This window comes from Ambystoma mexicanum, chromosome 10, assembly GCF_040938575.1.
Source record: "Ambystoma mexicanum isolate Mex_15411 chromosome 10, UKY_AmexF1_1, whole genome shotgun sequence".
NCBI classification, from domain to species: domain Eukaryota; kingdom Metazoa; phylum Chordata; class Amphibia; order Caudata; family Ambystomatidae; genus Ambystoma; species Ambystoma mexicanum.
Window position 1 is genome coordinate 683,874 of NC_090932.1, and position 72,089 is coordinate 755,962.

A 72,089-nucleotide genomic window follows, 5' to 3' on the forward strand; every position below is an offset into this window, starting at 1 on the left:
ACTCCTCGATTACTCTCCCATAGGCCTTCAAAAAAATTGATGGCCCTGGAAAACTTTGCAAAACTGAATGGTCTTAGTATTAATATTAGTAAAACTAAAATTATACCATTTGTAGATAAAGTTAAATGTTCCAGTTTTAAGAATTACAGGTGGACGATTATGGGCCAAACTATAGAGGTAAGAAAATGCTACAAATATTTAGGTGTAATAATCGACCAAAAGCTTAGTTGGAAGCAACACTGGTTAGACACAAAAATGAAATGTTTAATAATAGCGATGTCTTTAAGTCATTTCATTGGTAAACAAGGTGGTTTCTCGGTTAACACCATTATGTTGTTATATTCCTCAAAAGTGTTATGGTGTCTTCTGTATGCTGCAGAAATATGGGGAATAAGATATACCAATGAAATAAATCGGTTTGAAGCGAAACTAGCTCCAGCAGGGCATTTCATATCTTCTGGCAAAGAAAGCCATCCAGCCAGTCCGCATGTTGAAGCAGGGTAAGGGAGTTCACTCCATCCTATTCCAGGTCTAAAATCTTTCCGGGACTTCTGCCCCATCACCAATCTGCAGGGGTAAATCATTTTGTCACCAAAGGAAAGTTCAGAATGGAGAAATCAGTCCATTATTCCTGTGATGTCTCCAGCGTATTTTCTATCTGCAGTGAACTTAGAGAACTCCTACTTTCATGTACCCATAAAGAGGCCAGACCAGCATTTCCTGAGGTTTGCTACCGCTGCGGATGCTTTCTGTTTCGCTTACTCCCCTGCGGATTAACTTCAGCCAGAGGATCTTTACCAAGATTCTGGCCCTGCTAGTGGGGATACTTCATGCTAAGGGAATCTGAGTGAACCTGTACCTGAATGATTGGTTAATCCATGCCCCATCCAGGGAGGAGACCTTGTGCAGCACAGCTATTGTTTGCCAGACCTAACTGAGGTTTGGTTGGAAATGTAACTAAGAGTCATCTGGAACCCTGCTCCAGTCTGGAATTCATAGGGGCAGATTAGGACACTCTACAAAGTCGGGTTTCCTTTCCACTTCACAGGGCGATCAAACTCCAGGAGTGTTTGACATGCCTCTTTGCCAGATCATCAGCTCCTACTCGCACTCAGTTCCTGTGGGATGGCAAAGCGCTGAGGCTGGCTCTATGGAAAATGCAGCTGCCACTGAGACAAGTTGGTATGAATTTGCCTAACTTCTTGGATCATCATCTTGCTTTTTATGTTAGGCATCTCTGTTGGACTGTAGGTTCTGAACAAGATCTACCCGATGAGATTGTAGCAGAGTGTAATAGTGCCTCGCATCTGGCGCCTAAAGCCTTGTTGACAAAAGTGACAAGGCCATCTCCACTTGAGAACCCGTAGATAGCTTTCCTGCGTGCATGCTGGCCCCAAATGTCACGCCACTTTGGAAGTGATTCGTACCTGTTCCTGGATGCATCCATCTGGATAAATCCAGAATTGACCAGCTATGGGAAAGTACTTTTCTGGCCATCCTGGTTCCTGGGAGGTATCAAATATATAAAAGATCTGTTTGGAGATGGAAATTGGGTCCCCTTTGCACGTCTCTGCCATGATTATGACTTGAGAGACTGCACCTACGCAGAGTACAGACAACTAAAGGGAATCATTGCTGCCAAAATATATCCTGCGCAAATTATGTCTCCAAATACAGCATGGACGGCGCTGGAGCTATGCAAGGGTGCACTACATCCGGTTACCACAATGTATGGCATACTGTTATCCAGTCGCAGAGGAAACCCTGAACTGGCCACTATTTGGGCTAATGAACTAGGTGAAAGAATTCATCAGGCAAAGATGTTGCAATAATGTCCGTCTGATCAGCCTGGATTGGGGCCTGTGAGCGTCAGAGACTAAACTCATCTTCAGGACGTACTGAACTCCGGAATGTATGTACAAAAGACGCCTTATTGACAATGAAGTATGTTGGAAATGCAAATCGGCGAGAGGCTGGTTAAGTCATTTACTCTGGGCCTGCCCAAAAACAATAGACTTTTGGAAAGGTGTTTGTGAAAGACTGGGCCTGGTTGTAAGCTGCACTATTACAATGAAGGCATCTATTATGATTCTTGGAGACGTGTCTCCATTGGAGGACGTAACATTTTGCAAAAAAGTGTGGCTACTCCGGGCTTGTATACTGAGGGCATGGAAGTCAAGGGCCTCCTTTTGTAATGATGACTGGGTGGATGAGCTGTTAACCATATCCACATACGAGAGGGCCATTTACAAGCAGTCTGGAACCTCTGATAGGGTTACAGATATTTGGGGATCGTTTCGTGAAGCATATGGATGAAATGTCATGTAGTGTAAGCAATGTTATTAACTGTGTGCTTACCCCCATTTTTTCCTCTCTTCCTCCCTCCTCATCTTTCTCCTCTTGCTTCTTCCTTTATTTTTGTGCCCTATTTTGGTGAATCCTTATTCGCATGTTAACTCTGATTGTTTTTTGTAAACCTACATTGACTGTTCAGAATTTGATTTTGTAATGTACCATTTGATGAGTTTCTTGTGATTTGATTTTGATGTGCATCTGTAGAGGGTAAGGTGTGGTACTACCCTTGGTGAGAATGGACCTCAAGAAGATGGGAGAACAGGTGACCGAGGCAGAGAAGGGTGAGGGATGTGGAAGACACTGTCTGTGCTGCAGTCCCAGATTAATGCACCTCCGGCAGCCACAAGAGTGCTGGAGGTCAGAGCTGAGGACGCAGAGGGCCCATCTCGGCAAAGCAACATCAGAATAATTGGGGGTGCAGAGGGTGCACCCTAGCATGGACTTATATCTGAAGCCCCGCCACAAGTTATAGTGGCAAAGCTATTGAACTTTAGGGCTCGGGACGCTATCCTTCATGATGCACTGATAACCTCGGTCTACAAGGTGGATGGCATGTGGATTATGGTTTCCCTGACTTTACGCAGGAGGTGCAGAGACAGCACAAGTCCTATGACATGATCAGGAGACGGCTCAGGAAAATTAAATATAAAAATATGATGTTGCTCCTTCTTTCAACGACCAAGCGATGTGTGGGACTGGTTGGACGCTGAGCACGTGGGTGGCACAGTATCTCAACGGGTATAGGTCGTGTATCAAGACCAATTTATTTATTTATTCATATTTGTAGAGCGCACAGCAGCCCAGGGGCATCGTGGCGCTTGTTACAGAGTGATCATCACTGAGTTACATAAAGAAACATACAGGCATAATTATTGTACGATTTGCATAGAACAGTTTGTAAAATCATGTAGATAGGGTGGAGGAGGGGAGGAGTGGGAAAGTAGCGAACGGTTAGTTAAGGGGAGAAAACACCCTTGGGAAGACTAGGAATCCACAAATGGAGGTGACTTGGGAAAGAATCTATGTGAGCAAGGATTGCTGATAATGTGGACTTAGTCCCCAGGGGCTTGGAGGATAATGGCCAACGGCTTCAGTCAGTGGAGGCTGGTTTTATCCAACTTGAGAGTCTGCCGCTATGCCCTGAGAAGGACAGGCAAAAGGACGGCAACATTTGGTGTCAAGGGAATCTGATTATTGTGTGGGGTTCCATCCTAGGGATTTGGATGAATGATGGGTGGTTAGTAGTTTCAGAAGCACTATGGGAATCCCTGCTGATAGCTTGGGGGTTAATGGCTCTGAAAGACTGAATATTGGTGGCAGGGAACAGGGGGATATCCTTGGTGTGGGCTGGAGTGGCTTACCCTTAGTGTTCTACCTTTGCCCGTATAGATCTGGCCATAAGGGTTGAGTAGGCATATGTGCGCAGGCATCAATGATCGGGAGGGGATGTTGGTCACTGAAAAGGAGGGAATATGCACAGTGTTTAAGGACTTTTACGCTTCTCTGTATGCTGAGAGAGGAGGGTTTGACGAGCGGCTGGTCAAGCAGTGGCTCGAGGCAGCTCTTAGTTGAAGAGCAGAGGGAGAGCCTGGGAAGTGCTGTGGACAAGTATGAGGTGGAAAGGGCAGTTGAAGGCTTATGTTTGGGTAAGACGCCAAGGATAGATGGGCTTACTGTGGAGGTGTACAGAGTGTATAAGGAGATAATGGCGCCTAAGCTCCTAGAGGTTGTTCTAGAGGCCCACTCAGCCATGAAGCAAGATAAAGATGTATTTATTTACTACACATTGCTGCGGCGCTCTGAGTAACAAAATAAATACAGAATCAGAAGCGAACATTGAACAACACTTTTTCTCTGCACTCCCAGGGATGGGGGGGCAGCGACCCCATGCCCTAAATAAGCAGCCGCCACTGAGCGCCCCTCGCCCTGTGCGCCGAATGCTGCACTCACCTGTGGTATTCAGCAACATATATCCTTCCTGTTGGGTCCTGGAGATGGACGTCCAGTAATCTCGGATTATTTCTTCTCATTCTTCTGCAGCGCTCTTCTGCCTGGGTGTTAAGTTAAGCAAAGAGTCAGGGGTAAGTTGAGGAACGATAAGATTGCAATCTTGGCACGTCAAGGTAAGTAGAATGTCAATAGTATGCAGAGCGTGCGGCCAGGGGAACCGCATTATACAATCAAGCACACCTTCAGACAGACGGCCCATGCCAAGGGTTAGGGGCAGGTGCTAGGGTCAAAACCGCGTGGGCAATGGCGGCAAGTGCGAGGACTATGGGGGTCATGGTCGTACGGGCCGGACAGGAGTAGGCAGGGGACGTAATGTGGACGGAGTGGGGTTATGGGGGCCTCCTGATAGAGCGCAGGGGAAAAGGGGCACATTTGCCGCAGCGGGTGAGACTGGCTTATGGAGTAGACCGCATGGACACCACCTTTAGTGCTAACCCCGCAGCAAACTTCCCTATTGCAGCACAGTGACTGCCACATGGCTGTAATCCCACTGATGTACTGCACACTCACTTATTTGTTGTGCACGCAAAAGGTGCAAAGCTGGAGACCACCCCATGCTGAAGTGAACAGCTAGCTGGTCATGTTAGTCACAACGTAGCGCGCATGCAGATAGGGCGCAACAGGGTAACTTTATGTTAGGACACGATACGAGATGGCATGCTTGCGCCCTTAACACAATTGCTGCAAGGTTGAATGGGTTGTTGTAGGAACCGCGTGGGTTATGGCGGCGAGCTGGGGGAGACGGGGGGGGTGGGGTCAGCGCAGGCGGCCGCTAAGGCAAGCAAAAGTGCGGCGTGGGTAGAGAGAGGCAAAATGGGAATGCTACGACTGATATGATGTTGTATGGCATTTAAAACGCGCCTATATACAATGTTTGCAAGGCTGGCAGGCGGGCCCGAGCGCAATGCAAGAGCAAGATTATAAAACAATTAAATAAATAATGCTACAGCACTATATGTCGGGAAACAGGAAATGAAGGAAGCTGGCGGGGGTGCAGCAAGTTTTAAAATCACAGCGTAGAACAGTTATCCAAAACATGTGCATGTACCGACTCTGATATCTAGCCCTACCTAACATAGCCCCGTTGACTAGGGCGATAACGGATATAGATACACAAACAAATGCATGTGCTACCATCGTCGAGAAATACACAAAGGCATATATATATATATATTCGCTCACTGTTTAGGCTGCGTTGCATTCTGGGCATTGTAGTTAGCTGGGGGGAACCTGCAGTCGTGGGTTTGCATGGCGCAGGCGCGGAAGGTAGGAGTTAGATGCGGGGGAGCCACGGGAATTGCGGGAAAGGCACTGTTTAGGCCATATTGCATTCTGGCCATGGTAGTTAGCTGGGGGGAACATGCAGTCGTGGGTTTGCATGGCGCAGGCGGAAGGAAGGAGTTAGGTGCTTATTCATAAATTACGAGGTGGGGGGACAGGCGGCGTGAACAAGCGAGGCTGCAGCAACACAAATAGAAAGCAGTTTGTTGTGGTATTGTTGAGGGAGGCGGACACCCAGTTCAAACAACCCAAAGGTGCTCGCTTGCCCCTGGGGTGCTTGAAACCATGTTCATAGGGTAGACACCAGGCAGTTGCTTTGCTTGCTCGCTTCTAAGACGATGGACGTGCTAACGGATGCCCAGGGTCACACCACCAAGCCACAAGTGAGGCCGCAGCGCTTACAGGTCGGGCGCAGTTCCCCTGGGGGGAGTGGCGCGACAGGGAAGGGATGACGAGTTTGGACTTAAGTCAAAAAGACATGCAGTGTCCCAGTTAGGTAAGATAAAGGGTTCATTACCCAAATATCGGTTCCTTCCAAGTATGTAAGTGTGACCGTACTCGTAATTCAGAAGTCCTAAATAGAATGTGTTAAAGGATTACACACTGAACAGAATTCAAAATGGCATAACCTATTGCACAGAAAGAACGTCTGTGATGAGGACTCAACCGACTCACCACATAAAACACTTAGGATACCACACTCACGCTATACTGTAAGACGCAGAGTCTGGATCTGACAAGTTCGAATCTGAGGTAGCGAAAAGGACCCTAGCAACGGCCCGCCCCCTCTCCTTCACGTGACTCTGATCTCATCTGTGTGATTCCGGCCGGAGCAGTGAAGCGCTTCCAGAGCACGTTCAGTGAGCGGGAGGTAGCGACTAGACCCTAGCAACGGCCCGCCCCTCTCCTTCACGTGACTCTGATGTCATCCGTGTGATTCCGGCCGGAGCAGGCGGGGGCGGGCCGAGCGGGCAATGCATTCTGAACGCTCTGACTGCTGCCGGTGGACGAAACGCCGACTTGCACCCGCTGCCAGGAACAACTGCCCCCGCTGGAGCTTTCTCACCATTTCAGGTACTGTGTCCCGCCTGGCCTCCCTTGCAACAGACTGTTCAAGGTGACCGGTAAATCCTTGACTCTCTTACCTGGGTTGGCCTGGGGCCTGTTAACTAACTTTCTCTGAACTGATCCAACTCTTTTTGAACTATCTACAAAGAATTTTTAAGCATAACTCCGCTGTGTGATCTTGGGCACATTTCGCCTTGCTCTCTCTAAGAGTGGGCCTGGCATATGAACTTTCTTGCTCTCCAGTAGACTCTGACTTTCCGGACTTACTGTGGTTCTTTTATAAGTGTTGATCGTGTGTGCTTCCTTAATTCTGCTTTTTCCCTCCCTTTTTAAATAACTTATTGGAGTGCCATCTTAGGTTAAGCGCTCACCTCTGTCTGCAAATAAGTGGTGTTTTAACTAAGACTTGTTCAATAAGTAATCAGGGTGTATATATATTAATAGTGACTGTGTTTTGAACTTGCTTGCCACATTAGTGCTAGAGTATTTTACAAGTGTGTCTTTAAATAAATAATTATATACTTTTATACAAAAGCCCTGGGTCAGTGTTTGTTTGTGCTACTGTATCTCTGTATCTACTGTGTATGCTCTATATACTGCCTAACTCTTCTTGAGAGAAGTCTGACTGCTCAGCCACAGCTACCAGGTAAATCTGGGTGGTGCAGACTGCTACCAATTGGGTTTACTGCTTACTCCTGTAGTCTTAAACTTTTTGCAGTGTTCCCTAAGGGAACTGCACAGGTTTCTGCCTAACAATGGGTGGCAAAAATCAAGAATGGGAAAGAGGGGGAAAGATCGGACCCAGAGGCAATAGTGGGAGAATTTCCCAGTTTTTATGAGATATTGTACGAGAAGGAAGGAGTTATAGGAGGGGAAACATTAGAATCCTATTTGCAGGGAGTGATCCTCCCGACCCTTAGACCTGGAGAAGTCTTCACCCTAGAGGCCCCAATAACAGATGAGGAAGTCCTCTGGGCAATATCAGGTTTGAAGCTGGGGAAGGCCCCGGGAGAGGACGGGTTCACGGCAGGCTTCTATAAGGCATTTGCAGGCCAACTGGCGGATTCCTGGCGGATCTGTTCACAAATATTATGTCCACAGGGAGGGCCCCTCCGTCGTTTGGGAAAGCATTAATCACGGTCATCCCCAAAGAAGGAAAAGACCCTGCAGACTGCCAATCTTCTAGACCAATCGCCCTCCTGAACGTGGATGCAAAGTTGTTCACCAGAATAATTGCAACAAGACTAGAGGGCCTCCTTCCAAGTTCATCCAGTCTGATCAGGTGGGCTTCATACAGGGGAGGCAGGGGGCAGACACCCTAAGGAAGACTCTCCATCTTATGAGGGAGGTTGCACCCAGGGGGGGCAACCCAGTCTTGGTGGCCATTGATGCCGAAAAGGCCTTTGACTGAGTAAACTGGGAGTTTCTACATGGGGTACTAGAGAAATTTGGTTTCGGTGAGGGTGCCCGATGAGCGATCAAGGCTCTGTACGCAGAACCGTCAGCCAGAGTTACGGTAAATGGGTGGCTATCATGTAGATTTAATCTTCAGCGAGAGACCCGACAGGGCTGCCCCCTCTCGCCCCTATTGTTTGCAATGACCATGGAGATTTTGGCAGAATATCTGAGGGGGTCCCCTGATGTGATGGGTATATATGTGGGAGACAGAACCTTTAAACTCTGTCTCTATGCAGATGATATAATGCTCCACGTGAGGCAGCCAGCCCAATCTGTCCCAGCCGCCTTGCGGGTGATAGAGGAGTTCAGGCATTTTTCAGGATTGAAGGTGAATGTGGGCAGATTTGGTCCCCACCGGTGAGGTACGCGATCCCTGGCCACAAACATTATCAGTCCTGGTTTGAAGCGGGGCTTTGCAGGGTGGGTCAGTTGGTGAAAGAAAATACATTCATAAGCATCCAGGAACTGGAGGAAGCATTGGGCATTGTCAGGCAGTCTGCACTCCTCTAGCTAAGATTGAAGGGGGTATTCATGGAAGGGAAATGGAAGCAGCATATACAGAGGCCACTCACCCCAGTAGAGAAGGTCTTGGACACGCATGTAGATATGAAAGGTCTCATCTCCCTCCTGTATACGGCGCTTTTGTCCCACCGTGAAGGAGCAATCAGGGGTCTAAGAACGAGATGGGAGAGGGACTTGGGCTGTGAAATTGATGACGGTTTATGGGTGCGACTCTGTAGTAGGGCATTTAAGACTTCAATTTCGTGTCAATGTAAGATGCACGCCATTAAACTGCTTCACAGGTGGAAATATGACCGGGTAGTACTCTCCAAGATGTTTCCAGCTGTGATTCCCCGTTGCTGGCATGGATGCAGGGAAAAAGCCAATTATTGGCATATGTGGTGGACATGTCACAAGGTGCGCACATATTGGACAGAAGTGTTGAGCTGGATCAAAGAGGCGGACGGAGGATCCCACCCACTAGACCCAATCTTAGTATTATTTGGACTTGAAAGAAGGGATGAGCGGTTGGACAGTCTTCCACACCTGTCACATTGTTTACTTTTAGCGGCCAGAGCCTGTTGAGCTAGAACTTGGAAAAGGACCTGCCTCCCCACGAAGACAGAATGGGTGGCAGTGGCCAGGGATATTTATCTTATGGAAAAGATCACAGAAGCTATACAGGGATCTAGCGTTCTGATAGAGACTGAATGGCTCGGGTTCTTTAGTGCTTTTAGTAACATGGAAAGTACTGGTTGAAATTCCCAGAGAACAGTGACTCAGCCCCACCAAATAGTTAACTTGGAAAACACAGACTTTAATTGAGAGGAATCGGCCCATTTCCGTCGATCTAGTGCCAGGTCGGGACTGCCGACAATGGATTGAACAGTATAAGTGAAAGCAGCGATCAGAGACTCTGCCTTGAAAGGGGGTGGGGGGGAGGGGAGGGTGTATACGCCAGGGAATTATGTAATTTTTTTTTGTATAAGGTGTACAGGGACACAAGTCCCTTTCATGTTTGCTCCGAAGGTTCTCTGTTGTTTCATAAAACCAATAAAAATAAATAAAATAAAAAAACACAATGTTATCCTCCTGCAAGAGACCTGGGCCTTGGAGACCACACTGTTAGATGGCTACACATTGTAGGGGATCTCAGCAAAAAAAATGCTAGAATAAGATGTTATGGGGGTCTGGCGATTTTGATTGCAGCCTCCCTAACCTGTAGGTTTAGGGTAGTGGAGACTAACATGGACTACCTACAGGTGCTCCATATTTTACCCTCTCGGGGGGACCCGTTAATCATTTTGAACCTCTATAACAGCCCCCAAAAGGCTGAGGCAGACAGGTTAGCCAAAGTCAAGGCGTTTATTGATGAGTTATTTCTAAACAGGAGGAATCGTAATGAGCAATGCATATGGGGAGGAGATTTTAACCTCAAAATGGGTGTAGATCTGCCAAAGGATCTGTTAGATCCGCTGGAGGACTGGTCAGTGAACATCCCCTTGCCCACAATGAAATATGGACGGGTGTGTGCAAAGGGTCTCCAAATGTGTTTATGGCTCATCGAATAGGGGCTGCGCACGGTAAACGGATGCAAAGCACCCGATATACCGGGTAACCTTACCTTCAATAATCACCAAGGTTGGAGGGGGGTGTGGCCAACAAGCGGGCAATGATGACGTGATTCCTCACTGCTCCCAGTCCGCCAGCTAGATCCTGCGTTTATCCTGACAATTCATGTTGTTAAACTCACGAAAATAGCTTCCAAAAGCGGCGGAACTTCTGCAACGGGTCGCTGCACTATGGACCTGAACCGACGGGTGGTTCCGGAGATACGCGCTGTGGAATCCAGAAGCGGCTGACTGCGTATGCCAGACAAGATGGCCGCCGGGACTGCAAGCTAAGAGGAAGGTGCGCATTACGTTAAAGGCTCCACTGAACCAAGCGCCCCGCGACAGCAACTACCATCACATCGCTGAGGCCGAAATCAGGAAGACTAAACACTGATCCCGACCCCAAACACCACTGCGAGTAGGCGGCGAGCGCGCCTATGAAAGCAGGCGGGCACTGGCATCCCCTGCTCCGATACGAGGTGGAGCAACCCTGCTTGAGGACGACAGAGAGGACCAGCCAACGTTACGATCCTGATCACTGCAGCAACAAGGTGAGCCGCGCTATGGGTCCTCCCCCTGATGAGATCTCCAAGTGCCAGCGAGGCTCGGCTCCTACCTGCTGCCCCGGCGGTCGATGGGGCGGTCCCATCTGAGGCTGTGAGAAGCTGCTGTGAGCCCTTGGGAACGACGTGACCCAAGCTTGCAGGCAAACCGAGGAAGGCTGTCTGAAGGCGCTCCGGTTGCAGGAGAGCCAGGCCGACAGCAAAGCGAGCAGCGCCTGCGACAAGGAGTGAGCGGGGGCAACCAGATCAAACACGTCTACTACCCAGAGACGGTGCGAAAAAGCTAAACTGCCTACCAACAACGATACGCAGCAGAATTATCCCTGGACCCCAACCGCTCACAGTGGGACCCTGAAAGTGGAACGCGACACGGGGATTGCAACACACATTCCACAAAGCAACCGAGAATGGAAGGTAAGCTGCCTACGCTGAGGGCATGGCTGTTATAAGGTGAATGAGAACTGCGCACTGAATCTACAACGCTCCGAGCTCCCAATAAAGTAGTGATGTGGCTGAGCGCTGAGTGTCCAAGGTGAACCCAATAAGACTAATATCCTGTGAATACATCACCTAGCCGCCATAACACACAGCAATAAATGTGGTTTACACACTTAAAATCGCTTGTGAGCCCAGACCGTTATCAAAGCGCCCACCTGCCGGGAGGCGAGCCTGTACACAACCGGTGCGCCGACCTGAGTGGCAGCACGCACTTCAGAAGCTGAAGGGATTTGAGAGAGCAAAACAACATTCTGATATCACGGGCCTCGATCAAAGACTACTACTGAGGACAACTGAAACAAGCACGTGTCCCAGGAAAGGAGGCAACTGGAGTACTGGCCTGCTTGTCCGTGGCGTGAAGCGGCAACAGGGCCCCTAATCCTGCGCTGTACGAGTCTAAGGCACACGTTTGAACTGAGACTAATAGAAACACCTCCTTCCCGAAAGATGGGGTGCCGACCAAGCAAACCCTCAGACCAACAAAACAAAGGAGGTAGAGGGCATAGGTGATAATGCAGCGGACTTCTGGGAAGAAAACCACAAAGTGGACAGTGCATATAAACCGTAAGAGAAACAAAAAGGAGGGAAGAGGTGTTAGAGATTACAACAGCACCTCCCTAGCGAGATAGAAGCCAAGGCTTGTGGCTCTGCCGTCTTCGGAGTACCGCAGCCGGGTGGTCACGGACAGCACCATTTGGTAATAAACGCTGGACAGTGCACCTGCGAAGGCGGAACAAGTGTCTCTGGTGAACCGCTTGACCAGTATCCACAAGATCCTGAACCAACAGCAACAATTGGATGGTGCCTTGCCGAATCGTTGCGCCCGAAGCGAGCACCCCACTGAACAGCTGCACAAACATCGGCTGAGAGGGAAGGGAGCAACTGCAAATCAACACTGGCTTGACCACCATGGGGAAAGACAGGGCAAAGAAAGCGACAACGCAGAGCAAAATGGAGCAGTACACAATCACTACCCAAGTTCCCTCGCAGGAGCAGGGCAACTCTGGTGATGCATTGGGACCGATATCACCGGAGTCGGTGATATCTTCGTCCGAAAGTGTAGTTTCTGAAATCTCCCCCTCCCCCGACTCCTCACCTTCTTCTTCCTTCCAAGAACCCTTCTTTTCTTTTCTTCGGGCTGACACCTTTTTTTATGAAGATAGGGACGACCCCGGAAGGAAGCCACCGTGCCCCCCCCAAGAGGGGAGACCAGGGGGCCCCACCCCCGGGATCGACCAAGAGGGGAAAAAACCCTTAGGCACAAAAAAAACCTGTATTATAGTTGGGTGTCTTGTAGGCGTGGAACCAGGAATACTTGAAAGGTAAGAGCTGGTGGAAGTGTCTGGAGGCAACACGTGGAGTGAATACTCCAGAACTCAGGCAGTCCAGTAAGCGGTCCGAGGATCTGGTACACAGGCTAGGAGTGGAAGTGACTAATACAGCAAGCAAAGGCAGTCCAGGGGAACAGGCCGGAGTCTGGTACACGGGAGGTCACAGCAAAAATACTGACGGTAGGAGAGGGAAGAGCGGAATAAGCTGAACAGACAAAGGTGAAAAAGGCGGTAAGTGAAGATGGGAAGGAGGGAGGGTAAGCAAGTTGGAAGGAGGGCAAGGGAGACGGGTGAAAGAAGGCAAAACCAAGGGAGTGAGAGAAAGGCAGATAGGACTAGCGGAAGGAGGAAGGAAGAACAGAAGGGGCCGGACAGGGTACGAGGACCCAACCAGCAGACAAGCGAGAGACTCGGAAGAAAGTCACAGGCAGCAAGCAACACAGCTAATGGACGAAACCGGAAGCGTTGCAACGCATCCGTGACCCGGAAGTGGCCGGTTAAAACACCGGGCCGCGGAGCGCCCAACCAATAAGAATCAGGGGAAGGGAAGTTCTGCGTCGCCAGCGGCTCCATAGACGCCAGGAACTCGGCGGTATGACAACCGAAGGATGACAATATATCCCTTAAAGACATCATGAATGCTATCACCAACTCAAAGACCTCCATGGAAAAAAAGATGGATGGCATAAGTACTGAGGTGTCGCTATTGCGCCATGAGCTGCAAAAATTCACAGCTCGTACCGGGGAAGCAGAGGGCCGCATGTCAGAAACAGAGGACAGCCTGAGGACTGTAAATCACCAAATGACCGGAGTGTTGGCACGCCTCAAGGCACTGGAAGAATGAGTGGAAGAGGGTGAGGGCAGAGCAAGACGGAACAACATCTGGATACTTGGATTGCCTGAATACTCTGAAGGCCCGAGCATGGAGCTATTCCTAGAGCAATGGCTTGCGGATCTATTCACTCCCAAGACCCTATCAAAATTCTTCTCAGTTGAACGTGCTCACCAACGGGCAGACAAATACCCGGAGCTCCCCCGCGCACGGTAATAGCAAATCACCTGAACTATAGGGACCGGGACGCCATACTGCAGATGGCCAGAACTAAGGGCTCTTTAACATTTAATGGCTCCAGGATCGCCTTTTTCCCAGACTTCACCAGGGAGGTTCAGAAAGTGAGGCAGTCCTTCGACCCACTCAAGAAACGTCTTCAAGCTCTTCAGATAAAATACGGACTTCTGTTCCCAGCACAACTGAAAATATACCACAACGGTACGACAGTGCATTTCACGGATCCCAGAGAAGCGTGGAGCTGGGTGGAAAGAAACCTAGAGGGTGACTGGAGGCCGAATCGGAGGCAAGACATCGACAGGAGTCACCCACAACCAGAGAGAGCACCACCTGAGCTCCCACAACAGGAGATGGAAGCACTGCCAAATGAAGGCAATGACTTCTGGAAGCAATCTCATCCTTATTTTGAAGGGGATACCAAATATTACAGCTAATATAGGGTTGTAATATTTAGTATCCCCTTGATGTTGAGGGGTAACATTTAACAAAGCACTACTTGAACTATCCCTTGCATTCGGGAGGGCAGTACATCATAAGTCTACACTGTGACAGCTTCTGGAATCCATCCCATCCTTTTTTCGAAGGGGATACCAAATATTACAGCTAAAATAGTGCTGTAATATTTGGTATCCCCTTAATGTTGAGGGGTAACATTTAACAACGCACTGCTTGAACTATCCCTTGCATTGGGGAGGGCAGTACATCATAAACCTACACTGCGACAGGTTCTGGAAGCCAGCTCATCTTTTTTTGAAGGGATACCAAATATTACAGCTAATATAGTGCTGTAATATTTGGTATCCCCTTGATTTTGAGGGGTAACATTTAACAAAGCACTGCTTGAACTATCCCTTGCATTGGGGAGGGCAGTACATCATAAGCCTACACTGCGACAGCTTCTGGAAGCCATTCCATCCTTTTTTTGAAGGGGATACCAAACATAATGGCTAATATAGGGTTGTAATATTTGGTATCCCCTTGATGTTGAGGGGTAACATTTCACAAAGCACTGTTTCAACTATCCCTTGCATTGGGGAGGGCAGTACATCATAAGCCTACACTGTGACATCTTCTGGAAGCCATCCCATCCTTTTTTTGAAGGGCATACCAAATATTACAGCTAATATAGTGTTGTAATATTTGGTATCCTCTCGATTTTGAGGGGTAACATGTAACAATGCTCTGCTTGAACTATCCCTTGAATTGGGGAGGGGAGTACATAATTTATGTGCACTGTGACTCTGGGCCAGCCCAAGGGGTGCTCGGGGCACCAACACAAAATTAATCTGGCAGGGATCACCCTGATCGTCGTGGTCACACAACAGGACCGCAGCTGCCGTGGGGTCCCGGACAAGCAGCTGCTCTGCGATCACACAGAGGGCCAGTGGCCTGGAGGCACCCTATTACACATGCTGGTCTGGGGCACCCAGACCGCACCCAGACTAGCAGGGCCGCAGGCCTGTGATCACAAGGGGTAGGCCTGCAGGCCCTACACAGTGAGACTCAGAGACAGAGTGCCATTACATTTAGTCTACCACCGTGGTATTGCACGTGCATGCGGAGGCTGCTTCTTCCAGTCAGGTATGAGGCTGTCATGACACATCCTTAGAGGGTGTGAGAAAAATGGTGCGAGACCCTCTTTTTTGTGAGGGGGCCTGACTCTAGAGGGTGTAGAGAGGAATGTCAAGAGAGGATTAGAGTCAAAGGCCTAGATCAAGGGTAGGTTTTGACTCTAATCCTCTCTTGACATCCTTAGAGGGGCAATACATGTTCTTAAAAGGGAAACCACCACTATGCTATGAAATGTGTAATATATAAATTGTCAGTCTCGTTTATTGTGTGATTTTTCTGCGTTTCATGTCAACCCTGTAAAATGAAATATTATTTGTATGTGTTTTACGTGCCTGCCATGATGACTGCACCGCTACAGAACTCCCTCTACAGTGAACCCATCTATCGGGTCAATTTCCCTAAGAAGGTAGTGTTCCGGAGTATTTTTTCAATTTCCAACCGTAGTTTGTGTACCCATTTCCATCAATGTTGGCAGCTGTGATTTATTCAGCTACTAATAACCAAATAACCCACCAAGTGTTGGCAGCTTTGATTTTTTTAAGCTACAAATAACCATATAACCAACTAAGTTTCATTTAACTCAATGCAGTTCAGCTGACTGATCAAGTGACAGTGGCGTACCGAGCCAGGGGTTAAGGGGGGGCACGCTGCCACCCCACATGCTCTTTTTAGAGCCTGACCGGGACCTTCGGCAGTGGGCCACCCATTCCCGTTCGGCACCTCAATGAGGGTGGCCAACGAGAAAGGTGTCCCGCTGGCAGGACAATGTGTGCTCAGTAATTCCTGCTCAGCACAGTAATTGTCCTAGCAGCAGGACCTTACCCTTTCCAAAACCTTTGGCAGGACAATGTCCCAAGGAGCTCGGGGCAGTAGCACAGGGGCTCTCAAGTTGCTGTGTGTCAACAGAGCATTTCAATGTGAGCCATTAGGCACTGATGGGGGCGAGGGGGTCTATTAGCAGGGACATTTGTCCCTTTAGAAATGTGCATGGGAGGGAGTGTGTGATCAGCAGTGATCAGGTTGCATACTGCTGCAGGTTTTATGAAATAATGACTATGGCTTTACCTAAGGGGGATTTGTTAGGCTCACATTAATCTGCAGGATGCTATTGTGACTTTGCATGCAGGGAGGGGAGAATAAAACCAAACCCATCCTCTTATTGCTCAACATATTTCTATAATGATGTACAGTGTAAAGTTAATAATGAAAGGGACGTTTGTTATGTAATGTGCTTTGCTTCCAAGGCATTGATATAAATAAAGTATTATTTAAGCACATGAAATGCAAAGGGAAACATTAATAAATATCTATATTAACTAAACCTGGGAAGATGTGCTCAGTTGCTTGAATTGTCCACATCCCGGTTTCACCATTTAACCAAAGTGTGTGATCCTGGGCAGACCATGTAATCAGACTGTGTCTTATCTGCAGCTCTGTAAGTGATTCACTTCAAAGCTTTAATATATGATGCTGTTATTTTTTTTTAAAAAGCCTGACTTGCTCCATATATAACAGTGCAATTTAGGTATTTTGCACCACAAAATGATTTGCCACTTGGCTTAACTTATATTCTAAAGTCACTTGCATGGCGCCTCCAAGTATCAAAGACTGATGATGCTCCTTGCAATGTGCTTTCTGTGAAGTCACTTCTGTTGGTGCAATCCAGATGCAAATCAGGAGATGTGCACGTATGTTGCCCCAGAGCGCCTGGACAGAGCTCTAATAGATGAGTGAGTTCCCTGCATCTGTAATGATTCTGCCGTTTTTATTTTGTTGTGTTAAAATGCGACATGCCACTAGTATTGTTACCTAAAAAATAGATTGGGGCAGGGGTGGGCGGTTTGTGGGCGTGAATGAGGTAACCCATGGCTATTTTAAGCACTTTTGGGGCCCTGGGCACGGACATCTTTGGGGCCCCCCTCCACCAAAGCAAAGGAATTAGGGGATCGAGAATACTGTTTGCGCCCCCCACCCGTCACGCCCACAACCTATATAGTGTGATATGCTGTTTCACAGCATAATAAGCATGTTTACCCCCTTTCAGTCCGCTTGCCCTCTTCATTCTTGCTCTAATCAGAATGATAAACAAGTAGCATTTGAAGAGCAACATTAGCAGTCTGCAAAAAGGTCACTGTTCTGGTACATACAGGATACTTTTCGTCAATAGCATCTAGGAAGGAACTTCTGAACCATTTATCAATATGCCTATTGCACATGATGAACATAATTCCCACAGGAAGGAAGGAATGCCACACAAAAAGCATGACATGAGAAGGGATTGGGGCAGAACAGACAGGCAATGGCAGCATCTTACTTCTTCAGATCAGGCCGCCTCGTGGGGGCAAGTCTCTGAGAGCACCTGAGGGGAAAGTAGCAGGAGCCCCCGCCCCAGCCCCTCTTGCGATGCTGGATAGTCCCCTGGCTGGACATTTCATGAGCTGCAGCGAGTCCTGAATGGCTCCCATCAGTCCAAGCCTCGTAGTTTAATGACACGTTACAGCTTCGTCTCAGGTGCAAAGGATGGGAGGAACAGGGCGGCCTGTGCCCTCCCCAGCGTGTGTATCCATCAACGCAAATATACTCACCTTATCATCCCCTCCCCCGCCTCCCATTCCAAGCGCCGTGACCCTGACCAGAAAGTGAAGCCCAGAAAGCTCCCCAGCGCCCCCGTATCCTCAACACTAGAGTCTTTCTGCCCACTCGGACCTGCTGACCCTCTAAATCTGGATGCGCGTCTCCTGGCTGCTGGAGGTGGCAGTTGCTCACTCGGGGCGGGGGGAGGGCGGGCAGTCCGTCTCTCGGCTGTCACACGGGACTCTACAGTCAGTCTAACACTTGCTTCCCGCCCCCTGCGCGCACTTACCTGGGGGTCGGCCACTGGACGTGGGGGCCAGGTGTAGGCGGCCGTCCGGGGGCTGGCACACACACGCGTGAAGCAAGGACTGATCAGGCAGGGAGGGAGGGAGGGAGGGAGGGAGCCGGTGAGTGCGTGCGGAATCAGTCACAGACGATCTCCTCACGACGAACATCCCGCCACGCGCTGCCAACTGCCAAGGGAAGGTGGCGCTGAACCAACCGCCACGCACCACGTGACGGCAACGGCGGGAAATGTTTTGCCCGCTTACCGCGCATGCGCCGTGCCTCTCCGTATGCGCAGTAGTAATGCATGCACCAAAAGGTTCATTTTCTGGCGGGCATTTTTAAATAATGCACGCGCGAGAGTCGCTTCACTCTCTCACACACACACCATTATTATTATAACGTCCCTCCCTTCCTGCGTCTGTGTGTGTCTGTGTATGTGTGTGTGCCAGAGAATTAAGATGCCTTCCCCCCTCTCGCTTCACCACACTATGTTCTATCATGCAGCAGAACACGCCCCCGCCCCTTCCTTCCCATTTATTTGCCCTCATGGGGCCGCCACCCCTGTGTGTTGGCCCGGGCCATGCCTGTAGCACTGACTGAGCAATGCATGCAGTTTTCAGCAAGTACTCACTCACCACACCACACTATGTTCTATCATGCAGCAGAACACAGCCGTCCTCGCCTTCCTTCCCATTTATTTGCGCTCAGGGGGCCGCCACCCCTGTGTGTTGGCCCGGGCCATGCCTGTAGCACTGACTGAGCAATGCATGCAGTTTTCAGCAAGTACTCACTCACCACACCACACTATGTTCTATCATGCAGCAGAACACAGCCGTCCTCGCCTTCCTTCCCATTTATTTGCGCTCAGGGGGCCCCCACCCCTGTGTGTTGGCCCGGGCCATGCCTGTAGCACTGACTGAGCAATTCATGCAGTTTTCAGCAAGTACTCACTCACCACACCACACTATGTTCTATCATGCAGCAGAACACACCCCGGCGGCCCCCACCCCTGTGTGTTGGCCCGGGCCATGCCTGTAGCACTGACTGAGCAATGCATGCAGTTTTCAGCAAGTACTCACTCACCACACTATGTTCTATCATGCAGCAGAACACGCCCCCGCCCCTTCCTTCCCATTTATTTGCCCTCATGGGGCCCCCACCATTGTGTGTTGGCCCGGGCCATGCCTGTAGCACTGACTGAACAATGCATGCAGTTTTCAGCAAGTACTCACTCACCACACCACACTATGTTCTATCATGCAGAACACAGCCGTCCTCGCCTTCCTTCCCATTTATTTGCGCTCAGGGGGCCCCCACCCCTGTGTGTTGGCCCGGGCCATGCCTGTAGCACTGACTGAGCAATGCATGCAGTTTTCAGCAAGTGCTCACTCACCACACCACACTATGTTCTATCATGCAGCAGAACACGCCCCCGCCTTCCCATTTATTTGCCCTCATGAGGCCCCCTGTGTGTTGGCCCGGGCCATGCCCGTAGCACTGACGAGCAATGCATGCAGTTTTCAGCAAGTGCTCACTCACCACACCACACTATGTTCTATCATGCAGCAGAACACGCCCCCGCCCCTTCCTTCCCATTTATTTGCCCTCATGGGGCCGCCACCCCTGTGTGTTGGCCCGGGCCATGCCTGTAGCACTGACTGAGCAATTCATGCAGTTTTCAGCAAGTACTCACTCACCACACCACACTATGTTCTATCATGCAGCAGAACACACTCCGGCGGCCCCCACCCCTGTGTGTTGGCCCGGGCCATGCCTGTAGCACTGACTGAGCAATGCATGCAGTTTTCAGCAAGTACTCACTCACCACACTATGTTCTATCATGCAGCAGAACACGCCCCCACCCCTTCCTTCCCATTTATTTGCCCTCATGGGGCCCCCACCCCTGTGTGTTGGCCCGGGCCATGCCTGTAGCACTGACTGAGCAATGCATGCAGTTTTCAGCAAGTACTCACTCACCACACCACACTATGTTCTATCATACAGCAGAACACACCGCCGCCCCTTCCTTCCCATTTATTTGCCCTCATGGGGCCCCCAACCCTGTGTGTTGGCCCGGGCCATGCCTGTAGCACTGACTGAGCAATGCATGCAGTTTTCAGCAAGTGCTCACTCAGCACACCAAACTATGTTCTATCATGCAGAACACAGCCGCCCTCGCCTTCCTTCCCATTTATTTGCGCTCAGGGGGCCCCCACCCGTGTGTTGGCCCGGGCCATGCCTGTAGCACTGACTGAGCAATGCATGCAGTTTTCAGCAAGTACTCACTCACCACACCACACTATGTTCTATCATACAGCAGAACACACCGCCGCCCCTTCCTTCCCATTTATTTGCCCTCATGGGGCCCCCACCCCTGTGTGTTGGCCCGGGCCATGCCTGTAGCACTGACTGAGCAATGCATGCAGTTTTCAGCAAGTGCTCACTCACCACACCACACTATGTTCTATCATGCAGAACACAGCCCCCCTCACCTTCCTTCCCATTTATTTGCGCCCATGGGGCCCCCACCCATGTGTTGGCCCGGCCCATGCCTGTAGCACTGACTGAGCAATGCATGCAGTTTTCAGCAGCATTTCCTGCACATGTACACATTGTACAAATCTAAACATACAACTGACTGGCGTCTGCTCAACGGCGGCCGCAGGGCAGTTTTGTTTGAAAAGAAAGACACGTTTTCCCTTTTCTAGTTTGGGCTATTAAGCCTAAGCTATTGCATGGCAGTACAGATGGGGAGAAATGGCAAATGAGGAGGGACACAGAGCTTGAAGGTGTTGCTAGTTTGGGATATTAGGCGGCAGCGCCACCTATAAGCCTAGGCTATTGCATGGCAGTACAGATGTGGAGATATGATATGATATATGAAAGGGATTTTTTTAACGCGCCTATACACAAGTGTTTCAAGGCGTGACGAGGCAGGGAGGGGGAACAAGGGGAAGACAGACAACGATCCTACTAGGCCAGGTGTCATTCAGACCACGCAAGTGCAGGGGTAGGGGGAAGGGAAAAGTGCAAGGGGAAGGGGGAAGTGCAGTACAAGTAAGTAGAATACAAATAAATAGGCCAGCTGGTGGCAAGTGCAAGGTAAGTGCAGACAAGTGCTGGGAAGGGGAGGGCTGTAGGGATACAGAGACAGTCCCTCAGTGCAGGGGTTGCCAGGGAGGCAGTGCAAGAGGAGAGTGGCTGGGCCCAGGACCGAGGTCGGTGAGAGTGGCCCAGTTGCATATTCGGTGCAGTTACAGTCGAGAATTTAGCAGGGGAGAGGGAGAGAGAAAGCAGAAGCAAAGAGGAAGGTTTTGAGGTGCTTCCGGAACCAGAGATGGTTCTCCTCAAGTTTCAGGGAGGCAGGAAGGCTGTTCCAGAGGGAGGCCCCTGCCACGGAGAGAGATCTACCCCCAGCTCGTTGCTTCGAGAAGCGGCTGACCCTGAGGGAGTTGGAGACGGATGAGCGAAGGGCTCGGGAAGGAAGATATTTAGGAAGAGAGAGTTTAAGGTATTTAGGCCCCAGGCCCCAGAAGGCCTTGTGGACAATGCAGAGGGTTTTGAACTTAATCCTTGCAGCCACTGGGAGCCAGTGTAGAGATTTCAGTCCTGGAGAGATACGGTCCCTGGGCTTGAGGCCAAGGACAAGTCTCGCAGTCCTGTTCTGGATAAGTTGCAGGGGGCAGAGAGTAGAGGCAGGCAGATTTAGATAGAGGCTGTTACAGTAGTCCAGCTTCGAGAGAACCAGGGCTCGGGAGACAGTGAGCTTCTGGGGGAAGGAGAGGAAGGGAAGAATACCTCTGAGGAGGTACAGCTGGTAGTGTGACTTCTTAGAGACGTCAGACATATGAGGAGAGAAGGAGAGTGTGGAGTCGAAGATGATCCCTAGGTTTTTTGCCTTGCAGGTAGGAGCAGGAAGAGGGCCAAGAGAGGCTGGCCAGAGAGCCGCAGGGAAGGAGGGAGTGGGTGTGCCGATGAGTAGAATCTCAGTCTTACTGGCATTAAGGCAGAGGTCATTGGTGGCACACCATTCCTGGATAGCAGACAGACAGTCAGAGATGAGGGAAGGAGAGGAGGAGGCCGAGGGTAGCCTGAAAATGAGCTGGGTATCGTCCGCATAGCACTGAAAGTTGGGGCAGAGAGCGGCGATGCGGTGGGCAAGGAGTGCCAGATACTGGTTGAACACCACAGGTGGAGAAAAAGATGTCAGAGAGGAAGGACCCAAGTTGGACCTGGGAGGGTCGATTGGAAAGGAAAGAGGTCAGCCATTCCAGAGCCTGACCAGTGATACCTAGGTTATCATGGAGACGGTTGAGCAGGATGGCATGGTTGACAGTGTCAAAGGCAGAAGAGAGATCGAGCAGAATAAGAACACACAGAGTGTTGGAGTCGAGGTTCAAGAGCAGGTCCTCACAGATGTTCAGAAGAGCAGTTTCCGTGCTTCTGGCCGCTCCGAAGCCAGATTGATGGTCATGAAGACTACCACAGTTTCAGCATGGAGGTTAAGCTGGGAGATGGCCAGTTTCTCCAGGAGCTTGCCCAGGAAGGGAGTGATGGAGATTGGGCGATAGTTAGCCGGGCAGGAGGGGTCGGAAGAGGGTTTCTTAAGAAGAGGGTGCACAAGGGAGTGCTTGAGGGGGGATGGGAAGACTCCAGAGGCGAAGGAGTGGTTGCAAAAGTCAGCCAGGGCAGGAGCCAGGGAGTCGATGTGGTCCGTGATAGTTTTGGAGGAACAGGGGTGAACCTGTTTAGACGAGACTTTCATAGATCGGACTTGTCTGGAAACCTCGTCAGCAGAAAAAAGGGGAAAGGCAGAGAAGGAGGGAGGAGGGGTGGCTGCAGAAGGGCCAGAGGAAGAGCCGGGAAGAGAGGGAGGGAGGTGATAGGAGGAGAGTGAGGACAGGATGTCCTGAGTTTTAGAGATGAAGTGAGAGGCCAGTGCGGTGCAAATGGCAAATGAGGAGGGACACAGAGCTCGAAGGTGTTCCTAGTTTGGGCTATTAGGCGGCAGAACCACCTATAAGCCTAAGCTATTGCATGGCAGTACAGATGAGGAGAAATGGCAAATGAGGAGGGACACGGAGCTTGAAGGTGATACTAGTTTGGGCTATTAGGCGGCAGCGCCACCTATAAGCCTGGGCTATTGCATGGCAGTACAGATGGGGAGAAATGGCAAATGAGGAGGGACACAGAGCATGAAGGTGTTACTAGTTTGGGCTATAAAGCGCCAGAGCCACCTATAAGCCTAGGCTATTGCATGGCAGTACAGATGGGGAGAAATGGCAAATGAGGAGGGACACAGAGCTTGAAGGTGTTGCTAGTTTGGGCTATTAGGCGGCAGCACCACATATAAGCCTGGGCTATTGCATGGCAGTACAGATGGGGAGAAATGGCAAATGAGGAGGGACACAAAGCTTGAAGGTGTTACTAGTATGGGCTGTTAGGCGGCAGCGCCACCTATAAGCCTGGGCTATTGCATGGAAGTACAGATGGGGAGAAATGGCAAATGAGGAGGGACACAGAGCTTGAAGGTGTTACTAGTTTGGGCTATTAGGCGGCAGCGCCACATATAAGCCTGGGCTATTGCATGGCAGTACAGATGGGGAGAAATGGCAAATGAGGAGGGACACAGAGCATGAAGGTGTTACTAGTTTGGGCTATTAGGCGGCAGCGCCACCTATAAGCCTAGGCTATTGCATGGTAGTACAGATGGGGAGAAATGGCAAATGAGGAGGGACACAGAGCTTGAAGGTGTTACTAGTTTGGGCTATTAGGCGGCACAGCCACCTATAAGCCTGGGCTATTGCATGGCAGTACAGATGGGGAGAAATGGCAAATGAGGAGGGACACAGAGCTTGAAGGTGTTACTAGTTTGGGCTATTAGGCGGCAGCGCCACATATAAGCCTAGGCTATTGCATGGCAGTACAGATGGGGATTAATGGCAAATGAGGGACACAGAGCTTGAAGGTGTTACTAGTTTGGGCTATTAGGCGGCACAGCCACATATAAGCCTAGGCTATTGCATGGCAGTACAGATGGGGAGAAATGGCAAATGAGGAGGGACACAGAGCTTGAAGGTGTTACTAGTTTGGGCTATTAGGCGGCAGAGCCACCTATAAGCCTAGGCTATTGCATGGCAGTACAGATGGGGAGAAATGGCAAATGAGGAGGGACACAGAGCTTGAAGGTGTTACTAGTTTGGGCTATTAGGCGGCAGAGCCACCTATAAGCCTAGGCTATTGCATGGCAGTACAGATGGGGAGAAATGGAAAATGAGGAGGGACACAGAGCTTGAAGGTGTTACTAGTTTGGGCTATTAGGCGGCAGCGCCACCTATAAGCCTAGGCTATTGCATTGCAGTACAGATGGGGAGAAATGGCAAATGAGGAGGGACACAGAGCTTGAAGGTGTTGCTAGTTTGGGCTATTAGGCGGCAGCGCCACATATAAGCCTGGGCTATTGCATGGCAGTACAGATGGGGAGAAATGGCAAATGAGGAGGGACACAGAGCTTGAAGGTGTTGCTAGTTTGGGATATAAAGCGCCAGAGCCACCTATAAGCATAGGCTATTGCATGGCAGTACAGATGGGGAGAAATGGCAAATGAGGAGGGACACAGAGCTTGAAGGTGTTGCTAGTTTGGGCTATTAGGCGGCAGCGCCACATATAAGCCTGGGCTATTGCATGGCAGTACAGATGGGGAGAAATGGCAAATGAGGAGGGACACAGAGCTTGAAGGTGTTGCTAGTTTGGGATATAAAGCGCCAGAGCCACCTATAAGCATAGGCTATTGCATGGCAGTACAGATGGGGAGAAATGGCAAATGAGGAGGGACACAGAGCTTGAAGGTGTTGCTAGTTTGGGCTATTAGGCGGCAGCGCCACCTATAAGCCTAGGCTATTGCATGGCAGTACAGATGGGGAGAAACGGCAAATGAGGAGGCACACAGAGCTTGAAGGTGTTACTAGTTTGGGCTATTAGGCGGCAGCGCCACATATAAGCCTAGGCTATTGCATGGTAGTACAGATGGGGAGAAATGGCAAATGAGGAGGGACACAGAGCTTGAAGGTGTTACTAGTTTGGGCTATTAGGCGGCACAGCCACCTATAAGCCTGGGCTATTGCATGGCAGTACAGATGGGGAGAAATGGCAAATGAGGAGGGACACAGAGCTTGAAGGTGTTACTAGTTTGGGCTATTAGGCGGCAGCGCCACATATAAGCCTAGGCTATTGCATGGCAGTACAGATGGGGAGAAATGGCAAATGAGGAGGGACACAGAGCTTGAAGGTGTTACTAGTTTGGGCTATTAGGCGGCAGAGCCACCTATAAGCATAGGCTATTGCATGGCAGTACAGATGGGGAGAAATGGCAAATGAGGAGGGACACAGAGCTTGAAGGTGTTACTAGTTTGGGCTATTAGGCGGCACAGCCACCTATAAGCATAGGCTATTGCATGGCAGTACAGATGTGGAGAAATGGCAAATGAGGAGGCACACAGAGCTTGAAGGTGTTACTAGTTTGGGCTATTAGGCGGCAGCGCCACATATAAGCCTAGGCTATTGCATGGTAGTACAGATGGGGAGAAATGGCAAATGAGGAGGGACACAGAGCTTGAAGGTGTTACTAGTTTGGGCTATTAGGCGGCAGCACCACCTATAAGCCTAGGCTATTGCATGGCAGTACAGATGGGGAGAAATGGCAAATGAGGAGGGACACAGAGCTTGAAGGTGTCCTTTCATTCTTTGTCCACCCATTGACTTCCCATGAGCATACTGATCCCTTTGGCCGTTCCCACCCAGTTCAAAACACCATCTCACTTTATTTAAGCCTTACCAACATCAAACATTTCACTGGAAGTGTGTGCCTGTATTTTCCAAAGCTTTCTTATGAGAGTTAGTGACTTGATGGGATCAGACAGTAAACACACTACTGGTGTAATACAAATGTCTAAACCAGGTCAGCCTTCAGACACTCGATTTATAAATACTTTGTGTTCTTGACTGAAGTCCTGGTAAAAACAAGCATTGGCAAAGCCAACCATTTTTGCGTGTGTATAAGTATTTGGCATTTGCCAGACACTGGTATTAGATGCCCAGGTACTTGCATCATTTTGCACCTGCTACCATCAATGGGAAGTTAACAACACTACGACAGTGCCATTCACATACCTACATGAACGCGCAAACTGGTACCATTGCCAATGCTTGTTTTTTAAGGGATTTGCCCGTCTCTCTCTGGGATGAAGGCTCACCCTCACATTGTCGGGGAAGCCTGTGACGAGGAATAGCAGGAATTGGTGTAAGGAAGTTTACCCATTAGGAATCCTGTCCTGCGTCATAAGTGATCCGAAGGAACATACATTGTTAATGAAAGTGGTTTTCCGTAACCGTGTGGATTTAAAGAGTTGCTACCAGATGTTATCTTGCAATAGGCAGGGGTAGATTTGTAGGAAGCTGGATATATTTTCTAAAAAGGACCCAAATACAGTCTTAAATCCCTTTGATGAAATGAACATCAAATGTCTCTCCCCCCCCCCCATATGGGAGGAAGGCTGGACATCCACAGAAAGTATCTTTTGACATGACCAGTACATGTCGGAACATACAGCTACATTTAGAAAGTATCTGCAACCCACATTTCTGAATCCTTTGGTTTCACAGACCCAGACACCACTTTGTGAAAAGTAATAGGAATGCAGCACAAACTGTTTTTATTACTGTTTGCCTGAAAATAGTGCTGTCATTCGCTCCCTTTGGGGCTCTAATGAAATTAGCTTCCATAAATTACTACTCCATAATCAAAGCAAGGAATAACATTGAGGACCCTTTGTTGCAATTCTTTGGGGTTTGTGTCACTGTCGGTGCTGTTTTCCTTTGTGGGCTTGATCTCCCAATGGTGCCATGAGGTGACTCAGTCGTCAGTGTGAGGCTTCCCAACGGAGAGCATGAGACCACTGTGAGGGCATAGTCCGGCTTCCATGCTCATTTCTGCCATGCCCTCTCTGTGGAGGAATGCTCTCCGGTATTGAGTGGAGATTTGTCTGCAGAAGGTGCCCCACTGACATCAGTCTTCTGTTTATGGCCCGGATGGGGGCTGAACATGGCTCTAATAAGAAAAGGAATGGGGGCTTTGATAACAATATTAAGGTTACCTCCGATCACTGCATAGTTGCCAAGCCATAACCATGCACTACACTGCCTGTTCCATGGTCAAAAGCTCTGATTAATGACAGTAGATATACTAAGTGTGAGTTTTAAAGGAGTCTTTGGGGTCCTCCAACATTAGCTTCAGGCTTCATCCTCCAAAATTACCATTGATAGCAAAGCCTGAAGTGCTGAGGAGGCCCAGCTGTTTCCAGTTAGTCAGACCCCTAGACACAGGTGCCTGTACATTGATAGCAAAGCCTGAAGTGCTGAGGAGGCCCAGCTGTTTCCAGTTAGTCAGACCCCTAGACACAGGTGCCTGTACATTCATAGCAAAGCCTGAAGTGCTGAGGAGGCCCAGCTGTTTCCAGTTAGTCAGACCCCTAGATACATGTGCCTGTACATTGATAGCAAAGCCTGAAGTGCTGAGGAGGCCCAGCTGTTTCCAGTTAGTCAGACCCCTAGACACAGGTGCCTGTACATTGATAGCAAAGCCTGAAGTGCTGAGGAGGCCCAGCTGTTTCCAGTTAGTCAGACCCCTAGACACAGGTACCTGTAATAAAGACAACTTTATAAAAAAATAGCTTTGGTCCCTAAAGTTTACCATCGTGCACTAGTCACCACAATTAACTCCGCCCACCCTAAGCCCCGCCTCCTGAAACCATCTCCATGAACCGCCCACCTTAGGCCCTTTGTTAGGTGCTACCCACGGGGACCTTTGCCTTAAATCTGCCGCTGAACACGGGGTGCCTTTTCAGCTCTCCTCTCCCAAATGCATTAAGTAAGGGGCTGCAGCACTCATTGGGGCGCTGGGGTGTGACTAGAAAGACTACCAGCTCTGCCCCTAGTGGGCCAGGGCTTCTTCAGGGCGGCGAGTTTCTACCAACACTACACCAGGCATTGCTGTACAGCAACACTCACGTCTCGCCAATATCCTTTCTATTGGCCCAAAGGATCACCTCTTGCACATCAATTGATGTTTGGTTTTTATAATCAATCTTCAGGGACCTTAGCAGCACCTAGAAACTAGCATGTGTTCTTTTTGCGCTGTGCAAATATGCACTCCATTGCCCTAGATTGAAATCTGAAAAGTACTCTTTTATCAAAAGAACAAAAACCTTTCATGTGTCTCTGTTCCCAGTCAGCTCGTGTAAAGGAATCCTCAGCACAAGGTTGTCTGGGCCAGATTGTGCTCTGCTTGCAATAAAGCAATTCTTACTGAGATGTACATGGTGGCTGCCAGTCCCCCACCTGAATGTACATCTTAATGCTCCAGGTAAACTGTGCACTTAGAAGTCCAGTTTCCCGCTCCCCCCAACACCACACATGCATACACACGCACACATACACTCCCCAACACCATGCGAGTGCATACACACCCCCAACACTATACGTGGGCGCGCACACCAACACCATACACACTTAGATTACAACCACGCTTAGGAGCCAATTGTAAGGCACTTACCTGCCATTAGGTTGGTCTCGTAGCACCCGGTGATGTCTAGGTATTGTACGTTTTGACCGTATATAAACTGTCGCACGTACAAAAAGTCCTAAACATGCTACCACCAAAGGTTCGAACCACCAAAAGTTCGAACCTTTGGTCTTAGCATTATAGGTAAGCATATAAAAAAAAACGGCAGGCGTGTCCCCGGCAACACCCCGCTCACTATACTGTGTGGTATAGTGAGCGGGGTGTTTCGGGGGGACACCCTCGCAGCACACCCAAAAAATAAAAAACAGGGGCTGCAGGGGTTTCCCCCGCAACACCCCGCTCACTATAGTGAGCGGGGAGTTGCGGGGGAAACCCCTGCAGCACCTGTAAAAAAAAAGAAAAGAAAAGGACCCTGCGGCGCCGGTTACCGATTCGGAAGTGAAAGGGAACTGGTGCTGCAGGGACCCAGCGTGAAGAAGGTAAGTGGGGTTTGTTTATGTTGGGGGTGTGTTGAGGGTGTGGGTGGGGGGGTGTCATGGGTGTGTTGTGGGTGTGGGTGGGGGTTTGCGTATGTACGTGTGTTCGCATGAGAAAGGTGCAAACTTTTGGTAGTTCGCACCTTTCTCATGCAAACTTTCCGGCCACAGCAAAATCAGCCGCTGTCGGATCACGTAGATCCGATATCTAGCGTACAAACTTGCACTGGCCTAGGTTTCTGGTGGTGGAATGTGGTCTGACACTGCACAACAAAGGGCATGTCATATATACATTGCAGGTGCTCATTCGTAGTAAGTATGTGTATGGTTAGACATTGCATAACCGTTTGATAGCATGGCAGCATGTACGTCTATCCGTTAACCCACAACAGTAGTGCTCTAGGTTGCACTGTGCAAGGTTTCAAGCTCTGCATGCACTTGTAGCTGAGTAGTGCTATGACCTAATGGCAGGTTGTGGGTTGCTACGGTTTAAGTGTGTATATGCGTTGTGGGCAACAGCAGGGAGGCATTCATCCAACTGAATACAACTGTGTGCCTAGAATGTGTACAGGTAGATAGAATTTCCACACTTATTCACTGCAGAGGCTGACTGTCCCTCTCTGTGGGAAGTGGCTGCGTGTGTGGTCTGAGGTAGTGCAGCTTCACGGCGAGGCGACGTTTAGTTTCATCCTTTCCTCTAACTTTGTACTCAAATCTAGCTGTGTTTAGTATTGCACTCATGTTGCATTATTAGGCGTCAGCCTCTCCCCCACTATACAGGATTCTCAAACCTAGCTGTGTCTAGTATTGTACTCAAGTCTAGCTGTGTTTAGTATTGTACTCATGTTGCATTATTAGGCGTCAGCCTCTCTGCCACTATACAGGATTCTCAAACCTAGCTGTGTCTAGTATTGTACTCAAATCTAGCTGTGTTTAGCATTGTACTCAAATCTAGCTGTGTTTAGTATTGTACTCATATTGCATTATTAGGCGTCAGCCTCTCTCCCACTATACAGGATTCTCAAACCTAGCTGTGTCTGATATTGTACTCAAATCTAGCTGTGTTTAGTCCTGTACTCATTTTGCATTGTTAGGCATAGGCCTCTCTCCCGCTGTGCAGGATTCTCAAACCTAGCTGTGTTTAGTATTGTACTCAAAACTAGATGTGTTTAGACCTGTACTCATTTTGCGTTGTTAGGTGTAGGCCTCTCTCCCACCATACAGGATTCTCAAATCTAGCTGTGTTTAGTCTTCTACCCATTTTGCATTATTTGGCGTAGGCCTCTCTCACACTATACAGGATTCTCAAACTTAGCTGTGTTTAGTACTGTACTTAAATCTAGATGTGTTTAGACATGTACTCATTTTGCGTTGTTAGGTGTAGGCCTCTCTGCCACCATACAGGATTCTCAAACCTAGCTGTGTTTAGTACTGTACTCAAATCTAGCTGTGTTTAGTCTTGTACTCGGCAATAACTCCACCCATAGGAATACAATTTTAAATCAAACAAGATGTACTAGAACCAGGATACAGACCCCACTAACCCAACTTTCAAATCTCTACATACATAACCCTCCCGAAAACTCACACAACCATCTCCTGCCCAGCAAACTGCACGCACTTTACCACACAGCATCAACAACAAACACATAAACAGCACCAACAGCACATAAGGTCTCGCCCGGTCCGATACTCACACCAAAGCTCAGCGCACAGTGTATACCGAACTGAAGCCGCCAACAGCACACCACTTATCCCACTCTCCTACTCCCCCTCCACCCGACTAACCCTACCCGCCCTCCTCTTGTTTACAGATCCGCTTAGCACCTGGGGACCAACTCCGTTGGTGACAGTGCGCTATATAAATACCTTTTAACATTAACATGTGCCATGCAAGTCTCTCCTAATATTGCCATACTACAAACTTCTACAAACTATTGTGCTGATCCATAGTGCTCTCCAGAATGCTGCACTCTTTAGCCGTTCATCGTCACAAGATCTACAGTGGTAGCCCGTTGTAAATGCGTACACTTTTCAAAAGTGCAATGATCCACTCATCCTAATGTTTCTAGATTTCAATGTCGTTACCGAGACTTACATGCAATTCTGTATCTGTTATCCTATGTTCCAGTAAGCGTGCCAGCCTCAGGCCTGTATGTCTTCTTTTTAGCAATTGCTTCCATGCCACCCATTATAGCGCCAGTATACAGCTCCAATTACCTGCCACAACCTTCCTGCTCTATCTATGCTTTTCAGATGCAGATCCCTGTAACTAGTGGCGAGTCGCCCTACTTTGTATTTGTCCTCATTTACCAGAACTGATGTATGCATTTTAGACGCAGCTCGCTGTTACAAGAAGCAAGTTTTTACTACTCTGTTTACACCTCTACCTACCATGCCTTATGTACGCATCGTAGATTCAGTTCCCCACAACAAAAAGGAGAGCTTTCCTACTATGTATATGCCCTCCTCATTCATGTCTTATGTATGCATTTTAGACGTAGCTCCGCATAAAAAGAGGCAAGCTGTTCCTACACTGTATATGTGCCTACTTATCTTGTCCCCTGCTTACAAATTCGATGTAGTTCTGATAAGGACAGCTTCTTCTAGACTGTATGCACTTTGGATGTATGTTATACCAGTAATCTCTGCAAACTGTAACAAGCACTTATCTGTAACCGAATTCTTAAGCTATAGCGCCTAGATGCGTCCGGGCTTTGTGCGCTTTATAAATGTCAAAATAGTGGCCACCAGGGGAGCGCATGGATGCACTCTGCCTCTATGTGAGCTCCTGGCCGAACGGTCCCGAAAGTCGATTGAGCCCCCACTTGGGATCCCCCACCCCAGAACTATTGGCATATGCGTCTGTGAAACTCCCATGCGGCTTCTGAGCGGAGAAATTTGATCATCAGAAGCCGAAGAAACAGCCTTGGCCCTGGGAGGCAAAACCGAAAGTGAATCTGGCCCAGCGTTCTCCAGAGGCGCTGTGCTCGAGGAGCGGTGCGCAGACAGAAGATACCAGCCTTACGCGGCATCACTGAAGAGGGCCGGGCACATGGACCCACACCACCCTGGGAGCCAGCAGCTGAGGAGAGAGGGAGGACCCACTACAGTTGGCGGCACCCATCGAGTGAAGCACCAACAGAGGTTTTAACAGCCGCCCTTAGCGGGAGCCGCTAAGGGACCAGGGAGCTAATAACGGGCCCGCTATTTGCAGGCCCGTTATTAGCTCTTTCCCCATTCCCATTGAGCCCTATGGGGGCTCCAATGGGAATGGGGAATGGTTTTCAGAATGGGGACTTACCGGGTCCTCCAAAGTTGGAATGACCCGGTAAGTCCCCATTCCGACTACCCGGACCCAGACACGGGTTCGGAGGCAGCTGTGGCGCTATTAGCACCATGGCTACCTCCAAACTCGTAATGAGGCCCAATTTCTTCATTTCTAGTTCATGATTCAACTCCATTTCTCTGAGTTTAAGTTCTTGATGTTTCTGTTCAGCTTGAGCATTTAAACGTTTGAATTCCAATTCAAGCCTCATCTTTTCTAGAGCAATGAATTCAGGACTGAGTGTAGGACCTGTAGGGGTACCAGTGGACATGGGTTGAAGTTGCTGAGCAGGCAAGGGAGCAGCGAGGCCTACATTAGGAGGCACATCTGCCTCTTCCAACTCATCATTAATAGACATAGCATCATCCTCAATACTTTCCACATTTGCTAGAGAGTCAGGTATTTCAGACCCACTCCCTAGACTTTGGTTCTTTAACAAATTTTCATTTGTTGCTTACGATTGGTTTATCCGGATATCTTGTTTAGTTTACCATTCTTTGAGGATAGCTCTGCTACATAAATGGATGGAAAGGAAATGGAGTTCGTCTGACCTCTCATATTGGGAAAAAAGGAGGAAAGGGTTTATAATATTGGTTTGGGACTAGTGGGATGGATGTAGGTAACCTAATAGTTACGACTTGGAATGTAAATGGATTGAAATATCCAAAAAAGAGGAGGAAGGTCATGGCGCGATTGTGGAGATCTAGGGCTGACATTGTTTTTCTGCAGGAAACACACTTGACTGATGAAACCACACAATGGCTGGTCAATTCAAAATATTCAAAGGAGTTGTCAAATTGTTTCTCTTCTAATTCTAGGGGAGTAAGTATTTTGTTCAGGAAAGGACTGCAGTATAGAGTGGAGAGAGTAGCGATGGATTCAGAAGGGCGAATGATTTTTGCTGATATAATTTGTAGGGGTGAGATGATTACATTAGGTTGTATTTATGGTCCTTGTGTTTCTGGTAAAGATTTTTTTTATAAAATCTCGGAGATGTTAAATGGAATGAAAGGTGAAACAATAATTCTGGGAGGTGATTTCAATTGTGTTAGGGATTTCAAGCTGGATAGGATCAGTACATGTAGGTATACTAATATGAATATTTGTAGGGAATTTGATAATTTTCTTGATAAATTTGATTTGATTGATATATGGAGGGAATTACATCCATTGAAGAAAGAGTTTACTTTCTTTTCTCCAGTGCATGATTCATTTACCAGGCTAGATTATATCTTTGTTAACAAGGCTTTATTGGATAGAACTTGTGCAGTTAATATACGGGAAAGAGGAATTTCTGATCATGCTTCGGTAGACCTTTGTTTGCGGATGGATGTGGAGGTCCAGTCTTTCAGGAAATGGAGATTAAAAACGGGAATTTTGGAGGAGCAAGAGGTGTTGAGGGATTTGTTGTCACGCATGACTGATTTTTTTGAACTGAATGAGGGATCTGCTGATGAAGGGGTGGTGTGGGATAGTTTTAAGGCTACAATCAGGGGGTTTCTGATTGATTGGACCTCCCGTCTTCGTAAAAAATCTTTGAAACATCTTAATGTATTGGAATCACAATTGTCTGACCTGCAACAGAGATATGCCCGGAGTGGAACGATAGGGGATAGAACTGAAATGAATCAAATTCGGGAGAGATTAAATAATGCAAATAGTCTATTGGCGGAGAGGGGCCTTTTTTTTCAAAACAAAAATATTGGGAGGCTGGTGATAGGAGTGGAAGATTGCTGGCGAGTAGATTGAGGGGAATGCATAATGAGACTTTTATTAAAGGGATTAATGATAGTGAACAACTATTGTGGAGGAATAAGGATATTTGTTCTAGTTTTAGGGACTACTACAGGAAGTTATATTCGGAAGATGCATCAATAGCCAGGATTGATTTGGAAAATCTATTTGAGGATATACCTATTAAGAAATTATCCGTTGATGATAAAATGGGTTTGGAGGCGAGCATAGATGTTGATGAGGTTCTTTTAGCGATTGGACAAATGCAGTTGGGAAAGTCCCCGGGGCTAGATGGGTTGCCCATTGAGTTTTATAAGAAGTTTGATTCTTTCCTAGCTCCAAAGTTGTGTACTTTGTTTAATTCTTTCTTAGAAGGGAAACTTTTGTGTCAGTCAATGACTGAAGCCATGATTTCTGGAATTCCTAAAGTAGGGAAGGATAGTAAACAGTGTAAGAATTATAGGCCTATCTCTTTGTTAAATGTTGATCTCAAACTTTTTACAAAAATATTAGCAAATAGATTAGGTAGATGTTTTGGGTCTGTTATTCATGAGTCTCAGGTAGGGTTTATGAGGGGTAGGTCGGGTTATGATAACATCAGAACATTGATAGATATAATAAGTCTTCATGGTGGTGGGAATGTTAACACTGCCTTGGTCTTTATGGATGCTGAAAAAGCATTTGATAGGGTAAACTGGAATTTTCTGGACTTTACTATGGAGAAAATGGGTTTTGGGGTTAGATTCAGAGAGACGATTCGTAATCTTCAGAATTCGGCTACGGCACGAGTTTGGGTCAACAATGTTATGTCGGAAACTTTCTCTCTTCATAGAGGTATGAGACAAGGATGTCCTTTATCGCCTTTTTTGTTTAATATTGCTCTTGAGCCCTTGGTAACGCTGATTCGTAACGAGAGGAGAATATGTGGTTTGACATTCGGGACTAAAGAAGTTAAAACGCTTTCTTATGCGGATGATTTGGTGGTGGTGCTCTCAGATCCTGGCCAGGGGAGTATGGTTCTTAAGGAGATTCTTGAAAAGTTGGTAATTTTTCGGGTTATAGAATTAATTGGGACAAAACTGAGGTCTTCCCACTCTCGACTGCGGTCAGAAGGGAAGATTTTTCGGAATGGAAGTGTACGTGGTCTGAGAACAGTGTGAAATATTTGGGGGTTTTTCTGATTAAGGATGTGCGAAAGATCATTCAATTTAACGTAACTAGACTGTTGGATGCTCTCAGGAGAGATACTAGGAAGTGGTCCAGATTAGACTTAGGGATCTGGGCTAAGGTTAATACTATTAAAATGTCACTTCTGCCTAAAGTTTTATATGTTATGCAATCAATCCCTCTGGGTTTTTCAAAGAAATTACTTAAGAACATCGATCGGGTATTCCAGGATTTTCTTTGGGGTGAAAAAAAGGCTCCTAGGATTCCGAGGTATATTTTGCAGAGGGATGTTAAGCAAGGGGGATTTGGATATCCTAATTTGGGGAAATATTATAGGGGTTTTGTTTTGAAGAAGGCTGCCCTATATGTGAAATCAGAGACTGTGGACGAGCCAATTTGGTTGACTATAGAGAGAAATGCTTTAATGCCTTTCAAGTTGGATAATGCTTTTTCGATGGGGAGGCTACCTAGGGGTTCTAATAAGTTGCCAACTATTAAAGTGTCTAAAGACTCAATGACATACAGAGTGATTTGGCATGTGAAAATCTTGCACGTCTGCGTGTTATTTGAGGAAAGGCCCTTAGCGCGCGAGCACGTCAGCACGCGTAAGCGATTTCATTGTCCCAAAGGCCTCACAGCGTGAGCGCGTCTCTGACGTATGGCGCAAGGGCGTACCCAGGCCAATCGCGTGTGGAAACACCCGTGCTCCCCTGAAATACACGTACCCAGGCCAATCGCGTGTGCAAACACCCTGCACCCCTGAAATACACATACCCAGGCCAATCGCGTGTGGAAACACCCGCGCTCCCCTGAAATACACGTGCCCAGGCCAATCGCGTGTGGAAACACCCGCGCACCCCTGAAATACACGTACCCAGGCCAATCGCGTGTAGAATTTCTCGCGCACCCCTGAAATACACGCACCCAGCCCATTCGCGTGTAGAATTTCTCGCGCTCCCCTGAAATACACGTACCCAGGCCAATCGCGTGTGGAAACACCCGCGCACCCCTGAAATACACGTACCCAGGCCAATCGCGTGTGTAAACACCCGCGCACCCCTGAAATACACGCACCCAGCCCATTCGCGTGTAGAATTTCTCGCGCTCCCCTGAAATACACGCACCCAGCCCATTCGCGTGTAGAATTTCTCGCGCTCCCCTGAAATACATGCACCCCGCTCCCCCAAGCCCGATCGCGTGTGTAAATTCCTGCGCACCCCCGGAATACACGCACACGCTATTCTTCACACAGCGGGTGTCCGTGTTTGTCAGATACCCCTTTGCCCCAGTATGGGACATTCATCAGAGCTGTATATAGGTGCTTTTTGTTAGCGCACAATTTGGCGCACATTTTTTTCAAGCGCAGGGACGCTACCGACTGCTTTCCTGTGGCGGACATGTATTGGCCTGTGCGCGTCTTTTGCCGTGCGCTGGTTTTCCCTATTCGATTCCATGAATACCTGTTGTAGGCGAGCGTCTGGGCGTTCCGCGCACTTGCCTCCTGGATCTCCCGTGACACCCACATTTTCACGAGTTGTTCCCCATTCCGCGTGTCACGCCCCGTTTTCCGCCTACTTTTGGAATGTGCGCCGCGCTACGTGCGAATTCGCTGTGGCCTTATCGCACAGCGTTCGATGACCTGTGCGCCAGCATGCGCCGCGCACTTTTTCAGCGCACACCCCACATTTTGCTCGTGCCCGTGCTTCCATGAATATATGTGCGCTGTTTTCTCTGCGATATTCTGCGATTTTTTCAGTAACACTGCGAATCGCACGATTTCGCACGCGTGCGCTGGTTTTTCCGCGCACATTATTTCCATGAATCGGCCTGTAAGAGTTAACACCAAAAAACCGCTAATTGTTTATCTATTGCCCGAAAAAAACAAGGTCAAGGCATTTTAGATGGACAATTGACCAAGTAGCACTACAATCAGTCCCATATTATATCTAGTTGGGTATGTGTTTTGAGGGTACTGCTAATGTAAATTCCCAGTTGGAGTGGCTTGAGAGAAAGCTTGATACAGCGATAGCGCAAGCTAACATAATCATGGCAAAATTTGGCAAATTTTCTATCAAGCCAGCCTGGCTTTACTGGACACAGAAGGCAATCCCGGCCCTAATATACGGGCTAGAAACATTATCATGCACCATAGCCTTCGATTTCGACAAATGCGAAGCCAAATTCTGGAAACGAATTTTGCATCTACCAGGGTGTGTTCCTAATGCCTGGATCAGATACGAGCTGGGCTTGGTTTCCCTTCAGGCCACTTACGACTGGAGATTATGTGCATTATTTAGGAAATGTCTGCTTTCGACTCTTGCAGATTCCAACTTGCAATCTTTTTCTACTTATATGCTTTCGACTAGAGATAAATTTGTCACAGACTGGATGAGAAAAATCGACTGCATTTTTTCCAAAGCTGATTTCCCACTTGATTTTTTAGTCATCTCTCCGACCAAAGCCAAAACAAAATTATACCAGTCAGACTGGTTAAATACACTTGATAAATGCCTACAATACCAGGGAGGTGACCATGACCGATTCCCACCCAAAAAATTAAAAATCTTGCCTTCAATTACAATTTGTGGCTGACTCGAGAGGTATTAATGAAACGGCGTCTAACATCGATAGGTGATAACATATGTCGGTTTTGTGCCATAAAAGGTGTATCTGAAACTCTACAGCACCTCATAACGCAGTGTCCTTGTCTGATTTCTCAGAGACAGATACAATTTGGGAAATATTGTCATTACTTCTCGAATCTTAGCGAAGACACATGCTGGACTATTATTCTCAGCTGCAATAAACCAATGATACAATATGCCACAGTAAACTTCCTAATGTGTCTTAATTTAACACCAGAGCCCACTGAATAGTGCCTCGTCGAGACAGACACATACTATGTCTCGAGGGCCCTATTGCAAGCAAGTGTATCATTATACTGCATGTGAAGTCTAAATCATTAACTTTCCACTCAACATGAATGCATTAGGATGATTTATGAGTATTCATATATAAAAATTATGAATTGTAAATTAGGTGTTATTAGTTTATCCCTTTTTTCTTCGCCTTCTCATGACTGTTTTATTCATTCGCCTCTTCTTTTCTTATTGGTCTTCAAAGTATGAACAGATTTTTGTAGTTGATATTTTTACCATTGTAAGGTTGATTAAATTCAACTCAATATTTTTTTTTTTTTTTTTTTTTTTAAATGCAGTCCCTTTGATGCCTTGGCATGCAAAGTGGCAGTTTCTCGGCTTTACTCAACGGGACCCCTCAAGGATGCCCCCCCCCCTTGCAGGAAATTCACAGGGATGTCGAGGTCCAAAGAAAAGCAGGAACCAAGTACCTTCGGAAAGGCAGCAGTTTCAGCCTTCGCGGTGGTCTCCTTTGGACGGTTGCTACTCTCGCCGTGGAAGTAGAAGCTTGCTGTGGGCTCCGAAAAGGCTTGGCAGAGGAGAGTAAGGCACCTGAGGACCTTCGATGAATTCTGGCAGCGGCGGGTGCAGTGGTCATTTTTGGTGTCGGTTTTCAGGATTTTGCAGTTTCTAAACTTTCGGTTCTTCGGTGCTGCAGCAGCAGCACAGACCTCTGGATGCCTTCTCACAATCTAGACTCGACCACTGGACTGGACTAAGGACCCTCACCAAGTCTGGACCCTCGGGACATCTTCGTTGGATTCTGGTGGTGGTAAACCCACCGGCAGACCACCCACTGCCAGACCAGCCTCAGCACCCAACCACCCTGGACCTTCTCCAGCGTGGAAAAGTGGTCAGTGGTGATGGCAAGGATGTCCCCTTGAAGTTTCCAAAGTTTTGAACTTTCGCAGCTCTGGGTGTCAAGCAGCACTATGCCAGGGTACCCCCCTCTTCTGGGCACTACACTGCAATGGGCTTCCAGCGATCATGACCGCTCTTCCGGACCACTGGACTTCGACTCAGATGTCCAAGCACTCCTCTTCTGGATTCACAAAGACCCCTTCTGCGGACGGCAGACACACAGGACTGGCTTCTAGGGTACTTATGATGAAGAGCAGCAGGTTGCACAATGGTCCCTCGTAGCTTGTGGAGAGGTCTCCTAGCCAGGTCCCCTCTTGGACCGGTCCTTGGAGCAGCACAGCAGCCTTTGGCTTTTCGATGAAGAGTAGCAGTCACAATCATCTTCCTCCAGGATCAGCTTTGGTTTCGACTTCAGCTTCTGAACAAACTGGTGAGGGCAGGGACCCTAGTTATACACATCTGTTCCCATTCACTCAGGATGAGCCTGGCTCAGCCAACCAATCACACAGAAGGGCCTTCATACAGGCAATCAACGAATCAGGCTCACAGGCCATTCCCCCAAAACCAGACACCCATGGAACAGAATGTGGATTGGAGTAAGTACCCAACCTTTCAGAGCACTACACTACATGCATACCAGTTTCAATCAGGGCGGTCTCAGGAATTGTGTCACACACAGAAACCAGACACCCTTAACCCAGAACGGGAGTTGGCGCCCGACTCCATTCACTCAGGTCCTAATCCAAAGGTGTACCCACAACACAGTCCCTGGAAAGGCTCCAGTCAGTAGGACAGGAGGCAGCCCCAGAGTCATATATGGTACTTCCACCCAACAGCCATTCAGGGGCAAGGGGACAGTCGGGGCGTCCCAGGGCATTGCGAAAACAATGTGTAAAGGCAAAAGAAACCAAGAGGATACAGTGGCCATCTTGCCTTTGTCCAGGAATCCATAGATTCCTATAGCAGGGCTGGGGTGTCCCAAAATGGAGGACACTCAGAGCCACTGTCAAGTCAGCCTGAGGCTGCCACCAGCCCATACCCTGCTCTGTGAGCAACACACAGATGCTGAAACACACACATAAGGGGTGCAAGGTTGTAACCCCACCCATGGGCGCCATAATGGTATCACATGGGTGTTGTTCACCAAAAGGAAAAACGAAGAGCTGCACTTTCAGAGGTCCAGACAAACTCAGAGGCAGAAAACATACCGAAAACATGCAGAGACGTGGTGGGACATGGATTGGGAGGCCCTGTCCTTCCAAAAGGCATTTCCAGCACCACATTGGCAGTTAGCCTTGGTGTATTCTAGGACCCGACCAGTGCTTAATTTGTAAATAAATAAGTGCCAGGGCCCAAAACATCTTGGCCCCCTAATACCGGCCTTGGGGCCGGCGGGCGCCGCCCGCAGTGTGGGCGGCCCGGGCCAGTTCAGTGCTAGACTTAGATCGGCCCACCACCAGCCCATCACACTGCTGCTGAAGGTGGCACATTGCCCCACTAGGACAGACAAAAGAGAAGAGAACCTCGTACATGGATGCTGAACATCACACACTCACACCCCGGCAAGTTGGCATGCACGCACAGTGTTCTCCATAGCACTCCTATCTCTCCTGAGTACCCACCCCTCATTTCCCACAGGGCCAGCACACCTGTATCTGCCCGTATCCCCATCAGTCACGGCAGCACTCAGTGCTTAATTTGTACCTGTTCTGCTCAACATGAATACATGTCACAAAACACACTCTGCTTTACTCCCCCACCTACAACATACCAAAGAAAGCACACTTCTCTACTCAGGATAGAAGCACACACATTACCAGATGCACGCTGCCTCTCACAGTCCAGTGGACCCGGCTGTGGCAGTCCCCACAAACACTCATGCACACAGGTGACCTGATGCATAATGCATGAGCGTGCAACAAATACATGGGCCATGTAATACTTCATCCGTGAATTCCATACCACACTTCACTCGTCTACGGGGAGACCCCAGCAGATGCTCTCATGGGACAAGCAGTGTGCTCTCCAATACCAGTACCTGTATCTTCTACACAGACATCTACATCTTACATACAAGAGACTGTGTCAACCACAAAGAAATAAGGCAACGCCATGCAAAAGAATCCACAAATAGAGAGGGTGATCATGTTGTTTGAAGTAACTTCCTTGATTGTCTTTGCGGTTAGAGGAACCTTGGTCATTGAGCAAACAAGGATAGACACGTGTGGCTCAAAGGTGGGCAATTTAAAGAAAATGGAAAATTAGTCAAATATTCCAGAGCACATTCAAGCAGAGACGAAAGAGGGGATTGCATATAATGGTAAATTTCAACATCCGCTCTTTTGTCTATCTTGGTGGGCAGAGCAGATTCATGTTACTTGGATGACATGCAAGTTGCAATGACAACTCACCAGGGTAACAAGGACAAGTCACCAGGGTTCCAGCCAGACCTACATTATCACCTAGTACATACCCGACAGCAGATTCCTTTGTGGTTACACTACTAAGAACTGGCGAAGAAGCCTGAACAGCAAGCTGAGGCAGATTGAGGTCATCCAAGATGGGCAGGTGGCTGTCGTGACATAGCCACCTGCCACAGTTGTAATATAGTTCTCATAGACCCTCCCACACAATCACATACCGATGGGGCAATGTCGGCTGGTCACAGTTATTCAGGTTATTCACTTTATCTGCGTATGTATCGGTTTATTCAAGATTGTCTTTTACATGTAGGCCGTGCTCTCAGACTGTAGTGTGTGCCCCCCCATAACACGTAGCACATATACAAATGCAATGCAGTACTCTCTAAGCAAAAACATATGTTCTCCTCAGAACAGAACAGTAGTCTCCAAAGGAGGGGGCAAGGCTTCTTTGGGGGTGCAAATGAATGCCACTGGTGGGTGAGGCTTTGAGTCTGTTAAATGACAGGGGTATTTATTTCTATTATAATACATAGGGAGAGTGCTTGGATCGGGGAATAAACAGTACATGAGGACAACATGAATCCATCTGCACAGTCCTTTACAGTAGGTCATAGCAATAAAAGAGTAAGTAACTATCCAGATGCTAGATGGGGAGAATTCAAGTTATAACATGGACTAGGGGCACCATGGAGAGACAGCATAAATTATGTACAATATTATGTACAATATAAAGACCTAATCAGATTACAAGATACAAACCTATAGATAACTTGTTATCAATCTCACCGTTCGCAAAATGCTGTTTCTGGTTCTGCACTGTAAAGTATTCCGCCAGAGTAGTCCTTCACAAATATGCCATGCCCCAACATATTCCTGATGTTACCGTGCCAGCCTGTACATTTCCCAAAGGCTGCCCCTACCCCCTTGTCACTGCTCTATAATTACAGAGGGTGCGGCTGAGCTCAGGCAGGGCGGGGCAGGGCAGGGCGGGGCGGGGCAGGGCGGGGCAGGGCAGGGCGGGGCAGGGCAGGGATTGCTTGCCTAATCTGCGCACAGCACAGCTGAGCTACGCACTCACTGTCACCGTGCACTGAGGCACCCGGCAAGGGGGCTGGGGCTGGAACTGGCGGCAGTGACCCGCAGTCCCGGTCGCTGGACCCCCGGGCCGGTGTGCCCTGCTGCAGACGCACAGATCATTGCTGATTTCCCTACACAAGACGAATGCCCAGCCATATTGCTGCTAGGGGGTCGGCCGCCGCGGGGTCCTCCTTAGCACCCTGGTGCCACTGCATGCAAACGATTCTATAGAAGACGTATTGGAGCTATGCATGTGTTATTTGCAGCCTCTTTTTCTATAGTCATTGTACACCAGTCATTATGAGGCCAATTGCCTGAGCCAGTCTGAGGCCAGGGGGAACGAATTGCCGTCCCCTGTTTCAGCCCCCAGAGGGAGAGGCCCAGCCGGTCAAGTGGCACAGCGAGTAGAGCGCTCGCTTTGACATGAGTGCAGAGCCTGCGAACGCAGGTTCGAATCCCGGCCGCGCCAAACTCAGCGTTTCATCCTTCCGAGGTCGATAAATGAGCACCACACACCGTGGGTAATAATAAGCAGCGCTCAGATACCTGAGGTTCCGTAGCGCTATATAAATGCCAAATTATTATTATTTATTATTTATGCCTGGAATACTCCTGACCTAAACTGCCCCTACCCATCCACCTGCCACATCTGCAATGTTCTTTCCACATTCTGAAGAGGGGGATCTCGTCCGTGCATCTAATAAAACACCAGAGCTGGGGGGGGGGGGGGGTGTGAAAAGCCTGCCGGCTGTGTAGAGCAGACATCCGAAAAGAAGGCTCTAGTAGCCGCCCTTCCCTTTATGTGATGGAATAAGGGGTTACTGGGCCCGCCCTACAGCCCCCCCAACCACGGACGACCCCTCAGCAGCACACTTACCTTACCTTCGGTAGGCTGTGATGATTCAGGCCGGGGGTGCCGGGGGTGGGCCGATTCCTCCTCACCAAAAAGCAAGGTCAGTCTGCAGCCAGCAACTAGGCCAAGGCGCGCGCGCTGCACGTGGCTGGGCTGGCTCAGGACACAGACGACGGACTGTAAAATGAGAAGGAGGTGGCGCTGGGCTCCCGTCACCCGCCCCACGTGACATGACCATAATTCATTTCATTGGCTGCTGCCTATAACAGCCAACCAAAACTGTACATTCTGTGTTACTAGGCAGAATGCTATCAAATACTGCATAGTAACGCAACATGCACACTTTTCATTGGCTGTTGTATCTTTCAATGCGCTGTTTGCGCAAATTCTAAGTGCCTGGAGCCCAGAGCAGAGCTACGACCTGAGCTCCACAAAGAAAACTTAGTGGGAGTGCACACGCCCCTGCACTCAGCAGAGCGCAAAAGAAGACAGTTCAACAAACATGAACGTTTCAAACTTTCGACAACAAACAAAACAGATTACCCATGTTGTGCATCTCATCCAGTCTGTTAGCCTGCAGCAGAACACTGGTTCCTTTACTTGGTTCCAAAACGTTATCCCTCCTGACCCTGTGAAGGCACACAATTAAGGAGACTATTCCTAGGAGGATGTCTAGAGAAGATGTTGCAGACCGACCTGAAGCTGCCTTGGGCTAATCTGGTTGGACTAACTGGCAACAACTGATCCTGAACTTCACTACAGAACTGAAACCTGTACGCTGATGTGAGCGCCCAAATACTGAACTGGTGATCATTTATGTTAAACAAGAAGCATGTTTCCAGCCTGCTTATCAGATGGCTGGTACGGGCACAAATTGCACTGATAAGGGCTGCAGCGAAACCACACAAGTAAATAAAGGAGAAAATAATGTACACAAGGACAAAAGATCAGAGCACAGAGGGGGAGGGGGGGGCGGGGAGCAGAAGGACAATACAGAGGTTAAGAGCCTAAACGAGTTACAGGCAACGCTGACACAGCTGGACAAGGTGACTAAGGTACAACCCAATACAAATAATACACACATTAAATTGCATGTCCCTGGTTAAATGGGCCCTGTGTGCAATTTGCAATTTCAACAAACTATATAAAGAGGGGATTCCATTCGTGGCTCCGTCCACTTTTTACGGCAGGCAACCCATCTGCTCATGTCATCAGGGCAACCAACAAGTGCGTTTGTTAGGCTACACTATTTCCATGTTTAACTTGCATCAAGCGGAGTGGCAAGAGAAATTATACACCCAAACGGGAAAGAAAGGTCACCAAGCTGATTGGAAATAGTGTTTCACACATCTACACTTGGTACGCACCTGCTACATAGCTATATGTGTGGTTACAGTGCTGTCTGAAACTGCCTATCTTTTGGGGATTTGTGGCATGCCAACTGTACCAAGGTGGCCCAGCTCGCTTTTCTCCACACCTACCCAGATGCATTCAACTCGGCCAGCAAACGGCTTGGAATAAAACATCCAGTTCCACGTCCAAGTGCTGCACATATAGGACAAAAGATAATAACTTCAAAACAATGTCTGAGTCCCGCCTGCGTATATGATATGCATCAAGAAAAGAAATGTGGCGTATTTACAGCATCCCCATGCTTAAAAAAGGGCATATACGCCCCTTATCTGGAGGGCTGGCCATGCAGCTTCTGAACATGCCGCTTGGGGGAATCCCTCGAGTCCCATTCTGCCATAATAGTGGCCTTTTTTCCTATGGTTATGGGTCAGTTATTCTCCTGCACCCCAGTGCTGCTTATAGTAGAGGTGTCATGTAGCCCCCACTATTCAGGAACTATACGCCCCCCACCAACAGCTACTCTTTCAAAAGGCTAATGACATGCAGAAGGGTTCCATGTCATTTCATCGCCATATTTTTCATCCCCTGATTTTTCATCGTGTATTTTTCATCGAAAAAAGACATCGAATTTTTTTTTTTTTTTTTTGGTGGGTTCCCCCCCACACCCCCTGTTTTTAAATTTTTTTAAACATTCCCCATTACCCAAAACTATTTTTTTTTTAACCCCCCCCAAAAAAAAAATCGATGTAATTCGATGAAAAATACACAACCAAAAAACACGGGATGAAAAATAGCGCGATGAAACAACGCTATACCTGCAGAAGGGTCTGCGTAAATTACAACACATCTTGCGGTTCAGCCTTCACAGTCTATTTTCCAACACAAAATCCTCAAGCACTGACAGCAAGTCTCAGTGGTTCGTTAGCTTGAACATCACAAGACCAGAAAACAAGACAGCTTACTCCATTGTGCAACTTTAAATGAACAAACCACACAGGTCTGAAGATAAAGTGCCTGCCTGCTTCCACTTTAGATCCAGGGAGTTAAACTGCTTGCGCTCTTCGTTGCTAAGAAAAATACTATTACATGCTTGCTCCTGGGAGGTTACTGAATGCCGTCTCCTTGGTTTTATTTGGGAGTACTTGCTTTTAATCTTAGGTAGATTCAAAGGGGCGGTAAGATGGTAGAGTAATTAATGTGGCCACATAGTGCTCCTCTTCAATTCTCAAATAATGCACTTTTTAAACTTCTGATGACCTGGCAATTCAATCTTGCCGATTTCACTTGCAATTACGTACGATTTATGAAATAGGCGCCAATGGTGTAATGGCTAAATCAGATGAATGATCATCAAATAGCAGCGCTGCCTCTATCGCGGTGTGCTTTTGAGGGAACTCTGCTCACACCTCATGTAGAAGCACCCGTGTACTGGATACCTGGCTTTGACAGTCTCTATACAAAGAATAGTTTGGTGATTTACAAAGAGCTTCAAATAGATTTACTGCTTATAAGCACTTATTGATTGTGCATCTATTAGGCACTTATACAGTAAGTCAATTCTGTTTCAAAGCACCCGCAGGGCAGCAGGAAGGGAACCTGGGATTGAAAAACGAATTCAGTGGAGGACAACCTACTATACCTTGTTCGTATTCAGAATGTGCAAGTGCAGCGAGAAGAGGGGAAGTGGGAGGGGGGTAAGTGCTGGAATGTCCGTGCTTGTGGATGAGCAGCAGATTAAGTGATTAGTAAGGCAAGTGATATGCGTCCTGAGGCCTAATTGGGTAGAAAGTGTAAGCCTACAGGCTTGAGGCCGGTGGGTGCCGAGGCAAGTGCTGAGAGGTAGGCAGAGGCTGGGGCGATTGGGTATGGGAGGCCAGGTCCCAGAGGGATACACAAGGGCCCTGGCCACCAATTGCAGCAAATGAGATTAGCAGAGGAGGGACGCAGGGAAGGAGGTGAAGAGGAAAGTCTTGAGGAGCTTCTGGAATTTAAAGTCCTGCTCAAGACGGAGAGGTCGGGGGGAGGCTATTCCATACGAGGGAGTCAGCTGATTAAAGTGATCGGCCTCCGCACTCTCTTTAGCAAAACGCTTTACAGAGTTGGTGCCAGAGAACGGCAGAGGTCTAGAAGGAGAGTATTAGTACGAGAAAAGTTGCAGATAGCGTGGTCCCAGACCCAGACAGCCTTGTGGATGATGCAAAGGAATTTTAATTTAATCTATGCCACAACCAGGAGCCAGTGAAGAGTTTTTAGGGCAGGAGAGATGCAGTCCCTGGGCTTGAGGCCAAGGATAAGTCTTGCTGCCCTATTTTGGGTTAGCTGGCGGGGACGTTAAGTGGAAGAAGGTAAATTCAGGAGAAGGCTATTGCAATAGTCAAGCCTAGAGAACCAGGGCTTGGGTAACATTGAGCTTCTGGGGGAAAGGGATAATTCCTCTGAGAATTAAGAGTTAAAAGTGGGACTTCTTGGCAATATCCTGAGTGTGAGGGAGGAAGGAAAGAGGGGAATCGAAGAAGACTCCAAGGTTTCTGGCTTAGAAAAATCAACATGGGAAGAGCCCATAGAAGATGGCGAGAGTGAGGTGAAAAAAAAGAGGGAGCAGGGGTCCCAATGGGAATGATCTCAATCTTGCTGCCATTGAGACAGATTGTTGAAAGTACACAAGGACTGGATGGCAGATAGGCAGTCAGGGATGATGGCAGTCAGGGATGATGGACGATGCCAAAAGGTCAGCAGGGAGTTTCAAAATGAGTTGCAGGTCATCTGCTTAGCACTAGAAGTTGCCAGAGAAGGAGGTAATGAGGAGTGCTAGCTAAGCGAGGTGAGTGTTGAAGAGCCAGGGGGAGAGGTTTGAGCCCTGGGGGACACCACAGGAGGAGAAGGAAGGGAGTAGTTTCTTACCTGTAACTCCATTTCTCCAGCGTTGTCCTCTTTCATGGATTCACATGCTGTGACTATTCCCAGTCAGGCTGGGAAACCCCAGTTACTTTGACTTAGTAATTTTCCTATGGAAAAACTTGACACCTTGAGTGTCTCATCGACGTCTTTGTGGGAGCTTTTGGTACCCACCAATGGGATGTTGAGTGTATAGCTCTGTCTCAGCAGCTTCTCCTCAGATTTTAACCACTCCAGCTGGAGGATATCCCTCAAAAGAGGATGTTTGCCTGTAGGGGGGTAGGCAGGAGGGCGCATGTGAATCCATGAACGATACCAACGCTAGAGAAAGGGAGTTAGAGGTAAGCAACATCTGCACATCCTCAGCGTGTTGCTAGTGTTAGCAGTAGTGACTGGTAAAAGTGGGGCACTGCCCATGTCGCCGCTTGGCAAATGTCTGAAGGGTACCCAAGACCAGAGAGCCTCCAAGGCAACCGTGGCTCTAGTGGAGTGCGCTCTGGGGGCCGATTGTAATGGCCTGCTGGCCCTAGAGTGGCAGAAGGAGATTGTAGAGAGGTCAAAAAATTGGCTCTGGACATTGCTCTGTGTATGTTCCGTGTCCTGAAGCGTCAGTCTTTTGGAATATTAAGATGATCTGTCTGCCTTCCGCCTGTCATTGAACCCACCTTTCAAGTTAATTTGAGAGCACAAACAGAGTTTTTACAGCATTGATGTCTTTCGCACTTTTTGTTTTAGGTTCTCGTTGCAGCACCGAGGTCACTGAGCCGTTTTCATCTATTACTTAGGTTTATTCCTGGATTTGCAATCGATACGTCATTGTGCACCAGAGCCAAATCAGGACTTTTCAAGTCTTGCTTCAAATTGCGTGGAAGGCTCATCTGTGATCTGGGCCAACCTAATAAATTCTTCCAGGACCGATTCAGATAAGATAAAGCAGTGTCTTCAAGGCCCTGGTTATTCACCACCGGAGTTGCAGGCTCAAGCAAAATCACATCTATAAAGGAGGCAAATCTTTGCGATAGAGTCTGCTAACCGGTTGTTATCGTCCCATTTGCCGTTTAAGTCCACAAGGCCAGTTGCCGGTTTGATTTAGAGCTTAAGATCATTCAAAAGTTCAATCATGCCCAAATGCAAGGCTGTCTTCAAGGCCACCATAGAGGAATCACAATTGGTAGTTTCTTTTGTTAATTCCAAAAGGATACCAGTATGAACCTGAACCTCAGACTTTAAAAGCTTGAAGACGTTCACTAAGGAATTAAGGACGGAGTTTAAGGCTGACAGGGTAACATCACCAGCTTCCTTAAAACCCTAACATGTAGCAACAGAGGGCATTGTCTGCTTATTCATAAATGCAGATTGCTCGGTTCCGCGTGGAAACTCTGCAGTCGGAAAAATAGGACTTAATGTGAGAGGGTGAGCCAGGGGACAAGGTGATCGACTATAACATGTCCAGACGTTCCAATGGTTTGCATAGTGGGCTGATTTTGCTTTTTATGGAGGTGACTGTTAACGTATATTCAAGGACATTCCCAAACACTGCTGGATAGTACTGAATTATAGAGTGTGAGGTTAAGACTTCAGCCTGATCTGCATGTACTCACACAGAAGATGAAGGCGTTTGTCACTTATTAGCAGTGGGATCGGGCCGGGAGACCGATGTTGAGATTTTAAAGATGCCATATTTATTTGCTCAGTCTCCCTTCTGGACGGAATCAAGTCGTCCTATTCCGGTACCCTTAAGATCATTCCACGTTGTGAAGCTTCCAAGATTGTACATCCGTGTCCTATCCCTTCTTGCTTGGAAGCTATAGGAGGAATTTTTAAATATAACTTGTTTTGATGGCTTCAGTCTTTTGGTAAAAAGTCACGGACAAACGCTGACACCAAATTCTGCTCGCCCCATCTGAGGCTATTGTGGCAGGTATTGCGGTCTGGCAAAACAATGCAATTGGGGCCCATGCCTCCCAGTTTACTGCAAGGTGCAGGTGCACTCGATACGTAGGTACAGGCCGTCACCAGTCCGTAAATAGGTCGCTTAGAGCGTCGAAAAGGGGGGTAATGGGGGGCAGGGGTGACCATAGACCATAAGCTGTTACCTGACCAATGCGTGGAAAGCCAAACTCTTACGCAGGCTCCTCCAAGCTCCAGGCTCCCAGGTAGGTATACGGTACAGGTGTACCCGAGTGCTGGATGGCTCACGGTGCAGGCAGCACACAAAATTAGCCCCGACCCAGCACTGTCCCTTTGATTCTTCTCTCCTCACCTCTGCTCGCCTGTGTGGAGTTACTGGAGGAAAGGACATGGAGGAGTCCTAGGACGTGTGTCAACCCGCACCATAGAGTAGCCACTTCTGACAAAACCTGAAGCTTGTTTTAAATACCCTTTCCCTAAAATAAAACATCGGGGTTGCCTTGCACTTGCAGCAGTGCTGTCCAGCCCTGGCAATATTCCTTGTGATGGCACAGAGGCCGTGCAAGTACTTTGGGATAACCCTGGCATCTGTCCATTTTGGGACCAACACATAGCAATAGCTCATTCCCTTTCTCCCCCCACAGAAAAGTGTAGAATGAGTCTTGCTTTGTTTTTGGCATAAAAAGGCTGCAGATTTATTTCCACAATATAATAAACCATAATGCACACATTAGTGGAAAAACACTCAGAAGATGCGGCGACTGCTCTGTGTCCAAATAACCTGCTTCCCCCTTTCCTTCCCCAAGATGTCAGAATAGGCCCAACTCTCCCCACCTTTGCGTCCGAGCCCGTCCTGCCCCTGCAGGCGCTCCTGGGTGGGGCGAGTGTTGTGTCCTTGGGGGAAGCTGAGCCCTTGTTGTTCCCTCCAGACGCCCCTGCCGCCTAGGCTCCCAAGGGGCGCTGGTCTGAGAAGAGCGAAGACCCTTCCGGCTTTCTCCTGGCTCATCCGGAGTCTGTCTCTTGTGTTTGTTCGGCCAAACACCGCCACGCCACGGGTGGGTTACCACCCACCGTGGCTCCCCCTTTGCTCCTCTCCTTACATTCCCAGGATTTTTGTGCATCGCTTCCCGTAACAGATCCATTCCCAATGGTGATCAGAGCACTTCATCCTTGAGAAAATATTCCGGAGCTTTCAAGTCAGACAGGCCGCGCCTGGTCTGCCCAAAGCCTCTGCACCAGCAGAAATTCGCCATTGCACCATTTAGCTTCCGCTTAGCCTTCTCCACTGCTGCGTGCTTATCCGCGCCTCTCCCTTCCGTTCTTGGGATTATCTCGGACCGTGCACTTTCTGTTTACCCTGTTTGACCTGCCAGCTCCTGTAATAAGAATGAACACATAATTTCATGGCTTAGAGCCTCCCTGTCATGATGCCTACCTCCAAGGAGCCAGGTCCGACCCAGCAACCCCGGAGGCAGGCATCATTCCCCCCAGGGAAGTCTCAGCGGGCCCAAGCTGGGGCCCTTTGGACACAGTCCTGGCGCCCTAGGCGCCAGGCTCGTGTTGGACCCCAGTCCTGGTGCCTTAGGCGCCAGGCTCATAAAGCTAGACATGTGTTCAAGTGTTTTAATGTGCACTTACCTGATGCAGACCATGCTGCTACATCCAGGCCCTCTTGAAGCCTGAATGGGACTACTTTACCTGTGGGACTACTTTCCACCCGGGTGTGGTCGGGGAAGGATACATACCTAATCGGTGGAAGGATACATACCTGGAACTTCTTCCAAAGCTATTTAAACCCCACCCGAACAGCCACACGTGCTTCGCGTTGTTCTGCACCTAGCAGCTGGACGCTCACCGTGTCTGCTCCTGCATCTGGACTTCAGCCACGCCTGTCAGCTTCCTGGGTCACCTGCAAAGGGAGATAAGAAGAGAATTGGGGAGGAAGAAGACCTTACCTGCTAAATCTGCATCACGGAGACATCTCACCGACGATCCTGAAAAGGAAGGCATCATTTTTAAAAGCATATCGCTTCGATCGCTGCAGCGCTGCATTTCACTCACCTTTCCTGGGCGCCTCCATCTTCAGCAGCGATCATCCGGATCCGCAGCCACTTCCCAGAGCCTAGAGAGAAAAAGACAAGAACACAAGGTGAGAGAAGGAAGGGAATAGGAAAAGCTCAGTTTCCTTCTAAGACTTACCTGTTGGGTCATTCCCATTTCATTTCGGGTCTTGCCGCTTCCAGGCATTTTCCAGACCCCGGCCCCTATGGGGAAAAAAGACAAAGACATTAGATGAGCGAATGCAAAAACATTACCTGAGCGCTCATCTAGGATTTACCTGATCTTTACTGGAACTGCACGTTTCACTTCGGGTCGGCGCCATATCTCCGGCATTCCGAACCCCGGCCCCTATGGGGAAAAAAGACAAAGACATTAGATGAGCGAATGCAAAAACATTACCTGAGCGCTCATCTAGGACTTACCTGATCTTTACTGGAACTGCACGTTTCACTTCGGGTTGGCGCCATATCTCCGGCATTCCGAACCCCGGCCCCTATGGGGAAAAGACATCAGCATTAGCGCTTTGTTGCAAGAAGTCACTAAAGGAATCTTCATTCATCACTTGAAAAAGACAATGAACATTATTATTTAAAGCTTGAACTTTTGAACTTGCAACAGAACTTTTACAGCGCCTTACCAGTATAATCAAGCTTACTTGAACTCCCATCCAACCTCAATCCAGTGAAGTAACTGGGTTCAACGCGCCCCTGCGTCAGAAGCAGGATGGAGAGCTCGTCCTTTCAGACCCTAAGGTGAGACTTCACGGGGAATCGTGGAAGGGTATCGAGGAGGGTTGGAAGGGAGTGGGGGCTCGAGCATTATTCCGCCAGATTGTAATACTCCCTTTTTACGTACAGGAGGATATTCCTGCGAGCCAGATTAGCCAGAGTTGAGGGGCCCGTCCTGTCCATCTTCAGAGCCCTGCGCTTCACCATTGAAGAGGCATCAGCACTCGAAACCAGGCCAGCGCCTCCGTGGGAGTCAGGTGAGCGTGACAGAACGCGAAGCCTACCCACAATTTCCCACCCGGGCGCTATGGAGACTGACCAGCTGGCCCAGCTTTTGGGGGAATTACGGGCAGAGGTGCACTCAGCCCGCCAGGAGACTAACGCTCTCAAAAGAGAACTGATCCTATCCAAGGAAAGAACAGATGACCTGGCCAAAAGGTTATTGCAGGCCCAGGCAGGGCACACTCCTTTACCTTATTCCGGAGATACTTCCACATCAATGGGTTTGAATAACCCGGTACAAATCAATCTACCTGGACACATGCCTTTGGCCCCGCCTGAACATTTTGCGGGGGATCCCAAGAAATATGCCGTCTTTATGAACCAATGTCGTTACACTTTCTATGCAGACCCGGGGCCTTCCCTAACGACCAGACCAAGGTAGCCTTTATACTATCTTACCTCAGTGGCAGTGCTGCCGATTGGTCTATTCCATTGGTAAATCAGGATGATCCCATTCTCCAGGATTTTCAGGGCTTCCAGGCCAGCATGGAAAGATTGTTCGCTCGACACTCTCAAGGACAGGCCCTTGATAACGAACTGCTATCCTTACGACAAGGTAATCAGGATCTCCTGTCCTACATTGCCACCTTTAATAGACTGGTTGTGGAAACTGGATGGCCAGAAAATAAAAGGATCACATTGTTTCATCGAGGCCTGCGCGGAGAGCTTAAAGATGTTCTAGCTCAGATAGTAAATCCACCCCAGGTCTGCGCAGACTACATAGACTTTGTGGTTCAACTTGATCACAGACTTCAAAATAGAAAAGCAGATCGGTTCAAGTACGAAACACGAGTACCGATCAAAACCCACGCTAACTCCAAGAGTACCGACGTTTCCGAACCTATGCAAATCGGCGGTGTTAAAGGACCATTAACACAGAAGGAACGAGAGAGAAGGCGGCAAATGCAACTTTGTCTGTATTGCGGGGCTTCCGGTCACTTTCTTCGAAATTGTCCGGTTAAACCACCTAAGAAGGTGGTTGGAGCCACTGATAACGATTTAGTGACACCTGATTCGGGAAACAACCTAGCCCGACAAGCGTAGGGGTCCGCTTGCCGAGCTTGAAAACAAACTCTTTGACCTCGCATTTTGTCATGCCAATGGTGCTCGTGGACCCAAAACAGCCTCAGCAGTTGCATGCTATAAAAGCATACATCGACAGTGGAGCTATTGGAAATTACGTAGACCGTGAATTGGCTTCCAGGATTAAGCTCCCTCTCCGCCCGAAGGTAACCCAAGATGTCATTACTACAGATGATGGAACCGAAATAGCCTCAGGGCCTGTAACGCATTCCACTGTTGAAATGACACTGGTGGGTCAGGATGGACATCAGGAAGCAATCGTGTTTGATGTGATCAAGGCCCCACAATTTCAAGTAATTCTTGGAATTCCTTGGTTAGAAACACATAATCCAAGAATAGACTGGCGAGCAAAGAAGGTAACTTTTCCTGATTGTGAACCAACTTGTTATTCAAGAAATCCAGCTATGGGTCTAGCCTCAGCAACTTCCACCCCTGTACAGCTACCGTCTGAATACCAAGAATTCCAAGACGTTTTTCAGAAAGAACAGGCTAACACGTTAACTCCCCATCGATCTTATGATTGCCAATTTCTATCGAAGATTCATCCCGGAATTTTCCCGAACAGTCCAATCCATCACAGCTCTCCTAAAGAAAAATAAACGCTTTGAATGGACTCTTGAGGCCGAACAAGCCTTTCAGGACCTGAAAACCAAATTCACCTCTGCACCTGTATTGAAGCACCCGCACCCAGATCTCCCTTACATTGTGGAAACCGACGCATCCAGTTCGGCCATGGGAGCTGTCCTGTCGCAAAGAGACCCAGAAACTAACCAACTACACCCTGTGGCCTTTTGGTCCAGAAAATTCTCTCCTCCTGAAATCAACTACGCAATTACCGACAAAGAGTTACTGGCTATTAAATCTGCTTTCAAGGCTTGGCGTCACTACCTTCTCGGGGCAAGACACACCATCACCGTAATTACGGACCACAGAAATTTGCAGTATTTAAAGACGGCCAAAGCTCAATCTTCACGACAACTCCGATGAGCTCTATTCTTTGCAGAATTTGATTTTGTAATTACCTATCGCCCTGGCTGCAAGAATGGTAAAGCGGACGCCTTATCCCGGATTGGCATGGAAGAACCCAATTCGAGTTTAGAACCTGTGCCAATCATACCTGAACAAAGAATCTTAGGCTTAACTTCTTTGCAAACTATTGAGGACATCCAAACGCAAGTAAAACAACTTCTAGATTCTTCAGCCTTACTGGAATGGAGTCAAAAGTGTCCTCATTAAACCGTTAAGGATGATTTGCCCTACTTCCAGGAGCGGTTGTTTTTGCCAAGTAAAGAATTGCAAGAACTTGTTATTGCCCATCATCATGAATCATTAATGGAAGGACACCCTGGTATCGCTAAAACGGAGGAAAAAATCAAACGCCACTTCTGGAGGCCTTCTTGGAGAAAAGACAAAGTCTTTTGTGTTGTCTTGCGGAATTTGCGCCCAAAACAAGGGTCAAAAGAAAAGGCCAGCCGGCCTACTTCAACCCTTGGATATTCCACCGGCACCATGGCACACCTTGTCAATGGACTTTATAACTGACCTGCCTCCTTGTGGTGGTTACAACACTATCCTTGTAATTGTCGATCTATTCTCCAAAATGGCCCACTTTATCCCTTTAAAAGGGTTGCCTTCAGCTTCCACTTTGGCCAAGGAATTTCTGGAGAATATAGTTCGCATACATGGTTTCCCTTCCATATTAGTCTCGGATCGTGGAAGTCAATTTATCTCCCATTTTTGGAAGAAGTGTTGCCAACTAGCACAAATAGATGTGCGGTTATCCACCAGCCACCACCCCCAGACCGACGGACAAACCGAGAGAACCAATCAGACTCTCGAGCAATATCTTCGGTGCATGTTACACCAATCCGAGTTAAATTGGAAAGACATCCTTTGGATCGCAGAATATGCATACAACAATTCAGTGCATTCTGGAACCGGACAAACTCCTTTTTATACTTTGTATGGTCACCATCCTCGGACCTCTGACCTAGATCCACCTCTGACCCTGGAAATGCCCGCAGTAAATCATCTGCATTCCACAATAACCCGAGCCTTCAAAGAAGCTGCAACTCATTTACAGCAAGCCAAGAAAATGTATAAAGAAAACGCTGATTTGCACCGAAGTAAAACTCCTCCTTACCAAGTAGGAGACCAGGTATGGCTAGCAACTAAACATTTACCCCTCAAGGGCCCGCAAACCTTCAATCCCAGATTCATAGGACCTTATCCCATCAAAGCTATAATCAACCCAGTGGCCATTAGAGTTACAGCAGCCCCGCAAGTACTGTCCCATTGAATGCTATTACACTGAACAAGGATAACAGTGAGAAGTGCCGTTACTGTCTTTATAGAAGCCCAATAGCTCTGCACCATTAGAGTTACAGCAGCCCTGCAAGTACTGTCCCATTGAATGCTATTACACTGAACAAGGATAACAGTGAGAAGTGCCGTTAATGTCTCTATAGAAGCCCAATAGCTCTGCACCATTAGAGTTACAGCAGCCCCGCAAGTACTGTCCCATTGAATGCTATTACACTGAACAAGGATAACAGAGAGAAGTGCCGTTACTGTCTCTATAGAAGCCCAATAGCTCTGCACCATTAGAGTTACAGCAGCCCCGCATGTACTGTCCCATTGAATGCTATTACACTGAACAAGGATAACAGTGAGAAGTGCAGTTACTGTCTCTATAGAAGCCCAATAGCTCTGCACCATAAGAGTTACAGCAGCCCCGCAAGTACTGTCCCATTGAATGCTATTACATTGAACAAGGAGAGCAGTGAGAAGTGCCGTTACTGTCTCTATAGAAGCCCAATAGCTCTGCACCATTAGAGTTACAGCAGCCCCGCAAGTACTGTCCCATTGAATGCTATTACACTGAACAAGGATAAGAGTGAGAAGTGCCGTTACTGTCTCTATAGAAGCCCAATAGCTCTGCACCATTAGAGTTACAGCAGCCCCGCAAGTACTGTCCCATTGAATGCTATTACACTGAGCAAGGATAACAGTGAGAAGTGCAGTTACTGTCTCTATAGAAGCCCAATAGCTCTGCACCATTAAGAGTTACAGCAGCCCTGCAAGTACTGTCCCATTGAATGCTATTACACTGAGCAAGGATAACAGTGAGAAGTGCCGTTACTGTCTCTATAGAAGCCCAGTAGCTCTGCACCATTAGAGTTACAGCAGCCCCGCAAGTACTGTCCCATTGAATGCTATTACACTGAACAAGGATAAGAGTGAGAAGTGCCGTTACTGTCTCTATAGAAGCCCAATAGCTCTGCACCATTAGAGTTACAGCAGCCCCGCAAGTACTGTCCCATTGAATGCTATTACACTGAGCAAGGATAACAGTGAGAAGTGCCGTTACTGTCTCTATAGAAGCCCAATAGCTCTGCACCATTAGAGTTACAGCAGCCCCGCAAGTACTGTCCCATTGAATGCTATTACACTGAACAAGGATAAGAGTGAGAAGTGCCGTTAATGTCTCTATAGAAGCCCAATAGCTCTGCACCATTAGAGTTACAGCAGCCCTGCAAGTACTGTCCCATTGAATGCTATTACACTGAACAAGGAGAGCAGTGAGAAGTGCCGTTACTGTCTCTATAGAAGCCCAATAGCTCTGCACCATTAGAGTTACAGCAGCCCCGCAAGTACTGTCCCATTGAATGCTATTACACTGAACAAGGATAAGAGTGAGAAGTGCCGTTACTGTCTCTATAGAAGCCCAATAGCTCTGCACCATTAGAGTTACAGCAGCCCCGCAAGTACTGTCCCATTGAATGCTATTACAATGAACAAGGATAACTGTGAGAAGTGCCGTTAATGTCTCTATAGAAGCCCAATAGCTCTGCACCATTAGAGTTACAGCAGCCCCGCAAGTACTGTCCCATTGAATGCTATTACACTGAACAAGGATAAGAGTGAGAAGGGCCGTTAATGTCTCTATAGAAGCCCAATAGCTCTGCACCATTAGAGTTACAGCAGCCCCGCAAGTACTGTCCCATTGAATGCTATTACACTGAACAAGGATAAGAGTGAGAAGTGCCGTTACTGTCTCTATAGAAGCCCAATAGCTCTGCACCATTAGAGTTACAGCAGCCCCGCAAGTACTGTCCCATTGAATGCTATTACACTGAACAAGGATAAGAGTGAGAAGTGCCGTTACTGTCTCTATAGAAGCCCAATAGCTCTGCACCATTAGAGTTACAGCAGCCCCGCAAGTACTGTCCCATTGAATGCTATTACACTGAACAAGGATAAGAGTGAGAAGTGCCGTTACTGTCTCTATAGAAGCCCAATAGCTCTGCACCATTAGAGTTACAGCAGCCCCGCAAGTACTGTCCCATTGAATGCTATTACACTGAACAAGGATAAGAGTGAGAAGTGCCGTTACTGTCTCTATAGAAGCCCAATAGCTCTGCACCATTAGAGTTACAGCAGCCCCGCAAGTACTGTCCCATTGAATGCTATTACACTGAACAAGGATAAGAGTGAGAAGTGCCGTTAATGTCTCTATAGAAGCCCAATAGCTCTGCACCATTAGAGTTACAGCAGCCCCGCAAGTACTGTCCCATTGAATGCTATTACACTGAACAAGGATAACAGTGAGAAGTGCAGTTACTTTCCCTATAGAAGCCCAATAGCTCTGCACCATTAGAGTTACAGCAGCCCCGCAAGTACTGTCCCATTGAATGCTATTACACTGAACAAGGATAACAGTGAGAAGTGCCGTTACTGTCTCTATAGAAGCCCAATAGCTCTGCACCATTAGAGTTACAGCAGCCCCGCAAGTACTGTCCCATTGAATGCTATTACACTGAACAAGGATAAGAGTGAGAAGTGCCGTTAATGTCTCTATAGAAGCCCAATAGCTCTGCACCATTAGAGTTACAGCAGCCCCGCAAGTACTGTCCCATTGAATGCTATTACACTGAACAAGGATAACAGTGAGAAGTGCTGTTACTGTCTCTATAGAAGCCCAATAGCTCTGCACCATTAGAGTTACAGCAGCCCCGCAAGTACTGTCTCATTGAATGCTATTACACTGAACAAGGATAACAGTGAGAAGTGCCGTTACTGTCTCTATAGAAGCCCAATAGCTCTGCACCATTAGAGTTACAGCAGCCCCGCAAGTACTGTCCCATTGAATGCTATTACACTGAACAAGGATAACAGTGAGAAGTGCCGTTAATGTCTCTATAGAAGCCCAATAGCTCTGCACCATTAGAGTTACAGCAGCCCCGCAAGTACTGTCCCATTGAATGCTATTACACTGAACAAGGAGAGCAGTGAGAAGTGCCGTTACTGTCTCTATAGAAGCCCAATAGCTCTGCACCATTAGAGTTACAGCAGCCCCGCAAGTACTGTCCCATTGAATGCTATTACACTGAACAAGGATAGGAGTGAGAAGTGCCGTTAATGTCTCTATAGAAGCCCAATAGCTCTGCACCATTAGAGTTACAGCAGCCCCGCAAGTACTGTCCCATTGAATGCTATTACACTGAACAAGGAGAGCAGTGAGAAGTGCCGTTACTGTCTCTATAGAAGCCCAATAGCTCTGCACCATTAGAGTTACAGCAGCCCCGCAAGTACTGTCCCATTGAATGCTATAACACTGAACAAGGATAACAGTGAGAAGTGCCGTTAATGTCTCTATAGAAGCCCAATAGCTCTGCACCATTAGAGTTACAGCAGCCCCGCAAGTACTGTCCCATTGAATGCTATTACACTGAACAAGGAGAGCAGTGAGAAGTGCCGTTACTGTCTCTATAGAAGCCCAATAGCTCTGCACCATTAGAGTTACAGCAGCCCCGCAAGTACTGTCCCATTGAATGCTATTACACTGAACAAGGAGAGCAGTGAGAAGTGCTGTTACTGTCTCTATAGAAGCCCAATAGCTCTGCACCATTAGAGTTACAGCAGCCCCGCAAGTACTGTCCCATTGAATGCTATTACACTGAACAAGGATAACAGTGAGAAGTGCCGTTACTGTCTCTATAGAAGCCCAATAGCTCTGCACCATTAGAATTACAGCAGCCCCGCAAGTACTGTCCCATTGAATGCTATTACACTGAACAAGGATAACAGTGAGAAGTGCCGTTACTGTCTCTATAGAAGCCCAATAGCTCTGCACCATTAGAGTTACAGCAGCCCCGCAAGTACTGTCCCATTGAATGCTATTACACTGAACAAGGATAAGAGTGAGAAGTGCCGTTACTGTCTCTATAGAAGCCCAATAGCTCTGCACCATTAGAGTTACAGCAGCCCCGCAAGTACTGTCCCATTGAATGCTATTACACTGAACAAGGAGAGGAGTGAGAAGTGCCGTTAATGTCTCTATAGAAGCCCAATAGCTCTGCACCATTAGAGTTACAGCAGCCCCGCAAGTACTGTCCCATTGAATGCTATTACACTGAACAAGGATAAGAGTGAGAAGTGCCGTTAATGTCTCTATAGAAGCCCAATAGCTCTGCACCATTAGAGTTACAGCAGCCCCGCAAGTACTGTCCCATTGAATGCTATTACACTGAACAAGGATAAGAGTGAGAAGTGCCGTTAATGTCTCTATAGAAGCCCAATAGCTCTGCACCATTAGAGTTACAGCAGCCCCGCAAGTACTGTCCCATTGAATGCTATTACACTGAACAAGGATAAGAGTGAGAAGTGCCGTTACTGTCTCCATAGAAGCCCAATAGCTCTGCACCATTAGAGTTACAGCAGCCCCGCAAGTACTGTCCCATTGAATGCTATTACACTGAACAAGGATAAGAGTGAGAAGTGCCGTTACTGTCTCTATAGAAGCCCAATAGCTCTGCACCATTAGAGTTACAGCAGCCCCGCAAGTACTGTCCCATTGAATGCTATTACACTGAACAAGGATAAGAGTGAGAAGTGCCGTTACTGTCTCTATAGAAGCCCAATAGCTCTGCACCATTAGAGTTACAGCAGCCCCGCAAGTACTGTCCCATTGAATGCTATTACACTGAACAAGGATAACAGTGAGAAGTGCCGTTACTGTCTCTATAGAAGCCCAATAGCTCTGCACCATTAGAGTTACAGCAGCCCCGCAAGTACTGTCCCATTGAATGCTATTACACTGAACAAGGATAAGAGTGAGAAGTGCCGTTAATGTCTCTATAGAAGCCCAATAGCTCTGCACCATTAGAGTTACAGCAGCCCCGCAAGTACTGTCCCATTGAATGCTATTACACTGAACAAGGATAACAGTGAGAAGTGCAGTTACTTTCCCTATAGAAGCCCAATAGCTCTGCACCATTAGAGTTACAGCAGCTCCGCAAGTACTGTTCCATTGAATGCTATTACACTGAACAAGGATAACAGTGAGAAGTGCAGTTACTGTCTCTATAGAAGCCCAATAGCTCTGCACCATTAGAGTTACAGCAGCCCCGAAAGTACTGTCCCATTGAATGCTATTACACTGAACAAGGAGAGCAGTGAGAAGTGCTGTTACTGTCTCTATAGAAGCCCAATAGCTCTGCACCATTAGAGTTACAGCAGCCCCGCAAGTACTGTCCCATTGAATGCTATTACACTGAACAAGGATAACAGTGAGAAGTGCCGTTACTGTCTCTATAGAAGCCCAATAGCTCTGCACCATTAGAGTTACAGCAGCCCCGCAAGTACTGTCCCATTGAATGCTATCACACTGAACAAGGATAAGAGTGAGAAGTGCCGTTAATGTCTCTATAGAAGCCCAATAGCTCTGCACCATTAGAGTTACAGCAGCCCCGCAAGTACTGTCCCATTGAATGCTATTACACTGAACAAGGATAACAGTGAGAAGTGCCGTTACTGTCTCTATAGAAGCCCAATAGCTCTGCACCATTAGAGTTACAGCAGCCCCGCAAGTACTGTCCCATTGAATGCTATTACACTGAACAAGGATAACAGTGAGAAGTGCCGTTACTGTCTCTATAGAAGCCCAATATCTCTGCACCATTAGAGTTACAGCAGCCCCGCAAGTACTGTCCCATTGAATGCTATTACAATGAACAAGGATAACTGTGAGAAGTGCCGTTAATGTCTCTATAGAAGCCCAATAGCTCTGCACCATTAGAGTTACAGCAGCCCCGCAAGTACTGTCCCATTGAATGCTATTACACTGAACAAGGATAACAGAGAGAAGTGCCGTTACTGTCTCTATAGAAGCCCAATAGCTCTGCACCATTAGAGTTACAGCAGCCCCGCAAGTACTGTCCCATTGAATGCTATTACACTGAACAAGGATAACAGTGAGAAGTGCAGTTACTGTCTCTATAGAAGCCCAATAGCTCTGCACCATAAGAGTTACAGCAGCCCCGCAAGTACTGTCCCATTGAATGCTATTACACTGAACAAGGAGAGCAGTGAGAAGTGCCGTTACTGTCTCTATAGAAGCCCAATAGCTCTGCACCATTAGAGTTACAGCAGCCCCGCAAGTACTGTCCCATTGAATGCTATTACACTGAACAAGGATAACAGAGAGAAGTGCCGTTACTGTCTCTATAGAAGCCCAATAGCTCTGCACCATTAGAGTTACAGCAGCCCTGCAAGTACTGTCCCATTGAATGCTATTACACTGAACAAGGATAACAGTGAGAAGTGCCGTTAATGTCTCTATAGAAGCCCAATAGCTCTGCACCATTAGAGTTACAGCAGCTCCGCAAGTACTGTCCCATTGAATGCTATTACACTGAACAAGGATAACAGAGAGAAGTGCCGTTACTGTCTCTATAGAAGCCCAATAGCTCTGCACCATTAGATTTACAGCAGCCCCGCATGTACTGTCCCATTGAATGCTATTACACTGAACAAGGATAACAGTGAGAAGTGCAGTTACTGTCTCTATAGAAGCCCAATAGCTCTGCACCATAAGAGTTACAGCAGCCCCGCAAGTACTGTCCCATTGAATGCTATTACACTGAACAAGGAGAGCAGTGAGAAGTGCCGTTACTGTCTCTATAGAAGCCCAATAGCTCTGCACCATTAGAGTTACAGCAGCCCCGCAAGTACTGTCCCATTGAATGCTATTACACTGAACAAGGATAAGAGTGAGAAGTGCCGTTACTGTCTCTATAGAAGCCCAATAGCTCTGCACCATTAGAGTTACAGCAGCCCCGCAAGTACTGTCCCATTGAATGCTATTACACTGAGCAAGGATAACAGTGAGAAGTGCAGTTACTGTCTCTATAGAAGCCCAATAGCTCTGCACCATTAAGAGTTACAGCAGCCCTGCAAGTACTGTCCCATTGAATGCTATTACACTGAGCAAGGATAACAGTGAGAAGTGCCGTTACTGTCTCTATAGAAGCCCAATAGCTCTGCACCATTAGAGTTACAGCAGCCCCGCAAGTACTGTCCCATTGAATGCTATTACACTGAACAAGGATAAGAGTGAGAAGTGCCGTTACTGTCTCTATAGAAGCCCAATAGCTCTGCACCATTAGAGTTACAGCAGCCCCGCAAGTACTGTCCCATTGAATGCTATTACACTGAGCAAGGATAACAGTGAGAAGTGCCGTTACTGTCTCTATAGAAGCCCAATAGCTCTGCACCATTAGAGTTACAGCAGCCCCGCAAGTACTGTCCCATTGAATGCTATTACACTGAACAAGGATAAGAGTGAGAAGTGCCGTTAATGTCTCTATAGAAGCCCAATAGCTCTGCACCATTAGAGTTACAGCAGCCCTGCAAGTACTGTCCCATTGAATGCTATTACACTGAACAAGGAGAGCAGTGAGAAGTGCCGTTACTGTCTCTATAGAAGCCCAATAGCTCTGCACCATTAGAGTTACAGCAGCCCCACAAGTACTGTCCCATTGAATGCTATTACACTGAACAAGGATAACAGTGAGAAGTGCAGTTACTGTCTCTATAGAAGCCCAATAGCTCTGCACCATTAGAGTTACAGCAGCCCCGCAAGTACTGTCCCATTGAATGCTATTACACTGAACAAGGAGAGCAGTGAGAAGTGCCGTTACTGTCTCTATAGAAGCCCAATAGCTCTGCACCATTAGAGTTACAGCAGCCCCGCAAGTACTGTCCCATTGAATGCTATTACACTGAACAAGGATAAGAGTGAGAAGTGCCGTTACTGTCTCTATAGAAGCCCAATAGCTCTGCACCATTAGAGTTACAGCAGCCCCGCAAGTACTGTCCCATTGAATGCTATTACACTGAGCAAGGATAACAGTGAGAAGTGCAGTTACTGTCTCTATAGAAGCCCAATAGCTCTGCACCATTAAGAGTTACAGCAGCCCTGCAAGTACTGTCCCATTGAATGCTATTACACTGAGCAAGGATAACAGTGAGAAGTGCCGTTACTGTCTCTATAGAAGCCCAATAGCTCTGCACCATTAGAGTTACAGCAGCCCCGCAAGTACTGTCCCATTGAATGCTATTACACTGAACAAGGAGAGCAGTGAGAAGTGCCGTTACTGTCTCTATAGAAGCCCAATAGCTCTGCACCATTAGAGTTACAGCAGCCCCGCAAGTACTGTCCCATTGAATGCTATTACAATGAACAAGGATAACTGTGAGAAGTGCCGTTAATGTCTCTATAGAAGCCCAATAGCTCTGCACCATTAGAGTTACAGCAGCCCTGCAAGTACTGTCCCATTGAATGCTATTACACTGAACAAGGATAAGAGTGAGAAGTGCCGTTAATGTCTCTATAGAAGCCCAATAGCTCTGCACCATTAGAGTTACAGCAGCCCCGCAAGTACTGTCCCATTGAATGCTATTACACTGCACAAGGATAGCAGTGAGAAGTGCAGTTACTGTCTCTATAGAAGCCCAATAGCTCTGCACCATTAGAGTTACAGCAGCCCCGCAAGTACTGTCCCATTGAATGCTATTACACTGCACAAGGATAGCAGTGAGAAGTGCAGTTACTGTCCCTATAGAAGCCCAATAGCTCTGCACCATTAGAGTTACAGCAGCCCCGCAAGTACTGTCCCATTGAATGCTATTACACTGAACAAGGATAAGAGTGAGAAGTGCAGTTAATGTCTCTATAGAAGCCCAATAGCTCTGCACCATTAGAGTTACAGCAGCCCCGCAAGTACTGTCCCATTGAATGCTATTACACTGAGCAAGGATAACAGTGAGAAGTGCCGTTACTGTCTCTATAGAAGCCCAATAGCTCTGCACCATTAGAGTTACAGCAGCCCCGCAAGTACTGTCCCATTGAATGCTATTACACTGAACAAGGATAAGAGTGAGAAGTGCCGTTAATGTCTCTATAGAAGCCCAATAGCTCTGCACCATTAGAGTTACAGCAGCCCTGCAAGTACTGTCCCATTGAATGCTATTACACTGAACAAGGAGAGCAGTGAGAAGTGCCGTTACTGTCTCTATAGAAGCCCAATAGCTCTGCACCATTAGAGTTACAGCAGCCCCGCAAGTACTGTCCCATTGAATGCTATTACACTGAACAAGGATAGGAGTGAGAAGTGCCGTTAATGTCTCTATAGAAGCCCAATAGCTCTGCACCATTAGAGTTACAGCAGCCCCGCAAGTACTGTCCCATTGAATGCTATTACACTGAACAAGGATAACAGTGAGAAGTGCAGTTACTGTCCCTATAGAAGCCCAATAGCTCTGCACCATTAGAGTTACAGCAGCTCCGCAAGTACTGTTCCATTGAATGCTATTACACTGAGCAAGGATAACAGTGAGAAGTGCAGTTACTGTCTCTATAGAAGCCCAATAGCTCTGCACCATTAGAGTTACAGCAGCCCCGCAAGTACTGTCCCATTGAATGCTATTACACTGAACAAGGATAACAGTGAGAAGTGCCGTTACTGTCTCTATAGAAGCCCAATAGCTCTGCACCATTAGAGTTACAGCAGCCCTGCAAGTACTGTCCCATTGAATGCTATTACACTGAACAAGGATAACAGTGAGAAGTGCCGTTAATGTCTCTATAGAAGCCCAATAGCTCTGCACCATTAGAGTTACAGCAGCCCCGCAAGTACTGTCCCATTGAATGCTATTACACTGAACAAGGATAGGAGTGAGAGAAGCCCAATAGCTCTGCACCATTAGAGTTACAGCAGCCCTGCAAGTACTGTCCCATTGAATGCTATTACAATGAACAAGGATAACAGTGAGAAGTGCCGTTACTGTCTCTATAGAAGCCCAATAGCTCTGCACCATTAGAGTTACAGCAGCCCCGCAAGTACTGTCCCATTGAATGCTATTACACTGAACAAGGAGAGCAGTGAGAAGTGCCGTTACTGTCTCTATAGAAGCCCAATAGCTCTGCACCATTAGAGTTACAGCAGCCCCGCAAGTACTGTCCCATTGAATGCTATTACACTGAACAAGGATAACAGTGAGAAGTGCCGTTAATGTCTCTATAGAAGCCCAATAGCTCTGCACCATTAGAGTTACAGCAGCCCTGCAAGTACTGTCCCATTGAATGCTATTACAATGAACAAGGATAACAGTGAGAAGTGCCGTTACTGTCTCTATAGAAGCCCAATAGCTCTGCACCATTAGAGTTACAGCAGCCCCGCAAGTACTGTCCCATTGAATGCTATTACACTGAACAAGGAGAGCAGTGAGAAGTGCCGTTACTGTCTCTATAGAAGCCCAATAGCTCTGCACCATTAGAGTTACAGCAGCCCCGCAAGTACTGTCCCATTGAATGCTATTACACTGAACAAGGATAACAGTGAGAAGTGCCGTTACTGTCTCTATAGAAGCCCAAAAGCTCTGCACCATTAGAGTTACAGCAGCCCCGCAAGTACTGTCCCATTGAATGCTATTACACTGAACAAGGATAACTGTGAGAAGTGCCGTTACTGTCTCTATAGAAGCCCAAAAGCTCTGCACCATTAGAGTTACAGCAGCCCCGCAAGTACTGTCCCATTGAATGCTATTACACTGAACAAGGATAGGAGTGAGAAGTGCGGTTAATGTCTCTATAGAAGCCCAATAGCTCTGCACCATAAGAGTTACAGCAGCCCCGCAAGTACTGTCCCATTGAATGCTATTACACTGAACAAGGATAAGAGTGAGAAGTGCCGTTACTGTCTCTATAGAAGCCCAATAGCTCTGCACCATTAGAGTTACAGCAGCCCCGCAAGTACTGTCCCATTGAATGCTATTACACTGAACAAGGATAAGAGTGAGAAGTGCCGTTACTGTCTCTATAGAAGCCCAATAGCTCTGCACCATTAGAGTTACAGCAGCCCCGCAAGTACTGTCCCATTGAATGCTATTACACTGAACAAGGATAAGAGTGAGAAGTGCCGTTACTGTCTCTATAGAAGCCCAATAGCTCTGCACCATTAGAGTTACAGCAGCCCCGCAAGTACTGTCCCATTGAATGCTATTACACTGAACAAGGATAAGAGTGAGAAGTGCCGTTACTGTCTCTATAGAAGCCCAATAGCTCTGCACCATTAGAGTTACAGCAGCCCCGCAAGTACTGTCCCATTGAATGCTATTACACTGAACAAGGATAAGAGTGAGAAGTGCCGTTACTGTCTCTATAGAAGCCCAATAGCTCTGCACCATTAGAGTTACAGCAGCCCCGCAAGTACTGTCCCATTGAATGCTATTACACTGAACAAGGATAACAGTGAGAAGTATAGTTACTTTCCCTATAGAAGCCCAATAGCTCTGCACCATTAGAGTTACAGCAGCCCCGCAAGTACTGTCCCATTGAATGCTATTACACTGAACAAGGATAAGAGTGAGAAGTGCCGTTAATGTCTCTATAGAAGCCCAATAGCTCTGCACCATTAGAGTTACAGCAGCCCCGCAAGTACTGAAGTTGCTTGGGCAGTCGAGTACTGCCCCACGCTCTGCAATGTGCTGTTATGCTATGATATTGAGTTTTTCATTGCGTCACCATCTGCCATTCTCACACTTTCTAGGAGCGTCAGAATCTGCAAGTAGTAGGGTAGGGGGTAATGCAGTAGCAGAGGGATCAGGCCAAGGTGGCTTCGTTACAACACTGATGTTTGCAGATCTTAAAAGATATGGCTCTGTTGTACAGTGAGCGTTTGAGATATTGTGTCAGCTGTGTGGGGTGTGATTTAGTGCCCCCCCCCCCTCCCCTACCCTGCCCCAGTCAGTTAGATGAGCCGAGTACCCCAATCTGCTGCTTGCTCTCTGTAGCACAAGGGTTGCTCATGAGAACCTGCAGCCCTTTCCTGCCGGGGCTGTTGTCTTATGTCTTTTTGGGAGAGTGCTTCTTGCTTTCTGGAGGGTGGCGCTATATATGTAACGTGTAATGTGGGTGCTCTGAGCGGCCCTGCAGCCCGCGTCCATGTTACACTGGCGCAGGTTCATCCCTGCGCTCTCGGGAGGTCCCGTGATGGCAGCGGGAGCCGGGCACCCCCCCCCTGCTCTGAGCCAGGCACCGAGCCAGCAGGCCATCTGCAGCCCCTGTCCTCCAGGGAGGGCGCACGCACCTCGGTGCAGGCAGGCAGGCAGCACTGCTCGGGGCCACGAGCGATCGCATCTATATTATATCCCCCCCCCGTCCCCCGCCGCCGAGGCGCCGCATGGACGGGGCCCGCATCCTCCGCCCCTCCCGCGCCCCCTCTTCATCCCACCCGGGCCCCGCGGAGCGGGCGCTCTGTCAGCGCGCACTTACCTGCGTCTCCAGCCGGGTGTGGGCGGGAGGGAGGGCAGGGGGGGGGCGGCGGCGGCCTCGGTCTGTCACTCTCCTCACACACGACGACCACGAGCTGCTGCCCTCACACGCGGCGTCAACCGCCAACCGCCACCCGCATGCGCGCCGCGCGCCCTTTCCCCGCTCGTCGCTCACCTCACCGCGCATGCGCGCGCCCTTTCCCGCTCGCAGCTCACCGCGCATGCGCGCGCCCTTTCCCCGCTCGTCGCTCACCGCGCATGCGCGCCAGTCGTGCATTCAGCCACAGGCGGCCATTTTCTGGCGGCCTAATTCCGCTGCCACTGCCGCCGCTTCACTCACACGCACGCACGCACGCACGCACTTATTATCACGGGCACGTGTTAAGAGGTTAAGCAATTACAGAGTAATGATGAAGACAGCATATTTGTTCCATTGTAGTAATGCAACCAGTTTATAATGCTGTATGTAAATAGTTCAAGTTATTAATACATTAGTTCAGGCAAAGCATATATGCAAGTCACCATTGTGACTTCATGTCATTCCAGTATGGATTCTAGAGATGAAAGATTCTGAAGGCAGTTGGTTTTGGTTCTCCGTGGCAGAGCCTGCCACCGTATGTTTATACTCAATAAACATGTTACCTAAAGTTACGTGTGGCGGCGCTTTATCTTAACATTGGCGACGAGGATGATTGATGGGCCCCGCGCGCGTCGTGTGCTGCAAACTGCGCTGTGAATCCTGGACTTTATGGGCTTTTCCCTTCGCGGCGGTGGCAGGCTTGGATAAAAGGCGGAAGGGAAAGTCAGCGCACACAGCAGAACAAAGGCAAGTGGATTACGCAGCGTTATCTGGCAGCTCTTAAACTGTTTGTTTAATGATCACGCATTCGTGATATTGTCGACAAGAAAGACGAGCTGGGAGCGTCAGCAAGGCCTAACCCTAAAGTAAACAGGCCATTGTGACGTGTGTTTCCTGGCAACCAGCGCTCGGCTGTCTCAGGAAACTAAAGCAAATGAACAGAATTCATCGCGCTGCGTCTATGAAGCGAGTTACAGGCCATCCTTAGTTTGCTGAATACATTACATAGTCGAGCCTGTTCAAGATACATTCACACAGGAAATTAAAGCCACGGCAGCACAGTTAACAGATCGCCTGCAACAAGTTGGAATTCTAAGCAAATATTGACTGGTTACAACTTGCATTTGACTGTCTCTTACATCTGGCAGTAAGACCATCATGGCCACATCAATTCCACCTCCCAGATCATTTTTGGAGGAGCCTGGTCGGCCCTTCCTCACATGGGACAAATGGAAGGACGCCTTTGAAAATTATTTAGTGGCTATAGGAGGTGACAGGTTTTCCCCAGCACGAAAAAAAGCTCTATTAATACACAACTTGGGTGTTGAGGGACGCAGAATTCTGGATGGATTAGCTGGCAGTCAAACATTGGATGATAATGATGCTGACATTTATGACCAAACAGTGAAGAAGTTACGGGATCATTTTGAACCGCGAAAAAACATAAGCTTCGAAAGGCACAAGTTTTTCCAAAGAGTGCAAGAACAGAATGAATCAGTGGAGTCATATGTAGCGTGTCTCAGGTCACTGAGTTATTCGTGCGAATTTGAACAGTTGGTGGATTCTTTAATAAGGGATCAACTACTTAGATGCACTAATAACCCGAAAATTCAAGAAAAGCTCCTAGCGAAGGACATGAAGTTGGAGGAGGCACTGGATATGGCAAGAAGTATAGAGCGAACGTCTCATTACATGAAAGAACTTAAAGATGATAAACAAATTACCACGGCCATGTCAGTTTGCTCAGTTGACCAGAAGAAGAGAAGTAACTCCCTGACACCAAGAAGAGGGAACTGGAGTGCGAAGGGTTCCTGTTTTAGATGTGGACATTTTAGACATAGTGCAAACTTTCCATCATGTCCGGCTAGATATGCGGAATGTTTCAGGTGTAAAGGAAAAGGACATTTCGCCAATCTTTGCAAAGCTGGCTCAGTAAACCTGATAGAATCAACGGCGGACGCAAGATCTAACCATGAAGAGGAAGTCAAGAGAAATTATAATATTCATGAGATCTCGGCTAATCAGGAACCAAACACAAAGTTTGTTTTTGAGATTTCCACCATTCAAGGTGATGGAAATGGTCCAAGTGATATATTCCGTGTGGATGGATGTGACGTAGAGATGAAGGTTGACACATGTTCTCCTTGGACAATAGTATCTAGAGACACTCTAGTAAACGTATTATAGAAAGAAGAAAAATTGATTAGATCCACGAATGTCAAAGCATGTGGATATGCAGAATCTGCCATTGACATCATGGGGGAGTTTCCAGCCAAGATCGCCTACAAAGGAAAAGTTTGTCAAGCCAACATAATTGTGTCCAGAAGAGGTTCGTCCTTATTAGGATGGGAGGAGCAAAAGAATCTTGGTGTGAGAATTCAAGCTAGTGCATCAAATCCCATATCCATAGCGGAAGTAGGAGACATTTGGTCAAGGAATTTTCCTGAAGTATTTTCGGAGGAACTTGGGAAACTAAAAAACTTTGAACACCACATCAAACTCAAAAAAGGGGCACAACCTATTCAACACAAGGTGAGGCAAGTTCCATTGAGAATGAAGAGTCAATTAACTGGAGAACTCAAGGACTTGATGAGAAAAGGTGTGATAGAACCAGTAGTTGCCACGGAGTGGTTATCACCAGTGTTCCCTCTAAGCTGTGCGCATGTGCGCTTGCCCAGCTTCCTTCTGGGTGCCGCTCAGAAGATTTTTTAGCAGCGCACACAGACAATTCTCACCTATTCAAAAATATTTAATGAGGCACAAGCCACAGCAATTAATTGAAATTAGCTTTCCTTTAAAATAGGCAACTAGTCTTCATATTGTGCTAATGTGCATTACACTACCATTCAAGGGTGACCGTAAACACCTAAAATCCCTAACAGCAAAATACACACATAGGTAAAAAACGAATATGAAAAACCGGCTCCATGAACAGAAGAATCTAACCCAGATATGCCTGCTCACATTAACCAAATAATGTTCCCTCCCCACCCATGGCTCCTACGCTTGATTCTACCATACTTTGACCTTATGACACCTAACTTCTGCCCCAGAACACATTAGGATAGTACCGGACAACATTGACTCCTCCTTTCTTGGCTCTGCGAAAGGTTAGCAGATGTGTACCTACATCCACTTGTTTTATGTTTGTTGTAATATGAATAATGTTCACGTGCCAGAATTTCTGTTACTCATTGTGCCTTACCAAAAGCGTCATACACACAATACAATCAAACTACCAGCTAAAATATTGGATACTGACTGTAAGTAAGCAGGCTACATGGATGTGTAACCTTATCCCATACTTCCCCTTCTTAGTACATACATCACGCAAGTGCTTTGGAGCGGCCCCCTTGCAAGTTAACGCGTTATAAAACTAAAATATTAATTTGCCCTGTAAGGATTTTGAGAAGACAAATGTGATGCTCAGTATCTCCAACTTTAGCATTACTAACGTTACCCTATAAGTGGAGAGCAACATTG